This window comes from Scomber scombrus, chromosome 11 (assembly GCF_963691925.1).
Source record: "Scomber scombrus chromosome 11, fScoSco1.1, whole genome shotgun sequence".
Taxonomy (NCBI): Eukaryota; Metazoa; Chordata; class Actinopteri; order Scombriformes; family Scombridae; genus Scomber; species Scomber scombrus.
This window is the reverse complement of record NC_084980.1, coordinates 17,195,211-17,266,791: the sequence shown is the minus strand read 5'-3', so window position 1 is coordinate 17,266,791 and position 71,581 is coordinate 17,195,211. Positions and strand designations below refer to the sequence as shown.

At 40.0% G+C, this 71,581-nt stretch overlaps 5 protein-coding genes across 6 annotated transcripts in view; 3 read left to right on the top strand and 2 right to left on the bottom strand.

The window, feature by feature from the left end:
* Positions 1 to 714, top strand: part of LOC133990522 (alanine aminotransferase 2-like) — a 12,158-nt gene extending 11,444 nt beyond the window's left edge. For both annotated transcript variants that reach the window (XM_062428863.1, XM_062428861.1), the window contains 3 exons: positions 1 to 143; positions 282 to 394; positions 519 to 714. The exon at positions 1 to 143 is cut by the window's left edge and continues 13 nt beyond it. In XM_062428863.1, the coding sequence (XP_062284847.1) occupies positions 1 to 143; positions 282 to 394; positions 519 to 609 (347 nt within the window). In that variant the 3' untranslated portion in view covers positions 610 to 714. The remainder of the gene's footprint in view (positions 144 to 281; positions 395 to 518) is intronic.
* Positions 715 to 924: 210 nt separating this feature from the next.
* On the bottom strand, positions 925 to 7,665 carry dhx30 (DEAH (Asp-Glu-Ala-His) box helicase 30). The gene is made up of 19 exons (XM_062428741.1): positions 7,494 to 7,665; positions 7,195 to 7,331; positions 6,972 to 7,082; positions 6,624 to 6,875; positions 6,366 to 6,515; positions 6,126 to 6,278; positions 5,096 to 5,560; positions 4,413 to 4,796; positions 4,217 to 4,295; positions 3,991 to 4,095; positions 3,718 to 3,893; positions 3,415 to 3,621; positions 3,242 to 3,323; positions 2,944 to 3,137; positions 2,671 to 2,830; positions 2,399 to 2,556; positions 2,115 to 2,215; positions 1,890 to 2,029; positions 925 to 1,363 (listed from the first exon to the last, which is right to left on the bottom strand). The coding sequence occupies exons 1-19, from the start codon at positions 7,663 to 7,665 to the stop codon at positions 1,104 to 1,106; spliced, it is 3,486 nt and encodes a 1,161-aa protein (XP_062284725.1). The 3' UTR covers positions 925 to 1,103.
* Positions 7,666 to 8,773: 1,108 nt separating this feature from the next.
* LOC133990426 (chymotrypsin-like elastase family member 3B) lies at positions 8,774 to 10,655 on the top strand. Its single transcript, XM_062428740.1, has 7 exons — positions 8,774 to 8,813; positions 8,916 to 9,087; positions 9,308 to 9,430; positions 9,669 to 9,805; positions 10,144 to 10,286; positions 10,379 to 10,531; positions 10,638 to 10,655. Exons 1-7 carry the CDS (start codon positions 8,774 to 8,776, stop codon positions 10,653 to 10,655), a joined length of 786 nt encoding a protein of 261 aa, XP_062284724.1.
* A 149-nt stretch (positions 10,656 to 10,804) lies between these two features.
* Positions 10,805 to 17,486, bottom strand: wrnip1 (WRN helicase interacting protein 1). Its single transcript, XM_062428739.1, has 7 exons — positions 16,874 to 17,486; positions 15,039 to 15,233; positions 14,425 to 14,663; positions 12,638 to 12,855; positions 11,583 to 11,738; positions 11,379 to 11,458; positions 10,805 to 11,236 (listed from the first exon to the last, which is right to left on the bottom strand). The coding sequence occupies exons 1-7, from the start codon at positions 17,483 to 17,485 to the stop codon at positions 10,955 to 10,957; spliced, it is 1,782 nt and encodes a 593-aa protein (XP_062284723.1). The 5' UTR covers position 17,486; the 3' UTR covers positions 10,805 to 10,954.
* An 11,998-nt stretch (positions 17,487 to 29,484) lies between these two features.
* mylk4a (myosin light chain kinase family, member 4a) lies at positions 29,485 to 38,749 on the top strand. Its single transcript, XM_062429292.1, has 16 exons — positions 29,485 to 30,024; positions 32,716 to 32,853; positions 33,267 to 33,363; positions 33,696 to 34,167; positions 34,440 to 34,497; positions 34,567 to 34,777; positions 35,265 to 35,370; positions 35,879 to 35,972; positions 36,293 to 36,402; positions 36,691 to 36,832; positions 37,180 to 37,250; positions 37,365 to 37,493; positions 37,567 to 37,719; positions 37,807 to 37,885; positions 38,281 to 38,335; positions 38,665 to 38,749. Exons 1-15 carry the CDS (start codon positions 29,485 to 29,487, stop codon positions 38,332 to 38,334), a joined length of 2,454 nt encoding a protein of 817 aa, XP_062285276.1. The 3' UTR covers position 38,335; positions 38,665 to 38,749.
* Positions 38,750 to 71,581: the final 32,832 nt, after the last annotated feature.

Sequence of the window (71,581 nt, the reverse complement as noted above, 5' to 3'; positions counted from 1 at the left end):
TCAGAACCACGGTGGTTCACAATGTGAAAAGAGCCCTTGAGGTTCTCAACAGCCTGCCAGGTTTCTGCTGCCAACCAGTAGAAGGAGGAGCATTTGCATTCCCCAGAGTGCATCTTCCACCTAAAGCCATCCAGAAAGCTAAGGTCACAATAACCTCTCACAGAATCAAATACATTCTGTTAGGCCAGATCAACAGATCATTAAATTTTGTAAAACTTTTATCTGGTATATCATGTGTGTCATGAAATACTACATACCTGTTATATTGCTGCTTCTTTTAGGAGGTAGGAATGCAACCTGATACTTTCTACTGTATGAGATTGCTGGAGGAGGCTGGAGTGTTAGTCAGTCCTGGATATGAGTTTGGACAGAAGGAGGGCACTCACCACATCAGGTATAACGTCCGTAGTTTATAAAAAATTGATATAAGTGGTTTAATTCATGGTAAGAGTTGCATACGCCAAGACATTAAATGTAACAAGACAATTTGTCTCTTTAATGCTTCTTTCTTTCTGCAGGTTTTGCATTATGACAACTGTGGACACCATGGAGGAATTGCTGAGACGCCTGTCCAGCTTTCACACACAGTTTATGAAGGATTTTTCTTAAATGAAGTAATAGAAAAAACTGTTTTCTTCCTGTAAATCATTCCAGTAAATTCCAGCTTTGTGTGTTAATTAAGTGCAGACAACAAAATAAAAGAATCCAATCATCTTCTGCATGTGAATATTTATTACAATAAACATTTGACATTTACTGCATGTAGACCACTTTAATGACCATTGGCCGGTCTCTTTCTTTATACTCAGTAAGAGTAAAATTCAAACTTCTGCTTTTCAGAAAGCAAATAATCATAAATAATAAGCTATAGTCCACAATCCAAACAAATGGATTTCCTCACACCACATGGAGTCCATCATTGAAAGTAACAGTAGGAGGCAAAAGTCCACTTCTGCTCTTCAAGAGTCCTGATTAATGCAGTGCATTACGTGCTCACAAAAGCACTCAACATATCTTAAAAAAAACAAATAAAAAAAACAAATGAGATACCATCTTCTTTGGGTCCTGTGTACCAGCCAGCAGATTCAACATAAAAGTTGCCATCAATCCACTTCACTGTCACTGTCGTGATTCTGAGCACAAGGGTTTGAGTCTGTACTGTTGAGCAGCTCTACAAGTAAGGAGAGGAGCTTCCCATCTTGAGACGAGTTGGTGATTGCGTTGCTGGGATTGTTGAGGTTGCGGTACAACATGGTCTGAATAGAAGTGCGTATCTCCCATAGCAGCTCCCAGCTCTCAACTGACATCTCGCAGCGCATCAGAGAGCGTCCAGGAAATGTCACATGCACTTTGTCTCCACTCACTGGGACAGAAGAGAAAGGAGAGTTATTTATGAAGAGAGGAGGATTTAAGTCTGGAAATACAGTGTAGGAGGTTAATTGTAGGTGCTTGTTGCATCACAAAGCATTTATCTTCAAACACACTTAGATACTATAGTCATTGGTTTCTCCTAAATGCTTATTTAAATGTGTGGTCTTGATAGTAAATTTGACTTGTTGATTAAATAATCAAGCTAACTGAAAAACTGTAATCAGATTAAGAAAGAGGATGTTTGTATTTTCCAGAGGCAGAACGATGGCAAGAAGTCCTTTTTGAAAGAATATTCTGCTCCTAAAACTGCCACTTGTATGTTAAGGAAAGTGAAAAATAATGGTCGACAGAACGGACAATGATTAATTAACAAAAAAAAAAGACAAATGTGCTAATATGAACACAATATCAGACTGAATAAATGTAACATAGTTCAGTGAGATTAACAGGCTATGGGCTGGGTGCACAATCACCAACACCATTTGGCTCTTTCTTTAGGAGGGCAGTAAATGTCGTACCTATCTCTGTGATGTCACAGTCTGTGAGCAGCAGCAGGGCGAGTGGATGGACTGCAGAGGAGTCTCTGATGAAAACATTCCCATTTGACTTGATGGCACCAAAGAAGGTCAACCAGCGACTAGGGAGCTCTTCCTTACCTCTGCAACACAAAAGGAAGATGTTAATTTTACATAGACACTGTAAGTCAGCACCTGCTGTAGTTGAATTGTGGAGCATGCTCAGACCTGTTAACTGAGGAGCGATGAAGCAGGACTGGTCCACTGAGTGTCTGGAAAAACAGACTGTTGGGACGAAAGCGCCCTTTGGTCACAACACCTTTCTTTACCTGAAAGAAAGTTTTATGGTTTTCCATCCATGTTAAGATGTAATGTATTCTCACCATTCATAAAGAGAACAATATAGACAAAGTTCAACTAGTGCAGATTTCACAAGTCTGGTATCAACCTAAATGGAGCACTGCAGGAAGTAGTACAAAGCAGTATCATTATTCTGAGATGTTGCCATGTACCTGAATGAGATTGGGAAAGAGACCAGCCAGCAGCACAGCTTTAAGCAGCCCATCCTGGTTGCTGTGCTCATTGTAGAGAGAGATGTGACGATGGCACTCACTAGCACGAGAAACCAACCCGGCTTCATGCAGGTTTTCGCTGAACTGAGAGATGAGACCTGCAGTATTGATGATGGCACAAGAGAAAGAAGTAATTTAGTGAAGCGATATAACAAGTAAAGGGTTATAAGATGTGCTTTTAACCTAAACAAGCATATGAGCTTTCAACTGACCGTTGACAAATCGAAGGCTATTCCTGGACAGAGTGTATTTGTGTAGATATTCGTCTCTGTCCTCTCGGTCCCCCTCTTGCTGAAGTCTCCTCCAGCCCATCACAGCTCTACTGAACACCAAATAGTCACTGTAGCTGGAGCCACTAAGACTCTCTTTAGCCTGAAATTAACAGAGCACAGATGATTGAACAATAAGTGTGTTCTATTTCAGATCTAACACATCATTTTAAAAACTGCATGGATCAGTTAAAGATGGGTGTAGAAATATCTCACCTTGTTGACTAGTGCTCTGTTCTGCAGGCTGTTGTAGAAGGGGTCTCTGGTCAGACAGGCAGCTACAGACAGCATGGGCAGAACACATCTGAATATGGCACTAAGGACGAGCACTTTGCCCAGCCGAGGGTCACATGACATGAGAGAAACGCGCTCGCCTAAAGGTGTAAGGGCTTCTGTCTTGTCCAGAACACCTGCCAAAAGTAAAACGTTGCCATTAATTTAATCCTGCATATAAATAGATGAACATGTAAAGTTAGACCTGCACGATGTCTAAAATATCACCACAATCACTCACCAATATCTTGTAGATTATGGACAGCATCTCTTACAGCTTCTAACTCTGGACTGTCCAACACTTGGGATAGGAAGTCTACAGCCTCCACAGACACAAGAAATGACAAAGATCATTACTTAATATGCAAGACACATTAAAAAAAATCCACAGAAGCCATTATTCTCTTTCAGTACCTTGCAGTTAGGACTGTGTATTTTGGCCTGAAGTACTAGACTCTCCAGGGGGGTGCGCAGGATCTCAGGAATGGGAAAGGGACTCATGGATTCCAGTTGTTTCCGTGGAAACAGGTGGTAGGACTGTCCTGGCTGACAACGCCCTGCTCTCCCTTTTCTTTGAGTGACACTGGATCGAGATACCCAAACTGTATCCAGACATGATACCTGAAAAAACACAGTGAAACAAGCTGGATTATTACAATTTTGTTGCCATTTTACACAATTCAGCGCTCAACAATGTGAAATACTTTAAAAACAAACCTTAGTTTGTGTGTCATAGTTCTGCTCTTTATGAGTTCCTGCATCCACCACATGTACAATGTCATCTATGGTGATGGAAGTCTCAGCAATGTTGGTGGCGAGGACAATTTTCCTCTGGCCCTCTTGGGGTCGCTTGAACACAACCTGCTGATCTGCCACTGATAAACTAGAGTGCACTAAAAGAAAGACAGAAATGATACTTTTATTCTATCTGTGGGAAGAAATAGTCCCTGTTTAGAAAAAACAAAAAAAGGTCTTCGTCTGTGCTCTTACATGGCAGGATCATCTGCGAGCCTGAGGAAAAGTGGGGCTTCTTCTCAAGTTTCTCTTGAACTGTCTTGATGTCATGCCATCCAGGGAGGAAACACAACACTGCACCTGAAGTTTATGAGAGGAAAGATGTTGGACAGATATGGATTATTGCTATAATCTTAAAATAATGCTATAAATGGCATCACTGAAATAGCAAAGGCAAGTGAGGAGGTAGCATATTAGTTACCTGGCTCTCCGTGTTTGTCAATGTGCTGGATTACATCAGCTACTAAATCTAAATCTGGTGTAATCTCATCTCTTCCCTCCTAAACAAGATGAGATATGAAGTCCAAAGGATTTAAGTTGTTAGAACATTAGATGGGAAAAAGAAAAAAAGACATGCACAAAATATATGAACGTAACAAATTAAAACTGAGCCTCACCTGCCTGTATGGCTTCCCTGTGTCACTGACCGGCAGTGAGCGTCCCATCTCCCTCAGGATATCCTCCAGGTATCTGTCTTGTACCGGGTGCATGAATCCAGGCACCTTTACGATTGGGACACCTCCAAAGTACTGAGCCAGCCGTCGGTTGTCTCCTGTAGCGCTCATGAGCACCACTCGTAGATCAGGGTTCTCCTTTAAGCTGGTGCGCAGCAGGGCCAGCAGCAAGTCTGTGTTTATATCTCTTTCATGGACCTCATCAACCACCACGTGGCTGATCCCCTTCAGGAGGGGGTTCGACTGCAGCTTTCTCAGCAGGACGCCCACTGTGAGGAAAAGCATAGCTCCTCCGCTCTGCTCAGGTGGTCGGCTCTCAAGTCTCACCTACATACAGAGAATGATTCATGATTGAACAGTTTCTTGATAGATTTTTCCACTAATGTGAACTATTATCTGACAGCATAACAAGGAATGAGCTCCATGTCCGTCTTGCCAGGAGCAAAAAAACACTGAATTTACATTAAATCACCTGATCCGATAAATAAAAACATGTCACAAGAAAATTAGTGAGTGATTGCCCCATCATCGTAATGTCAATCTGAGCTGCAATGCTTAGTTGATTAATTGGCAAAAATAAATGTCTTGATATAATATTCCTCATTAAATCACAAACCTATATTTACCTGATATCCAACAGAGCGTTTCAGAGCTGGTCCCATCTCCTGAGCAACGCGATGAGCCACTGACACAGCACTGATCCGACGAGGCTGGGTCACCAAAATGTTGCACTCTGCTCCCCTGCCACCTCTCACACAATCCTCCAGCAGGAAACGTGGGATCCGTGTGGTTTTGCCACATCCCGTTTCACCAGCAATCACAACCACCTTGGAGGACTGCACTGCAGAGACCACTCGCTGTCGGTGGGCATCAACTGGGAGCTCCGCAGCGAGCCCCGGATTTGCCTTCTGCCATTCCTCCTGCAGGTGGGTGTTGAGCTGCTTGGCCTCTTGTTCTGACAAAGGTTTGTGTAGCCTGCCTGTGATGGCATCGGTCACCAAATCTTCCTCTTCATCCTCCTGGTTTGCTGTCTGCTGTCCTCTCTCCTCTTCTTCCTCCCATATTTTTTGTACTTCTGTTGCCACTGGGTACTGTTAAAAGATAATTACATCATTACATACCTAAAACTATGTGGACACATGGGCATCACACTTATGTGATTTCTGAACTTCTCATTACAAAATTAGGGACATTAATATACTGCTAGAACAGCCTGCACTGTTCTGGGAAGTTTTTCCACAAGATTTTGGAAACCGGCTAAAGGGATTTGCTCTAAATAAGCCACAAGCGCATTCAAGAGGTCAGCCGCAGATGATGAGCAAGTGAATGTCTGGCCCACTGTTGGTGATCCAGTACATCCCAAAGATTTTTTTAAGGTGATGGAAAGGTCAAGTTCTTCTACAATTATCTCTGAAAACCATTTTGTTATGGGTCTAGCTTGGTGCACGGGGACACCGTCATGTTGAAACAAAAAGAAAGTCCTTCCCTATACTGTTGCCACAAAGGAAGCACACTATTATAAAATGTAGCATTCGGATGCTTTTACTAGAACTTTGGACCCCAGCCCAAACCATTAAAAACAGATCAAGAGTATGTGGCTATATGTACCAACATAAGAAAAGAACTCTAAATATGACATGCTATGTTAGAACGGACCTGTGCCAGGTATTCTCTTATATGTTCGTTCAGGTGTTCTGGGACTTCCAGCGTGAGGGGACGTCTCTCCCGCTCTCCTGCCTCCTTCACCTGCTCACGGTGGTACTTGGCATGGGTCAGCGGGTTGTTGTCTTTATCCAGCAGCTCCAGCTCCTGATACGGGTGACATGATACACTTTTTAACACAGCTACAACAATAACAGTGTAAGACCATAGTAAGTCTCCAAAAGTCATCCTCACTTTCAGTTTCATGCAGGCAAGAGCTGCAGCTCTCGCCTCTGCTGCCACTCGGCTGCTTGCTGTCGCCATGAATGTCATCTTCTCCGGCCAGTGCAGGGTCAGTGTGCTCCTCTTTACCTTCCCTCCCGTAGTTCTGAACTCAATGAGCTCCTGTAACGAAAGATTACGACAACACACAAAGTGACAAGTTTAGAGTACATGATGAGGAGAGAGTACCTGGCTTTCATTGTGCAAACAAAAAAAAGGAGTAATACCAACCCTGATTCGGTTGGATGATGTGGCCACCTGGATGACTCTGGTCAGGAGAGATTTAGGGTGAGGGAACAGAGAAAGAGCTTCAGAGATGTCAGATGTGTTTTCTGTGGGAGGGAGCAATTGTTTGTGACCATCTCTGGGCACATGATTATTATATGTCCAGGAATCCTCCTCGCTATCACGAAGAGGTGAATGTCTCCCCCGGCCAACCCCCCTCTTTGGGAGCTGATTGCCTGGACCAATCACACCCATTTCCTATGCAAAGAGAAAGAGCAAACTTTAACAGATCCTTAGGACAAAGTGGAAATGTGTATCCACTTTGGGTTTTCCAGTTTTTTTTTTCAAACTTACTTTAAGCTTTTGACAAGCAGCAGCTGCAGCAAATCGTTCTGCATCACCCTTCCTGGAGGCATAACCCTCCTCCTCTATCTTGTAGGGCCCCAGCACAGAGACAATGGCTTTCTGCAAAAACACAAGTTATACACCTTACAGCAGCTATGAAGGACAGTAACACTTAACGTCATGTCTCGGTAAGTCCAGAAACACTGTTTAATAAGTGACATGTGGTTCTGACCTTGACGCCTGCCTGCTCCGTGCAGCTATACTGGATGAACTGGGATACGTCGCCAACTCCCATTGAACGAGAGACGGTGCTGTACAAGAGGTTTTTGGGATCTGGAAACTCCTTCATGAGGTTCGGGCTAACGTTATCTATAAAGTAATAAGACAAAGCAAGGGTTAGCAGCTGATTAATACCAGCGTTAAACATCATTAAAATTAGAAAGGGGCTGAAATACAAGTGTGAGTTACGTGTTTTCTCACGGTGACGTCCTTGAGGTGATTATGGCTGCTGCTACCGCCTTTTTCACTTACCTTGTTTCGTCTGGAAATACGACGTGTCATGTTCCAGGGAACTCTTGCCATTTGTCCGATACCACCGCATTTCTCTGCCCCACTTGGACGCTGTTTTTCCTCCTGTGTGAACACATTTGCCGACATTGCACAGCGCTCTCAGCCTCACGAGTAAAACACCGGGTAGCGCCATCTTTAAACTGCGTAATCTTCTTCTTGTGCCGGAAGGAGAAAATAAAACATCAGTGTTTGCAGCGACCCCTGTGGCAGGAAGTCCACATTACAGGCTGATTCTGAAAGGCTAGGTTCACAATTAGTCATGCCGGCTAGGTGCCCAAATTAACATTTAAATAGTTTTTTCTTGCTGTGGTAATCCCTCCTGTTAATACTTGTCATTAGGAGATCCCTTCATAGTGCACTGTCAATGAAAGTGATGAGGGCCAAAACCCAGAGTCCTGCTAAATGTGTTTAACGGTTTATCTGAAACTAATATGAAGATTTAGAGTCAAATCCAAGTAGATATCTTTCAACTTTACAGTCTTTTTAGTGCCAAAGTTCCTCTATTTGTTATTATACTTCCACCACAACTGAGCTCAACAGGGAAACAGTGTCCGGGGAAACATAAAAAGGGAATTTGATGCTAAAAAGACTGTAAATGTGTGAAGTGACTAAATCAGACTGCCAAAGCCTCATTTAAGCTTCAGGTCAACCTTTAAATGCATTTTTGTACAAAATGACTGTTTGAACCCACTGTGGATTTAGCCTTCCATCACTTACATTGAAAAAAGGTTTGAAGGGGATCGCCAGTATGAACAGGAGGAATGATTACAGTGAGGACTTGAAGACACACTTGAAAAATTATAATTATTCATTTAGGCCCTACTCCAGCAACAGTTATTTGGAATAGTCAAATCCCCTGATTGATGCTGAAAAACAGATTTTGTAACCAGTATTAATACATTTATTAGGTTCTTAAGGCAAATATTCAATTGAAAAGGGGATTCAATTGTTGCCCCCTGGATTGCCATCACCTTTCACCCCATGGGAGGGTTTTTAAAAGACAGACATGAAGTGCAGATGAAATAGTGGTGTTAAAATGTGTGCACTGCATTTCATTGCATAGCAGGATGTGTCAGTCTGCACATACACAGTCTGATTTACAGATGTTATCCAACTTATTTGTTAGTACAACGTTGTCTCGTCACCTGGCGTATGGAAGGAAAACTCCCAGGCATAGTCGTGTCGTCTGGATTTCTTCCCATAAATAGCTCTGCATGATAAGCCACTTGGACGAATAAGAGATGGAACAGGCACTCATCTTCCTCCTGGTTGTCACAACCGGTGAGTTTACCCTAAACACATAATATTCTGTGGTTACTATCTAAAATATGAAACAATTTCACATGTGACTTGTGGTATCTTCTGTTTCTTATAATATTGAAGTGTCTGGGTGTGGTGTACCCAGCTACCAGCCAGACACCAGCCGTGTGGTAAACGGGGAAGAAGCCCGTCCATACAGCTGGCCATGGCAGGTTTCTCTGGAGTCTTTCTTCCCCACTTGTGGAGGAACACTTATTGCTCCAAACTGGGTCTTGACTGCTGCACACTGCATCACGTGAGGAAATGTTTGTGACATTCACAGAAATAGTTTCTCATTCATAAACCAAAAAGCTCAAAATAAGATGATGTCGGGTGCCCAAATTAATGTAAGGTGGTTTATCTTCAAACAGTCACATTTTGAGATTTGAACAGCCTGGATTTTACCTCAAATTCAGGATTCCAACAACGCAAAGTCACTTGTATTTTTAAAACTATATTATTATTTTTCTATTCAGATTCCACACATACAGGGTGGTTCTTGCTGAACATGACATGAACAAGGAAGGACCTGAACAGTCTATTATGGTGGAAAAAATGCTTCTCCATCCTAAGTGGAATGACAACTGTGTGTCTTGTGGGTAGGTTCTGATCGCGTCTCAACATAACCCCCTTAAAGCACTTTAGACCTCTGGTAGATTATTAAGAAGCACAGTAAACATGTCCTTGAAAAAGGCAGCTTTGGAAGAACAGCAGCTGAGCAAGTAAAAGTTTTGTAAATAAATAAATCTTGTTAATTTAAAGTTTAAATGCTCAGAATTATTAAAAAAATGTACTAACTTAAATGTTTAATTGTGTGTTTTATAATGTGTTTTGTAGGAATGACATTGCTCTGCTGAAGCTGGAGAGGAGTGTTGTTCTCAATGACAAGGTTCAGCTGGCATGCCTGCCGCAGAACGGTGACACTCTGGGAAACAACCAGCCCTGCTACATCACAGGCTGGGGTCGTCTCTACTGTAAGACTAACTGCCAATCACATAGCTCATGTGGAATGTAGTCCACCATTCATAACCTTTAAAAATATATCAAATAGTACACATATTTATAGCTTCACTTACTATTAATCATGTGGAAAGTACATTTACAACAATTTTGAGGTACTTATACTTGAGTATTGTTACATTTTCTACAACTTTATACTTCCAGTCCACTACAATTCAGAGGATAATATTGTACTTATTTATTGCAGTACATTTATTTGACAGCTTTAGTTACTTTTCAAACTATGATTTTGCACCAAGGGAAATATGACCTTCCACTACTGCTATTAATACAGTATATGTCATTTCTTTAGCTGGTGGGCCCAGGGCAGCTACACTACAGCAAGCTCTACTTCCAGTGGTGGAGCACAGTATCTGTAGCCAAAGTGACTGGTGGGGCAGTTCAGCAAAGACAACCATGATCTGTGCAGGAGGAGAAAGCAAGTCAGCATGCCATGTGAGAAACAACCACCTCATTTTATACTATGTGAAAAAAGTAGATAATGTGATCCAGTGCCTGAATATCTGCTGTCATCTTCCATCTTCCAGGGCGACTCTGGAGGTCCCCTGAACTGTAAGGGTAGAGACAACAGATGGTACGTCCAGGGAGTGACCAGTTTTGTGGATGGACGTGGGTGTAATACCCCTCAGAAGCCCACAGTCTTCACCCGTGTGGCTTCTTTCATCCCTTGGATCAGTGAGGTGAGGCCAGTGAGCAAGTAGCACTTATAATATATCACTTTATATAAAGCCAAATGTGTTCTTTTTTGATTATAAAAAGTTAAAATCTCGCTTTGTTTCTTTGCAGACAATGGCCCAAAACTGAAGATGTTTCCAGTTTGATGTGACAATTCAATAAAGGGATAACATCATTGCTTTTCTCATCTTGTATATTTTATCAAAATATTATTATCAAATATAATCAGTGTTCATAACAAATAAACAAACATTTTAATCAGTTTAAACAATGTTGGACGGACTAACTTAAAATAGTTGATTAATCTGAACATAACTAAGAGTGAATTTGAAACAGCAGCTACATCAAAGCATATATCACTGCTGGTCATTTCAAAAGAGTTTTGATTCAGCAGCCTTGGTTTTATATCATGTTATTATAGCAGACCCTCATGGGTCTGAGGGCGTCCAGGTGAAGAAGTTGATTCCTTGGAGCTCGTCAGGTAGGTAATTCTGCTCTACAGGGACACAGAAGGCTGGGTTGTATTTGTAGCCTTTAGCATAGCCCAGTTGCTTCATCAGCTTAGTGGAGGCGTTGCGAAGGTGAAGAGGGACAGAAGGCAGGGGCCCTTTGTGGTTCCTCAAACAGGCCTTCACACTAGCATAGGCCTTGTAAATATCCACAGACTTGGGTGCTCGTGCCAGATACACCACACACTGGGCCAAGATCACCTGTTGAACAGGGGATGAATGGCAGAAAAAGGATAAAACAAGACAGCAACATAACATAATTATATGACTGACTGACAACAAGATTGATGATATGTTTTGATCAAGACTGTAAAACCATCACTGATTGCTCAGGTGAGCCTACCTCACACTCAGGCATCCCAATGAAGTGACAGGCCTGGAAGGCAGACACAGCCTGAGGAAGAGCTGAAGGATCTGCCAGACCTGAGACAGACAAGAGACATAAGGCATCCACTCAGACTGGGAAAAAAACACATTATTTGTGCTCAAAATCTTCCCTTTCTCATTTCTCTGTAAGCATTTGCTACACAGTATGCATCTCACATACCCACATCCTCGCTGGCAAACCGGACAAGTCTGCGAGCCACATAGAGGGGATCCTCACCACCCTCCAGCATGCGGCCCAGCCAATAGAGAGATGCATTCTCATGGGAGCCTCTCATAGACTTATGCAACGCTGAGATACAGTTGTAATGCTCTTCACCTTTGAATAACACACACACACACACACAAGTTGTTGTACACAAGTACAACATACATCAATATTGGGCATTTTATCAGCTATTTACATGCTTCTGATTCTTCGCTAGGGTCTTGAGAACGTTACAAGCACATTATTATTATGATGTAAAAACACAAAAAGAGCAAAACATAAATTAATACCTAACTGATAATATAAAGCCATAACAAGTGGAAGAATACTATCACCATCAAGGTCATTAGTCAAGCTGAGGTTAAGTTTCATCAACATGTGAAGCAGGGAACAGTAAATCTCAATGGTGTGGGACAGCTGAGTGTTATATAACAGGAAAGCATGGAGGACTATCCAAGTCTTATGTAGGATGAAAGAGTGAGTGAGAATTTCCATGGATGGTCAGGGAGAGGGGACAGGGGAGGGAGATGTTATAACTTGGAGAATGACTGATTAACTAAGCAAACATTGCATTTTGAAGATTTTGATAGCAGGTGTTGAAGCTGTTGAGAGGATTTTAAACATTTGTGAAATAGATCACAAGGTGTTCTGTTCTGAATATTGGTGTTCTGTGTACTGCCTGACACACCCACTTAAATAATCCTTAAACAATCCTCTTGATTCTGTTGAAACCTTCTTTGCTCAGGCCCACTATTGCATGGATCCTTTTTCAAAGGGCCATGTATGTTTTCCAAAATGAGACAGATTTTCTTTAATCTAAAGCCCTTGTGCATCATTTTTAAAAGAAAAAAATAAACTCACTCTCCAATGCATTTTGAGAGCATCAGGCTTCCATGAATGAATGAACGAATGAATGAATGAACAACGCAGAATGCAAAAGTCTAAACCAGTAAGATCCTTTATTGACTTAAAGGAAGTCTTTAAGTCAAAATAAGCAAGTTTGGGCTTACCAGCTTTATCGTAGAGAATGTGGGACCTCTGAAGACCTTCCTTTATGTGCTCCTCCTTCACCAGTATTTCCTGAGAAGAACCATCATGTCCTAACGGGCGGGCTGAGCTCACCTGAGCCTGAACAGCCAGCTGCAGACCATTGAGTCCTGCTCTTGCATCACCGTCACAAAGGTGGGCTATGGTGTCCAGAGCTTTTTGTTCAATGTAAATCTTTGGCCTGGGAAAAGATCAAAACATATCATTTATCATACTTTTTTTTATTATAGTGCTTTCTACATAAGGAATAAAACAACGACATATGACATTCATTTCATTATAAATATCAAAGGTAGCTATTTCTTTTCATTTAGTATGTCTGAAGTCACTCAGGTCACTGCAGCATTACCACAGTATACCTGAGAAAGAACGCAAAGGATGCCAACTCAAATGACTGCTCATTACAAAAATAAACCGAGGAAATCAGAAGTCAGATGTCCCTTCCAAAGGCTTCTCGTCGTCCTAATCTCATATCATCCTTACTGACAAGCCCCCCGATGAGAGCCGCTGTTTATAGCTTCTCAGAAGTCCAAGCACCTCAGATGGTGACCAAAATTTGACCCATGAAAGGCAATCTACAAGTGTTAAAAGGAATAGTCATCAGTGTCCATGGTGCCTGCTTTAATGCTTGATGTCAACACTTCTTCCATCTTCTCTAATAACAGCCCAACAATATATTTTATTTAGTAAATAAACAAGACTAAGCATCTACAGCTGTCTCTGTGAGTCTAAATGCTAATCCAGCAGCATTCTAACATGCTGATAATTAGCAGGTACAAAGTTTACCAAGTTCACTATCTTTAGTGTTATCATACTAATATTTGCTAAACTTTGCACTGAGCACAAAGTGTAGTTGATGGGGATGTCATTAGTTTTGTAGGAATTTGGTTATAAGCCAAAGTGTTGAACATATTAAATTTTGACTTGATGACCTGAGGATTACCAAAGTCATAATGGTTCATCCTGCGGGGAACATTTATGTCTGTACTAAATTGAATTCTAATCCATCAAATAGTAGTAGAGACATTTCAATGACATATTGTTATTGTACTCTAAATCTAAATGTGCATTTCAACTTTTACATTAAAATGTATTGCATTTATTCTGGAAATTGAACTATAATGCATCAGTGGACCATAATGATGCAGCACCATTAATCCATCCTTTACGTATAGCTCTGTACAAAGCAAAGCATATTTTCCCTCTAAAAATATATATTTCAATTCTTTACAGATTTACATGACTAATAATAGCAGAAAGCAAAGGGACTAACTTATTACTCATGACTTTATTGTTTGAATCTGGATCTTGCAGGAATGACTCAGTATATTTAAAAGATCTGATTGGTTAGAAGTTTTACACATTTTGATCGAATCCTCTGACCTGAACCAGCAGGTTGGCTTAAAGTGAACCAGCTTCATTGTGGTTTAAGATCCAAGCCTTTAATTTCACTGTGTTACAGTCTCTATATTTCAGTGCATCCAAAACATTACATTCAACATATATCTAAATATCTCCCTGAAGCTCACCATCACATTTCATTACATGGAAATTCTTTTCTGTCAACGTGTCAGACCAGATCAGAGCTGAGGGGATTGTTGTGGCTTCAACAACTACTACTATATTATCTAACTAAACCCACTAAGCCAGGACCAGAAGTAGAGAGTAGGCCTCCTACTCAGCCAAAGGATTTTGATTTATAGGGTGACACCCAGTCAAGAGCAGAGCTGGTCCCCAGAGGAGCACTTACTTTTGTCCATCTGTTTGGTCTTGATGTTTCAGATTTGCTTTATCTTGTTCCAGTACTCTGATCCCCAGTGCAGCCACCGCCCTGTCCAGGATTGAGCCCATCGCCTCTACAGACAGCTTCTCCAGAACCAGCACTCTGCACCTGCTCAGCAGGGCAGCGTTAACCTGGAAGGAAGGATTCTCTGTGGTCGCCCCAATCAGAGTTACTGTCCCGCACTCCACGTGTGGAAGGAAAGTGTCCTGCAGAAATACACACATATTGAAAGAGAAGAGAACGTGGGAGGACGTGAAATTAATGACGATCTCTGAGGTGTCAAGATATCAAGGGTAAGTATTTGTCTGACTGCTAGTGTACTGCTTGCTCCACTTGTGGATTTGCTAAATTTGATTGGATTACTTTGCCATGTCCTTTAATGATTTGATAATTTTCAGCTCAACAGGGATCCTGCGTGAAACAGAAATTGAAGATGAATACAAACATTAGCTTTACAGATTGTATTATTAAACATCAATTTTGTATTTAAGCCACAATTGGTATTTTAAACATTGTCTATATTGCTGCAGCTCACATGACAAACTCTGATCAGAGCTGATCTTTCTGACTTAATGCTCCACCTGTTGTGATTTGTTGAAGCGGTGAATTTCATCAATGAACAGGATGGTCTTCCTCTTGCACAACCGGAGCTCATTCTGCGCCTGCTTGATCACCTCTCGGACTTCATTAGTGGATGTGCTGGTCGCAGACAGGGTCACAAAACGAGCTGTTCCCTTCTTTTTACTGGTGCTAGCAATTATGTGAGCAAGAGTGGTCTAAAAGACAACAAAACAAATGATTAAAATAAGTATATCATTCATGAAATTGCAGTTCTATTAGGAATTTAAATGGGCCTAGGGAAAAAAGACTAATTTATTAGACTCATGTAAGATACAGCTACAAAATTAATATTGTGATAAAACCTTCTTCTTATTGTCAGTGTTCAGGTTCCTTCCAGTTTAGACAAGGGAATACCCCATAAACCATGTCTTCACTGTAAATCCTTATAACCACCTCCAAAAATAACCGCTCAATTGTGAAACCTGAAGACTGAGGGAGTTGAAGAGGTAAAGTGTTAGCAACGCATGTTGACAAAGTCTAACTATGGCAAGCTGCAGAACAACAATGCAGGCTGGTAGCTTGGCATACCTAAGAAGTCATTAACGTGGTGAATTCAGGTCTCACAAACTGAAGAGTTGCAGGCACCAACCTGGCAGCCATCAGATCAATAACTCACTCTTTCAACATGCTGTTAAAGTTTCACCTTTCTCACCTCCCTATTTGTCAAGTTCAATTGATTGACTGATTGGGGTACATGTACTAACATAAATGGAATTCGATTCACCTCCAATATATTGGGGAATACAGGAAAAATCTCACAGGAAAAATCCCAAAATATAAACAAAACAAAACAACCTACGTGGTCTGATACAACACGGGTGGGTATTTTCTTGAGTAAAATGGGTGAATTAACCCTTTAAGAGAGCTGAACAAAGTTGTACAATTAACAAGTCAATTAACATGATATTCATCAACAAACCAGTCACCACTTATATTGGCACAAACTGTAGACTGTGTACTACTGCTTATGACAACTACTTGTTATAGCTTGTTAGAGATGAAATTATTAGTTTATTGGTCGCCTAAAAGAAAATGTATCTTTGATTAATTCTTCAAGTTATTCATCAAAGCAATAAATGGAAATCAGACACTACTTAAAGATTCTCAAATGCAAGTTGCTTCTGTTTTGTTTTTGATGGATGTTGGTGACTGTTATTAATATATTCAAGCTTCAGTAATGTGATACCAAGAGGTCATTGCTAAAGACATGCAAGGTATTAGAGCTTAAAAATAATTAGGTTTGATTCAGAAATTAAATGAACAATGCTGGTTCTGCCTTTTCAAATGAGAGGATTTATATCACAGTAAATTGCATATTTTGGGGTTCTTGACTGCTGGTACTGTAGGACCAAACAAAGCATCTGAAGAAATCTTTGAGAAATAGAGATTACCATTGTGTATAATTATAGGCGCTTTGCTGTGATTTTGTTATTTTCCTTTCCTTTTTGTTTGTATGTTTATCTTGAAAGTTATCATAATCAATAACGTTCTCATAACTTATCATAATTATGCACTTATGTTGCAATGCTAAACCCTTTTTTTTTTTAAACCTGTACATTTTTACAACTGTTGTGTTATTTTGTTGCATTTCAATAAAAATGGCGTTTTCGTTATTTTCTGCTATTCTATAAACCAAACAAGTCGCAATTGACCAAAGATGACAGTAAAGAGGCTTGAAAATAATCATATCTTCAAGCTCAGTGATAATAATACATGCATTAGATAATGAAAGGATAATGTCGGGAAATGAATTATAAAGGGTGGAGGAGCGGTGACGATGATGTCAGTAAAACACCTTTCCGCATCCCGGTGGTCCCCAGAGGATGAGGGAGGGGATTTCCTGGGAGTCCAGAAGTGACCGCAGTAGTGTTTGCTCGCCTACAACTTTGCTTTGACCAAAGTATTCTTCCAGTGTGTTTGGTCTCAGCATCTCTGCCAGGGGCTTGTTTGTGGACAGCAGTGTCCGTGGGGATAAATCAGGTGTTGCTGTCACAGGCTCTGTGACTGCTTGTCCAGGTTCCGCCTCGTCCAGCAAACTGCGTTTAATCCCCTTGTTGACGGCAGTTTGTTTACCGGAAAATAAGCCAGTCCGTTCACTTTGAAGTGACAGTTTATTCTTGTTGGCCTGAAACATGGAGAACACCGCACTTGACGACGGACTTGCAGTAGAAGAGGAGCTGACCGCGGGTTTGTTTACACCGGGGCTGCGTGGCGCAGCTTCCGCACTGATACGGGATTTCTTCACGGGAGGTCCGCTGTCCTCCGCTGCTGAAGACGGACTGCTGTCAGTAACGCTGCTCAGCAGACATACGTCGAGGTGTCCATTAATTGTGTCAGACTCGAAGTCTTTAAAACAAACGGGGCATTGCACCGAGTCCGGTGGTGCAGATGTCATCTCGTTCGCCATGTTGCTTCCCGCGAAACGTTTGACCTTTAATCACGTGACCAAACACAGTTTTGAGGTTTTCCGCTGGTAAATTGTTTTTTTTTTAACTAAACTTAATGTTCAGTTTTGACGAGTTTAATATGACGTTTATATACGCAGATTATATTACTTTTTAAGTTAGTGAATTTACTTTCATTTCTTCTTCGCTGGCAGTGTGCGTTCAGGGGCTGCTGGGACGATCAGAAATCGAGCTATTTTGTATATTTTACACACAAAAAACACTATTTTTACATAAAAATTACCGTGTTCAAACCTGTATTTTAGCTCTTATTGGCAAAACGCTAGAATAGTAAATTTTGTTGTAAATAAAATGTGACTGTAAACGTGCTTTCAAAACTTCAATTGGTGTCAATGGATCCTTGCTTTTCCCGTACAGACTATGGCACGTGAACATAGCAAATATGTAAACACTGCCAAGACACTAAACCGACAGTGATGTTGAATCATTATATAGGAGTTAATTATAAATTTATATTTAACTGAGAAATACAAACAGGGCGGAATACACTTGAAAACTTATATATATATATATATATATGAATTCATTGGAAAATGTCACATTAAAAAGCAATGCATAACCAATGACATTAAGTGATCATTTCATAGATATATTATACATCACGAAATGACGATTGATTTCGAAAATCCATAAATGATTGTATGAAATGTTCATATTTTTCTGTTACTTTAATATTTACCAACTATTATAATTTGCATGTACCACCTGCAGCTTGTTCATCAGCATTTGGATTTGACATTGGCTATGGCTCAGTATCTATTGGGTAGCCTACATATCCCTTTATAAACCATGCAAGACTGTCCTTTACTACAGTCTTTCTTTCTTTCTTTTATCTCCTTCTGCTCAGATAAAAGACCCAGCCAAGAGATACATGCCAAGGGGTTCAACCAGGGCAAGAAGACGGAGGGAGTGCTCATAAGGAACGGGCTGGCAGCCAAGTGTCCCCCTCAGGGAAAATGGCCAAGCTGAAGTCAGTTCATCAGTGTGCCAACAACCGAAACATGACCAAGCTGGCCATATTCCCGTAGAAGGTGAAAACTATGCGCTGCTTCTGGGAAATGAAGTTTGAGCCAGAGGTATCCTAGCATTTTTTGAATTCCACATTACTGATACTTTTAATTGAAAATCACCATATCACCAATTTTAAGTCTACAAAAGCACCAGTAGATGGTGCTAAAAGCCACACTTATTTTAAATAACGGGGTATTGTAACAAAATACTGTGGATTTGACTAATTTCCAATAATTTCCCCATATACCTCTACTGATCTTTGTAGAGTAAAGATGCAATTTGACACAGTTTTAACTAGTATTTCTCAGTAATGATTCAATAAGGTATTATGTAGAAGGTCAAAAACAAACACCATAATATTTACCACAGTATTAAGTAGCAAAATGTGACACCATGACAGCAGACCTGATGCCTACTCAGCACACTGAAAAAGTACATAAGTTATATGATAGCCAAGAAGTACCAAAAATAGTGTACAATTTGTAGTCAGGGAATTAAATAATCACATATAGTTGAAACTTGAGCAGTCTTCTGTAAAGCAAACAGAAAGTAATCAAGACCAGTTTTACTTTTTTTCTCCAAGGCAGCCAACAGATTCATATGAGCAGGGAGGGCACAGCTCCCACCCAGAAATGAGCTCATTATTGTATTTGGCACAGATACAGTTATGCACTGGTGAAGCCAGAGGAGCCCGTGGAGGTGTGAAGACATGCTGCGCATACCGTAGCTGTGAATGACCAGTGATGGGCAGATGATCCACTCTAGGCGTTGTGGCCATGTGTCTTTCACACCCAAACGTGTATTGTTGCACACTATAGTCTGTGTGGTTAAGTATAAAGTGCTCAGATGCCATTGATTATTTAAGAAATCGGTTATACCTAAAACTTATCTTCATTTTGTATCTACTGCACTAGAATAACTGTTGTATTTACATTGATGCTGTAATTTAGATTTGCAAACCAAGAAAAGTTAATATAAAATTGCCTCCATTGAGACCATCAAGTTTAAGCCCTCAAATCTGTGTGACATTTGGAAGAGTAACCCAATAGCACAGGCTATTTATTTATGACACATTCATGTGTCTCTGTTGACAGGGAGACTAGACCCCTACTACAATTTTCCAAGTTTATGTCAGTACTGTCTTCAAGATTTTGCTCTTGGTTGGCTGTATAGTTAATAGTTTATTCACAAAGTTTTTGAGTGGAGAATATTAAGCCTGGTTAATGAAGATGGGAAAACTGGACTGAGTGAGTGAGAGCTCGTCTGTCAGACACGCAGGCACCTGTCATTCTTTTGTCATGGGGGCAAACCGCCTGTCCTTGGCTCAAAGTGCTGATAAGTGGGGGGGTTGACTGAATTAACAGAGGCTGTGGAGGATAGTGTAGCATTAATGTTTGGGCGGTCCTTACACCAAGAAGTAGCTGTCATCTCTTCTAACTCTCCACTTGAGACTCTTCTCACTAAGCTCCAAGAGGTCCTTTGTAGTAGGAGATAGGTAGTAAAGGCAGGCAACAGAAGAAATATGAAGAGTAAAGCAAAAGCCACGGAGAACTTTGTCACAGGCTGGGAGATTTGGTTAGTCAACAGCATGTGTCTGGTTGCCTCCTACCTCTGGCACCGGCTGTGTGATTTACTCTGCCACAGGAGGAGTCACAGAGCGTCACCTCCACCTGCCATCCAGGTATAAAAATAGTGATGTTTGAGTCAAACATTGGCTTGGGAACACTAACACATTTTTGTTGGAACTTGACAATGATATTAACCTTGTTGCCCTATCACAAATATTTTGTTTTTGTGCATTTTTTGGATCAAGAATTCGCAAATGCATTATTGGCACATTGATCAGTGGAATTTTTATCATCATCAGTAAGCATCAGACAAACAGCAGAAAATCACATAATTTATTGTATTTAGAGCTCAGTTTGTTTCTTCTGTGAAACAATTATGGATCATTGTGTGATTGTCTCTTGCTGACCATTTACACACAATGTTGTCATCAGTTACACTATAAATATGATCAAAACTATTCAGAGTTTAGAGGGGAAGAGAGCCAATTGGTGAAACCCTGTCCTTGTGTGAATATCCCACTCAGGGGACAAAATCATTACAAAAGGTGTTTACAGACACATTTGAGCTGTAAGCTTTGTGTCTTCTTATCTATCTACTCCTTTTGTACTATACGGCTTAACACTTAGCAATATCTTCATCACTTGAGCTGTAAAATTCCTGATCTACAGTATGTACGTAGTAGTAAAAGCATGTGATTTTTATGGTTACAGTTTTTCTCACTTACTTACTAAACATTATATCATCTCAAAATGGTATTTTGTGTTCAAATGACACACACACTCACCATCATATGAATATACACTTATAAGAACCAGTTGAAAATTGATGTACCCGATGTAAAACACTAATATAAATGTAAAACACTACTATGAATGCCTTAGCAGGAAACTTATGCCTATTGCATGTTCAGTCTGTTGTAAAATATTCGATATTAGACTCAAATATAAAACATACAAATATACTGTAATGGTAACACAACCCCCTCTATTGAACACATCACTCCTGCCCTGCAGCAACTTCATTGGCTTCCTATCAAATCCCGCATTGACTTTAAGATTCTACTCCTCACTTGCAAGATACTTCACAACCTGGCACCATCATATCTCTCGGAACTTATTCACATCTACACACCCTCCCGAACTCTCCGATCCTCCTCTGCGAACCAGCTCTTTGCCCCATCTGCCAACTTAACTACCATGGGGTCAAGAGCTTTCAGCCGATCTGCCCCCTGCCTTTGGAACTCTCTCCCACCAGACATTTGCACTTCGGACTCTGTTTCCACCTTTAAATCCCGCCTGAAAACGCACTTATTCAGAGTGGCATACTCTGTATCACACTAACTATGCAATCCTGTTCTTGCTTATTTTTTGCACTGATGCACTTTATAGTCACATTCATATTTATTTCTTTATCTTTGCACTAAAATTTACCTGATTTTTATTGTTTGATGTACTGTTGTCGTGTTTTTGTGCCTTGTAAGGTGTCCTTGAGTGCTTTGAAAGGCGCCTTTTAAATAAAATGCATCATTATTATTATTATTAATGTTTTTCCCATTATACTGTACACAAGCTTCTACAGCTATATCTGCACATGCATCTTCCATATCTTGCAGAAGACGTACATGAGTATAGGGATTACAGTTACAGACCTTCCACCTCCAGACAGAAAGAAAACCCTCCTTAATTGGACTGAGAAATGGAGAATATGGTGGGAGGTAAACTACTGAAAAACATGGGTGGTCATTGAACCGGTTCCAGACCAGAGCAGCCTGTTGGAAACTTGCATTGTCCCTGATGACAACATACCTGGCCTGCTGTGGGCTGGCTATCTGGTCTGGTGGAATGAGAATGTTGCGTAATGTGTGCAGGAATGTGATTAGATAGGCAGTGCTGTACGGGCAAAGGGTGGCATGGTGATGATGACGCCTGTGGTGGTTGATGGCTGTGCACATAGTGATGTTCCATCCTCGCTAGCCAGGGACTTCAACAATAGCACACTGGCTGATAACATTCCTTCCCCTTCTTCGTCTTTTTGCAAGGTTGAAACCAACCTCATCATTGAAGATCAGTTCATGCTCCACTGCAGCTCCAGAACTAATAAACCGGCAAAAGGACAATGTCATAAATCAACCTAGAGCCCTCAATATTGTGAAGTGCAAAAAATTGGGATTACAATACTGTAATATGTTTATACAGTGCTGATAGTGTGCATGATTATGGGAATGTATAGGACATTTTGCACATAGTCATTGTGCAGTTTTTTACCCTTTCCTTTCAAAAGGCTCCTGTAGACTTGTTTCATCAGCATCTGTTTTTGGCACACAACACAGTCCAGTGTTGATAGATTCAATCTGTCAGTATTTGGAATATGTCATTCATTTCTATGATTTTACTTTGTTTTTACTTTGTTTTGCACAACGTAGCGTTTTTTCTTGCATTTCTGCAAATGATACAAATAAAGTATACTGAACATACAGTGTAGGTAGGAATACATTTCCCAGTCTCATACATACATGGAAAGTACTAAGATACTACTGTATCGATATGCAGCAATAGAATACTGTAATTAGTTTATATGTCTTACCTATCTTTATTTAGGAAAGACCAGACAATGGATTCTCCTGTGAACCTGTTCAAGTTTGGTTGTATTCTCTACCCAGCCTCCCTCACTATTAGACCATGTTGATCACATGGTCAACCAAAGTGGCCTGAATCTCTTCAGAGATGATCTCTTTTCTCCTATTACTCTCACTTCTCTTGCTATGTTGGCATCCATTGCTCTAAAACAGAGGAGCTCACATGTGTCCCTTTTATCCCTTAAGCTCTGAACATGTTTTTGCCCATGTGAGGAGTCAGAGTGGATAGTAAGAAATTGAAGTTTAGCATTTTGAATGGCACTGTGTTCCATGTGAACACAAGAGATGTTTTTTTTACATGAAGATTGTGTCAAATGTAGAGAATTGTGTATAGTGTTTTGAAAAAAGTGATTTTGGACTGAAATCCATATGTAAAGCAGGATATGTGTATTTTAGCAGAATTGGTTCAGGGGTTCTGTACATGAATTACAGGTTGTGGTCGTCATTGTGTCTCATGTACCAGTGCTAGTGAGTAAACTATTGAGGGAAATTTTAATAGTAGGGAAAAATGAATGAGAGAAGCATTTTACTTATAAATTCTCAATCATGTTGTTGACCAAACATTTATAGCTACTGTATCCCTATAGCCATGGACACCCAGATTTTGACAGAGGTGGAAATGCCCTTGCTAGAAATATAGGAACCTTGAGAGATGCAATGATGCACGTCAATAGCATCAAAATACATGATTTACTACTGATGCTTGTCAAGAGTTTGAATTATGTGGGCAATATCCAGCTCACAAGACCTGCTAAACACGGCACATACGTTTCCAGCATGTAGCAGAATTGAATTGTTGCATTGTTGTGTCATGTTTCATGAATAGTGTGCCAGCATGAAGCAGAATTGTTGCATTGTTGTGTCATGTGTCATGAATAGTTAGATATGAATTGCTTGTGATGACAGGGACTGATGGAAACGGGTTTCCTCTTTAATCATAGAATTATAATGTCTTTATCCTCAAACAAAAAACATGCACCATAGATGCACATTTTGTAAGTGGAAGTCATTTAACTCAAGTGTTTAAAATAACTTTTAATGTATATTTCTGTATTTTACTGAATTTATTTCTGTATTATATTAGGTTTCTATGCTTTGGACTATAGTGAAACAAAACAACCGATTTAAAGAAGTCACCTTGGCTTTAGGATATTGTAAGAGAAATCTTTTTTTCCCCCCTTTTCACTTTTGTAGACCAAAACAATTACCAGATTAATCAAGAAAACAATCTGCAGATTAACCAGTACTGAAAATAATTGTTATTTAGAGCCCTAAACTTAATTAATCAAACTATGAGAAACTAGTTTGGTCAATCATGCACAGTGACAAATAACAATGTCGACAGTGAGATGAAAAACATACTGCCACATCAGCAGTAACTAACACACAAACTAATATTAGTTTAGATCAGAAGCCATGATGAAAAAGCCATCTTGTTAATACATTTTTTTGACATAACTTTATCTCTTTCTCCTCCCTCATTCTAGAAAGATGTAACAATTTAGCCTATGCTTTATGGTGCCATATTTGTGTTACTTCTAAAGTGCAGGTTAGTTAGGTGATTACATTTGCATTTCTTATGTTATCTTCCATCTAAATGTCAGATTGAATTAGATTAGCTCAACATATGGTGGATAATCCTTTAAGCAGTAATGTGATTCTCTGTTTCTGAATGAAATGTGAGACTTAATGTACTAGTGACTATGATGCATGTCTGCTTTGCTACGATATGTTATGTATAGCAGCAGGAAGGACAGAACATGAGATAAGAGCCCGTCAGTGTTTATGAGTGTAGAGTTTGGAGAATTGGCTGTGAAGATAAGGTGAGCTGAATCAGGGGAACACAGACTCAAAGTCCTGCCAACTCTGCCATCTAGTGCTTAAAATGTAACATTGCTGGTGTATTGTAGCATCAGTTTTGTGTAGTACCATAAAAGTACATAAGGATGGAAATGTAGCAATACAAATATTTACAGGCAATGCAAGGAAGCTTTTCTGCATTCATCTGTTTCATGACAAAATGAGATTCTTGTAAACTATTAGATATGACACAAAGTCACCTTACCGGTTGGAAATTGCAGAATGCTTATTTATACTGTGATAATTCAGCCTCAGGTTAAACATATAGGCCTACAGTATACAATGATTATAAATACACACATTCTGTAGTAATACTTAATGCTGTTTGAGTATACCTCAGAGACAAACCCTCTCACCCTCTCTTGTTTCCATTCCTCTCTTGGCATTTAGGAGATCTACGATGACATTTACTGCAGGAGATCCACAAGTATGCGACTAAGCTCTTTCTATGTAACCTGGTGCATTCTGTCACCAACCTTTAATAAACTTTATGACATCCTCAATGTAAAGCTCCTCTTACAGTTCCATACTGATAATAGTAGTACATCTGGGAATATCCTCCTCAAGTAGAAGCGCTGTACTGGACCTTAATCAAGTACAAGAAAACATTACTTGTGCTGAACGGAAATAAAAACTTTTTTAAGAATGCTGTGAGTCAGTTACCTAAGATTCAATGTGACATCTCGACTCAAATCATTTCCATGTACAAATGAATTTAATCTTTTGAAATTCAGTGATCGTAGTGACCATAGGGCTGAAACAAAAATCAAAGAAAACACTTTTTAAAATTTGTTTTTATTCTTTTTAATCGTTCAATTTTTCAAATGTCTATGAAAAATGTTCTAATTCCTCCTTGATAGTAAACAGAAAATCTTTAGGTTTTTAATTGATAGTTGGACAAAACAAGCAATTTAAACATGTCAACTTTGGCATGTCAACAATGGCAGTCTATAATTCACAGAACTAATTGGCAGATTAATCGGTAATGAAGATAATCTTTGGTTGCAGCCTTAATGCACAAAGAATTACTATAACTCTTGCAACATGTTATTCTTCTCTGCTGTCTTTCTGTATGTTAATATGGCCACCAAACACTTGCTTTAATGCTCACACACAATCCTTTCGAGCAATGTATTTGTTTTCAAACAGCACAGTGTCATCTTCTTTTGGTCGGGAGAACTGATTGTGTGAAAAGTTGGAGACTCTTCAAGCCTGTTTTATTCTGACTTTTATTCTGATTTAATTCACTTTAAATCTGACTTTTGAGCTCACGTTTCATCTTTTACACAGGTAAACATTGCCACCTACTGTTCAAAATAGAAACCTTGTGAGGGTATAACAGGGCCAGACACTTACAGTTTCACATGGTTTAGTTCATGTGAGCCTGTTCATTTCCAAAAAGAATTCGGAAATCTTTGAATATTTTGATACCCCAACTTGCATGCCATGACATGTATATTTATCAAATTTCATTTACAGACAAGCCAGTATTTGTATGCGTGTGTATAGGGAGTCACTTTTATGTGCTGTAGTTGCACAACCTTTATAAACAAAACCAAAATGTTCGTCAAAATGCAGCAGTGAAATGTGTTTACACGCCAAGACAAAACATGAGATGACAGGGAAAGAACACAAGGGACGTCTGAGACATTAGCAAGAGGAGTTCAGTTTCATGGATGCCACACACATTTAAGCACACAAGTTTCCAAGAGAAAGTATGGCCAGAGCTGGCAGGCAGAGCAATGTGAGAGTAGAGACTGGAGGGGTGACTGGACAGTAGCCACAGCACACGGCTCTGGTGCTTCCCAGGACATTGTGTTCTTTTTAAGGGAGGCAGCGCTCCATGTTTAACAGTTCACCTTGTCCCAGTGCCAAATGAATAGACTAATACATGGGGTGACACGATTTAACCAATGAAAGACACAATTTAACCAAATAATTCCTGCAAGCTTGTTCAGAAAAAAATTAAACATACGTCTTGATCTAAAATGTTCTCATACTTGTGCATTTTATAATCAGCTGCCCCATTCATGTATAAGAATCAACAATTTATTAATGCTGCAACATTTAGCTGATTAATGGATTAGTTGATTGGCAGGAACTTAATCTGCAACTATTTTATTAATCTTGTAATTGCTTCAGTTTTTTTACATTTTTTATTTTTCAAACAAAACTACTACATTTTCTCTGGAACCAACTTCTCAAATGTTTGAATTTTTAGCTTTTCTATGTTCCATGCATATCATCGCAGACTGAATATCTTTTGGTTTTGAGGTAGGTTTGGGTAAACATCACTTTGGGTTCTGGGAAACTGTGATGAGTATTTTTAATTTTCAGATTACACTCTGATCTCACAATCATTAGAGTTACAAATGATACACAGTGACCTTAAAAGTTTGAAGTTATACTATTTAAAGGAGCTAAGCCTTATGCTGTATATCAATTTACCTTTACATTTTTTCCACTCTACTGTAGAAGTTCAAACTACAAGGTCAATCAGGACACATGCATGCAACTTTTTGGTATAGAAAATATAGTCTTTCCCAAAATTGATGCAAGTTGACCATATCTCTAGACATCCTGGTAATTTTGCTGTCACATTAACAAAACAACATTTTAATCATGCACCAGTGGACAGGACAGTGATTTCTCAGCTGCCACCTTGTGCGTTCAGGCTGTGTGTACACATACTTGTGCTTGGCAGAGAAGGTGAGAGAGGTTTTTCAGCAGTGGCTATGATGCTGTTACTTTCCTTGGCATCAGTCTCACTGTAGAGAGTAAGTGATATAAACTAGATATTTGCTTTGTGTTATAAGCGTCGGTCTGTTTATATCCCCTGCAGTTTAGTAACCTTAATGTAACCCCCTCCCACCTCTGAGCAATGCAAGATATAATGTGATAGCCATAACAGTTTTGTATACTAACCTTTTAACGTGCAGCAGCAGTTTTAAAAAGCTGTATTGCAGAATCCATTTTATTTTTCTCTTTTTAAAAATATTTTTTATGGATACTTCTATGCACTGCTTGTGCACAAATTCGGTATGTTCCCTGCACACCACTGTAAGAAAGTGCACTGTCCATGCCTCTCAAATTGACACAACATGCTCCAAATGACCTACGTTGTCTGTCATCTGTTGGCATCCAAGGACAGGTGTGAGCGTCTGCCTGAGTGATTGATGGATGGTTTCACTCCCATCTGTTTCTGTCCTGTCAGAGTCACTTGTTCTTCCGTCCGTAGCCGTCTTACGCGAGTGAACCCACATGAAAATATAACACAGGGAAATGCAGTGGGGCAATCTGCTCCACAAGCCTCACCGCAGTAGTAAAATTAGTGAAGCAATTACACAAAGATGCATTAATTTTTATCTAAATAAAAGAGGAGACTAAGATGCAGCTTAGTGTGGTGACTTGTCATGAAACATGAGTTGACAGCTAAACTTCTTCCCTCACCTTATCCTTGCTCTTCTCCATCTGCAGCCGTGAGCCCAGATTTTTGGCTTGAGCCACTCTGGCTCTGTTTGCAGTCTGCGCCTTCATTGTCAAAATCATTTCATGGTGGCTTGAGCAAAGCTGGATTCCCCCTAAGCTCTGTTATCTGTGAATCTATGGGGACAAAATTAGTTTTTAAAATGTAGGAAAGGTAGAATTGTCAGGAAATAGCTTGATTAACCAACCTTGAGTATGTTGCAGCCTCCTATTTAAATAATTTTGAGTATAGCATTCATTCTCTTATTTGGCGGTTACTTAGGAACTTAATATCTGTTTATATCCTGTGGGTTTGTATAAACACATCTGTTGTACATACATATTTTTGATTTATAGGGAATATGGATTACGGTCATATTACAAGAGCTAAGTTAAAACTGATCCCTCACTCTCTTAAGGGAGGTTATCATTAGATGTTTTTTTCAGTGAGTAAAGGTATCATATAAATCATATGTGTCACCCAGCTCTTCTTTCAGCAGAAGGGCTAAACATCTTACTGTGGGTCCTCATAGCCAGGAACCACAGGCTTCCTCACGTTTCCCCTGACACTGGGTGCAAGTTACTGGCATTCAGCAGATAAAGAGGGAATCTGAATTGCAACATGGTTCTCATTCACAGTTGTATACAGACATCAGTCCCAAATAACTAGCAGCCCGGTGCTTCCAGACTCTTCAATGCCATAAAAATCATTTAAATGTTGCTCTTTATCTTGTATTTTGCAATAACATGAACATTTCTTCTTCTTAGAAAAAAACCCCACATGTGAACTCCATCTTTATCCTCCTCAAGAATCTGGACCATCTGTTACAATTTCATTGTCATTTGAAAAAAAAAGATCTATGGCAAAAATGAGTGAGCACTGACACACTTGTCCCACATGCTGAAGGAGTACTGTGTATAGTCACCATTTTGACACCTAGCAGGCGAGTGACGGAGGTGGGCTTTGCACTTAAAGGCTCTCAAATGTCCCATAGCCTGAGCAGTGCCAAGCCCCCACCCTGAGCACTTGAACCCTGCTGACGTAGGCTGTCCATTTACATTTAGGGACACTGGCTCACTCCATTCTTAATACCATTTCTAGTGTGGAGAGAAGCAGACATCAGGGATAAGGTGTGAGAAGATTATTTCCAATCAGAGCTCTTTTTTTGAGTTTTATAGTTTAAAGATTCTGCATTGCTGGTGATTTTTGATGTTTTAATCTTCAAATTTTTATGGAGTGAAGAATTCTTCTTTTATTAGCTTGCAAACCAACGGGGAGCACCGAAGGGCAGAGCTGGCTACTATCTTTGAAAAAGTATTTTCGTCTGTTTCACAGACGTTATTTGTCCTCTTTTTGTCTCAAGGTAGTGCCTTGACGTGATTTTTATATCACAGGAAACCATGAGTTCCTTGGTGATGAACACAGGAGGAGACCAGAAAGATGGCAACATCACAGGCTTTGACCTCATACAAAATCGGATTGAATCACTGAATAGCAAGATGGACACGCTCATCAACATTCAAGAAAAGGTCCTGAACCGGCTCAATGGGATGTCTCAGGACATTGATGGCATTGAAAAGGATATGGAAAATCTCAAAGTTGACAAGGAAGAGATCTATTTTCCACCCAGGGTAGTGAACCAGACCCAGGTCATGGGGCAAGAGGTGAAGGAGATATGCCAGGAGATGACGACCATAATGTCAGTGGTTAACCAGCGGTCCGAGCAGCAGGCTCAGAAGCTTGAGGGGATGGAAAAACTAGTCCTCAGCATGCAGCAGGTAATCGGCTTCCTAGGCGAAACGGTGAAGAGCTCACGGGTTATGGAGCTGATGTTCAAAGGCCCTGCAGCCAGAAAGGGCGTCAAACCTAAAGACAGTAAAGGAAAGCAAGCCACCAAGAGGAAATCATGTACAGACACAATAAAGAAGAAGCTTGACAAGGTGAGACCAAGAACCTGAGTAATGATTCATGTGTGTGTACTTACATTGTAGTCAAATGTGAAGAGACTGCAATATATTACTGTTTCATTCTGTAGGATTTAAAGAAATATGCTCCAACTAAGTCATAACCATACATTCCTTACAGTTTTAACAGTTCATCAGTGTAAAGTGTGCATTTGACATGTTAAATTCTGTACACCAAAGTGTGCATTTTACATGTTAAGTACTGACAAGTGTTGCCATCCATCACAGCCCATCAATCACTATGGATCTAGTTTTATTTATCCACTCTTGTCCTTTTCTGTGATGCAAAAGACACTACATATTTTCCATGCTGCCTTTGATTTCTTAGATCTTATTAGTATCTTCTTGTTCTTGGCAGAACATGTGAAAATGATCATAGCAGCAAAGCTGACAAGTCCAACAAACCTCTTGAATGTGACTTGGCTTGTATGTTAAATTCTCCATATAATGAGACTGCGTTAATAGGTAGTGGCTGGGCTTTGGGATGTTTAGCTTGCCAAATGTTTGAAGGTAAATGGCTAATTTAATAGTGTTATGTAAGTTACTGCGCAATCAATATATCACTTATAACTTACAATTTAACTCAAATTTATGCTTGTTGGATGTCTACCCATGTTGAGATCAACGTGGTCTCCTTGGCATGAAGTGCACTGTGGGGGGATCCCCCAACAGGGCACAACAGGGCTGGTGTGAGGTCAAGGGTGAAATGAGAACGGCCCGGTTTAGAAATGCTGTTTTTGGATGTGGGCTGCAATGTTTGTGGTCTAAAAGGTCTTTAACCCCTTCAACTGATTGGGAGTCAGGTGTCAACAAATTGTGATGAGTCAGTCTTTCTCCCCTTCTCTCTTTAGCATTGTCCTCCTCTCACTGACTCACTTAAACCAGGCACGTTTCCATCCATCTGACTGTTGTTAGTCTCTCTACTGTCCATTTCAGTTGTGGTATGTTGTACATCACTTGTTTTCAGTGGTTACCCCTCAGTTGTAATGTGTTACACAGCGGGTATTGCCTCTAGACCGTGCCATGTGATTCTTAGAAAACTGCAAAACTTCCTGCAGTGCAAAATAGTTCTTCATAAAACTTTATTGGGAGTCCTGCTGATAATGCTGTCAAGGTACTTTTGATTTAGAGGTACTTGTAAAAGTCTGTATTTAACAGTTCATGTAGTATTTCAGAATAGTTCCAGATAAGTAAATAAGTGAATAAAAGAGGGAGTTATGTAAATGTAATGTTAGTGAGGCCACTGTGCTTTGCACTTGTATGTCTGGATGCCTATTTATATTTTAAACTTAATGTACTTAGGTTAAATTTAGGCTTCTCTGGATTTCCCACAATGAACAAAATACTCAACTTTGCATTTTTAAAGAATTTCCTGTGGCACAACTCATCTCCAAATCAAACCTGAATATTTTTTTCTTTTTCTATCCAATCATAAGACAGACCTGTGTCCCTGTATAAAGGTCACTAAGTGCTGACTCTCATCAGAGGGCTGAGCTGCACTTACTGGTACCCTAAAGCATGTTGTCACTAATACTCCAATCACTTATGTAGCTGCAGAGGCCAGCATCATATCTCTTTTCCTCTATCAACTACAAGGAAAAAGCAAACTCACCTGAGTGGTTGTGACGTCTTTTGACATTATCACATACTTGACGAAAGAATGCCATAGTGCACAGTGTACAGTGTACTGTGTTAGATTAAAATGGGATTGATTTAATCTGCATAATGTCAATTAAGGTTTTGGGTTGTGATAACTTATCACAGACAAACTTGATGGCTAGATTATATTCTAAAGATTAGTAACTACATACCATACATTCATAGTTCTTGGCTTCCATGTGACTGGCATTTCAGGGAATTTCTGCTATCGTCAGAGCACTTACTAAGTAGGTGCTCCATCTTCCTCCACCTCCAGAGGTGTGAGATTTTTGCCAAGTAATTTCTGTTACTGTTGCCTCTACATGCTCTCATCAGTCTCCCAATGAGAGATTTGAACTCAAGCAAACATCACTGTCACTGGGGAAACACTACACTCGAAATATCTCACCTGCTGTTTAACTCACGACAGCATCCAAAGGACAAATGTGACACATCCCGGGTTCAAGACAGGTTTTTCCATGCTAACCTGATCAGAGAGTGAGTTTCCTCATCTGAGGTATTTGAACAACAGCCCCTACGCTCGTCTGTAATATTTTCCACTCGGGGTCAGCATTGCATTCCGTTGCTGAGTGTGACAAGTGATAAGCTATAAATTCACTGCCCTGCTGCTGTCTGTCCATCTGCCATGTATAATCAAAGGCATGCCATTACATGTCAGTTTGTGCATGGAGACATGAAATAAATGTGCTAATCTGTAAACTGAAAACAGAGGAAGGGTTGCTTGTATTTTTTCCAATTTCATTGTTTTGTCATTTCATTCATTATTAACTTGATTCATTTGTCATGTCGTGTGTATTCCATGTGACCGCAACTTCATCAGATCAACTTGTTACTGTAATTTTATTGAAATATTAATTTGATGTTTGTTTCATTTGTCATGTGTGTATTATGTGGCCCATCATATCAACCTGTTTTTTGACATCATAGGTTACATGTGACATTTCTTCCATTACATGTGTATTTATATAAAACTAATAAGCATTGCCATGTTGTCTTGTTTTTTACTAGAAAACTACCTCTAATAAAGCCAGTAAAGGGAATCAAGAGATAACTCCTGCATGTGAGTCCAGTGCTCTGCAACCTTCTCACAAGATAAAGCTCCATGGACCAAAGCATTTCCTCGCCTCACGCAAATGTGGAAACTTTGTAGGTTTATTGTACTTATAGTCTGTATGTATGCAGAAAAGTGTCTATATTAATGCACTTTTACTTTTCATGGCTCCATGTTCCTTTTCTGTACTGTCCTTACATCCTCTTGAGTGCTGTCCTGATACTATGTGTGTTGCTTCTCTCTGTGTGGCTAATCAAGTATAAAAGTATACAAGTATACAAAAAATAATTACATTTTAGCTGTGGTATAGTAAATAATACCAATATCATCTAGCTTTCTATTTTAGAATCAACAAATTGTGAAGTTCTGGTGAAGAGGAAAACCAAATTAACATTCTATAAATGTTATAATATTCCTTTTACATAAAAGTTTTAATCAGACTCAAAGCATGAGATTTCTTCGAGAATAATTGTCCTGATTTTTCTTTTTCCATATTTGTATTTCACAGTTGAAAGACTACAAAGGCAAAGATGGCACAGAGAAGCCCTGTTTGAGCCCTAAAGGTCTTAAAGCTCAAAAGAAGAAGAAGCCTCCAGACACAGCAGGTGCTGAGATCAATACACTGTTACCTCTACAGAAATATGTCAGTGTTTCAATGCCAGTGTCCCTGCATAGCACCACAGCAATAACATGTAAATCAAAACCTGAATTAGCCCTTTTTATGAGAGGATCATTACTTTCTGTTAGTTGTAGTGATTTTCTTCCACATGTGCAGCTGTAGCGTACTAGCGTGTAAACTGTGACACATGAACAAAGTTCAAAAGGTTAGAATGAAACACTGGGAAACCGCATACTGCTCCCTTAAACCTATCACAAAAAAGCAATATTTCTCAATATGATTTAGACTAAATACTAATTCTGTTTAAACTTCTTGTAGATCATATCCCCTTAAAAAAGCAGGTGCTGCTGCTTGAAGAGGTGCAGAAACTCAACCAGGAGAATGCAGAAAAATCAGGTCACCAGATCACCCCTGGACATCTGGATCTGGAGGCAGGAGTACCTCCTGAAGATCAGCAACTTGATGCTTCTGGTTTCAACTTGGTAGACTTACTGCGTGAAGATGCCCAAATGTTTAAGGAAAAACATGAGTCGGTTGAAGGGGTTGGTGAGGAGGAAGAACTTGGGGAAAAGGTGGCTGTGGGGGATGCAGCGATTACAGAGGAAGAACCAAAGCTTGATGTGGAGGATGTGGTGAAAAAAACAGACAAAGGACAGCAGGAAGTCCAAGAGGAGGAGAAGAAGGAGAAGAAGAAGGAGGAGGAGGAGGAGGCTTCTGTTGCTGAAGAAGTAGTCAAAAAACCAGAGCTCCCTGCTGCCCATGATGATCAAAAAGACCAGACTGTGACAAGGTAGTATATAACTGCAACACAGAATGTTTGTATTTTATTTGCAGTGGTTAATGCAGTGGTTATGTGGGATAGAGCCTCATTCATCTGGTATGGATCATTTTGGATTGTTGTTTGAATGTTTCTGGTACTGCAATCATCCAGATATTTAATTGATTCAATTTTGTTTTGAATCTTTTCAAAGAAAACTTTGGCAATCTATGTACCAAAGTATATACAATCTGTAATAAAAAAAATCACCAAAGCTTATTAAAACATCAACTTTGTTCCAGCAGTGATGAAAACCAAAGCAAGTCCCCACCTCAAGAGGCTGAGCAGGACCAGATAGCAGAGGTCAGCATGAGCACCATGTCCATTGTGACCGAAGAACACTTCATGGTGGAGGCACACACAAAGAGCCAGGTGGAGGAGGACAAAGAAGAAGAGGAGAGGAAGGAAAACAACAAGGAGGATGAACAGATGCTGGAGTCTGAGGGGTGGGCTGTCTTCAGGGCAGACGGAGTTGAATTCCAGTTAGACCTAAAAGCAAGGGTGGAGCAAGAGAGACAGAAGAAGGAAGCAGAGAATGATGCGGAAAAGAAGGGTGATGACGATGCAGAGCGGTACTATATTGGTGAGTCAGAACTACTGAATAAAAGAGTTGTATTGAGCCAATTCATTTGGCCCCTAACAATACCCGACTGGCAGGATCAAATAAGTTCATGATAAATTCATGTTTTTTTTATTTTGATCACAGTATCTACATATTTTATACTATTAGCTAGAAATGCTCATATTAAAGAGTCTATAGTTTTATTTATCATTTTTTTCATCTAGTGCTTTCTTGCTTTCTTTATCGAAGATCTGAGAAAGCTAAGTTGGTACAATTAAATGGGTCTTGGCTCTTGAACCTCTTGAGCAAGTCTGGCAGGAGGACTAGTGGTTACTTCTCTTCCATACCTAGACAACAACCATGCCTGTACTGGATGTTTATCATAGCACGTTAGTACACAGTGTACTAACTTCTTCTGGCAGCCATGTACCCTTCGATTAATAATGTTGCTTGTCCCTTCTCACATTCTTCATAACTTATCAAAACAGATTATTTTTTTCTACTTTAGACTCCACTCCTCCTCCAGCAGCTCCGTTTAATCACCGCATTGTGTCAGCCAAGCCCAATCAGATCTGCAACTTCTACACCATCAACTGGCAGGAGGTCCTGGGCGGGTGAGCGCTACACTTTTCAAATCTTTGTGTAATGTCAAAACATTGAACATGAAAAGAGAATGATGACTAGTTGATTTACTACAGATCAAAGACAGTGAGAAAGCAGTTCTCAATTTGCCATAAAACCTAATTGCGTAACCCTCTCTCTACCCTTCCCCCCTCTCCCCTGGTTCATAACTTTAGAGTCACGGCAGTTATTTTTACTTTAGGACTGAGTGGTATGTGAAACTGTATCCCTGGTGCCAGCTGGGAGCTAATCACTAAGTGTTAATCCAACTCTTCAAAGAGGAGACACAACCCACCTCAGATTTAATGAAATAACAGATTAAGTACAACACTCCCATAAAAGGAAGACCAGTTTTTGATTTGTCACGGGAAAACACACAAACAGCATTTTCTACCCTTATTTTAAAAACCATGTGGAGGGTGTAGGGGTGATAGAGTTGGCAACTATGACTCTGCAAGCTGATTTTCTCTCTTTCTCTCTCTCTCTTTCTCTTTCTTTCAGGGGTCGTTTTGGTCAGGTGCACAAGTGTATTGAGAACTCCTCTGGTCTCACTTTGGCAGCGAAGGTCATCAAAGCCAGGGCTCAGAAAGATAAGGTATAGCATTGAACCTACAATGTCTTGATAATAAGTTAGTCCTATTTTGATACAGAGAGAACTACACCACATGATATCAAAAACAGCAGCACAGTTACAATTTTTAGTACATACTATACTAATACAACGCAAGGACACTGGAACAGAAGCTGAGGGAATACTTCTCACCTAGGTGACAAATATTTGACCTAGAAGAGAGAAGATGCATTGTCTCATAGCAGAGAACAGCTGACACCTCTCATCGTGTTCGTGTGTTTGTCTGCATCTGTGTCTGTTTGTCTGCTTCTGCATTTGTCTGTCTGCACCTGTGTTTTTGGTAGGACGTGGTGAAGAATGAGATCCAGGTCATGAATAATCTGGACCATGCCAACCTGATCCAACTCTATGCAGCTTATGAGTCAAGGAATGACATCATCCTTGTGCTTGAATAGTATGCTCCCTCTTTTATACTTTCAGCACATGTTTATGAAAACAGAATAATGAACGCCTGATAATGAGAACTTGTCTTTGATAACATTTATTTTGTTCATTAAGAGCTATGACAATAATACACAGCAGCATTTCTGTTAATTATGAGATCAAATAAATGATGAATTGAATTTATATGACAAATTTATCTTGAAGAGTACATCTGTACATAAGATTAAATTAGATTTGATGCTTTAAATTATGTTCTTGAGTAGTGTTTTACATTGTGCTTTTTCTTTGGTTACCTTAGTGTTGGTGGAGGGGAGCTGTTTGACAGGATCATTGATGAAAACTACACTTTAATGGAGCTGGACGCTGTGCTATTCATCAGGCAGATCTGTGAGGGTCTGCAGCACATGCACAAAATGTACATCCTACACCTGGACTTAAAGGTAATGTTTGACACTTTTACATTTTTCCCTCCTAAATCACGTGATACAGGAAAGAAAATGAACACATTATTCTTTCTGTGGAGGAATGTAATAAAGTACATTTACTCAAGTACAGTTTTGAGGTACTGGCACTTGAGTATTTCAATTTTATGACACTCCACCACATTCCAGAGCATACTTTTTACTCCACTATATTTAATTCATAGCTGTTGTTGCTAGTTTTCAGGTCTTTATTTTACATCTATTACAGATTATGTATTTCAAATTTTTTACATAATTATGCTGTTTAATATTTGTGATTAAGTTGGATCACAGCAAAGTATTTCAGTATTTCTTCTGAATTTCAGCCAGAAAACATTCTGTGCGTAAACAGAATTACAAACAAGATCAAGATCATTGACTTTGGTCTTGCCAGAATGTAAGTGTTGATATCCACCTCAGAAAATGTGCTTCTATTTAGCATTTTTAGCAACAACTTTAATCAAACTATTACAATATCAATCATAAAGATTTTAATCATGTCTGCAAATAGATATAAACCGAGGGAGAAGCTTCGAGTGAATTTTGGCACCCCTGAGTTTCTCGCTCCTGAAGTGATCAACTACGACTATGTGTCGTTTAATACAGACACGTGGAGCCTCGGTGTCATCACCTACATGATGTAAGTAGACATGCAAACACACACACAGACATACACAAACCAGTTCTAATGACTGTTTGTCTCTCCATGTTAGTCTGAGTGGTCTCTGTCCCTTCCTCGGCGATGATGACAACCAGACTCTGAATAACATCTTGTCCTGTCAGTGGAACTTTGATGAACCAGAGTTTATAGATACGTCCGAGGAGGCCAAAGACTTCATCAAAAGACTCCTCATTGTGAACAAAAGGTATCTTCTGCTCTGTATTGTCTTTCTGTCCTTAAGTGAGACTGACATCTGATGAGATTTAACCCGATATATCATTTATGTTTTCAGTTGGAGGATGGGGGCAGCTGAGGCCATGAGACATCCCTGGCTTGCTGACTCAGTCCTTCATCACCGACTGTATACCAAGGTAGAATACACAGTGCTCTCCTGCATGTTTAATAAATAACTTGAGAAACTACACAAGATTGTTGATCTGAAATGAACAAAGTAACATTGAAACACTGAAGAATCTTGGACAACATCAAACATCAACTTCTATTTTAATGTCATTTTTAATTAGCAGCAATACAAAGTGTATTGTCTTTTGTAGTTGCTCTATAATGTTGATGAAAGATATAGAAATCATACAGTAATGTAATAATGTTTTTATGACATGTAAGTTAAATATGCATTTAAAAAAAAGCTAATTAGGGACTAAATATGTTTAAGGAATGAAGTAATCTATATTATGTGTCAAAATAATACATATATTTTAATTAATCATGAATTAAAATTTTATTGCTGCCCTTCTCGTTTTCACAGAAAACTATGTGCAGATCACGACGATCATCATGTGTGCCCATGACTGATAGTTGAGGTGGGTCCATTTTAGTCAACTTTTTTGTCAGTTCTGACATATTTCTCTCACACCCAGGTGTTGGCATATACAAGTACTAACACACAAGTGTTTTTATAAACAAGGTCGGGGGTCAGGGGGGACAATAACAAGGCACAGACCAAGAATAAAAAACAGTTAGTATACTGTTACACTGATCGGTGTTCTTTCCTTTTTGTATTTCACCTATCAATGTGTTCAGAGGAATGTTCCCTAACCATCCACAAGGGGGAAGCATGTCTTAAATTTTGTGCAGATGTGCAGTTTCAGTGTCTTTCTGAGACTGAATTGTCCCTCAATGTCTTTTTTAGGGCTCTATGATGATGTGATGGCTCCAGCTATGGCCACTCGGACCAACCTTCCTGTCCATGAAAATTACCGAAATTTCAGTCTGTGCACCTGTAGCAAGAACTGAAATTCTAGCCGCCCCATTTACCTTTTCCTGACATGTGATCCACTGTGTTGTGTTAGTGTAAGCAATATACAATAATCAGTTTTGTTTAACTGGGATATAAAAGTGAATATTTCCATCATGCATTATATTGTAAGTTCATGAAAAGAATCTGTGACTGTAATGTTACAGAAACAAAGTTTGAACAAAATAACAAAAATATCATATATAACCCAGTACAATATATACTATAAATGCTACCTTTGTGAAGCCTACAAGGTTCAATTATTGTTGACACTTTGTCAAAGTAATGCCCATTTTACTGTATTACTTTCTGTTATTGTTTTTCATCCCCTTGAATATGACATTTCAAAAACAGTCCTAAACTCATATTCTGACCTAACTTCATTAGACACAAACAGTATTATCATACATGAACTCAGTGTGGCACCTTTGCCTTGAATGTTCAATGTGCTCTATTTCACTTACAAATATCTACTCAGGGGTACAATCTCACTCACTGTATCTCTAACCAAATACACTCTGCTGTCACTTTTCACTGCTGTTTTCATCCTCTGGAGATGGATAAGAGCTTTAGATTTTTAGAATAATACCTCAAATAATACCTAATGCTACAGCATGATGCATAATGTGTGTTGGAAATAATCTGTGTGGCATTTCTTCTCTCGCTTATAGATAGTTTCCAATATCCTTTTTTTGCCTGTAAATAGAAGCTGAACTGTAAATACAACAGTCAAATTCTATTTAAGGAAAACACAAGAACTCAATAAAAATGGTAGATGTGTATTGTGCCTATGGACAGAATGGAATTTGTGTGGCTGGTGTCATGAGCTGTGGTATGTGCACTTTATAATGTTATTTATTTAAACATAGATTATACATGAAGCTACCGTAGTTCCACTGGAAAGGCTGGTACGCCTTCAGTTCTCTTCTTGTCTGTTTTAGTCTGCTTTAGTCCTGTGTTTATAAAGAAAGTATATTTTTACTACATAACAAACAATTCAACAATACAATTCATGTCTTATCAGCTAAATGTATTATTTTAATTCTTTGTTAAATTTAGCATTTAGGAGATTGCTGAAGGTTGCATGTCTTTATGTGTTTTATCAGCCATTAAACCTTAAACTTGACACAGAGTAATAATTTTTTTAATCTTTTTTTTTTAAATTGTACTGTATGCTCGAGTTGTCATATCACACTGGTGCCACTCTTGCAGTGTGATTATGTTACCTTATAGATGCTTTTTCCACATCATAAAGCTTTCTTTGAATTGCCTTCTATGAAGGTTCACTAACTGAAAGTAATACACTTCCTACCTACTGGTGCCTAAGTTGATGACATTTTACTAGAACTAGAACCTTATATGAGTTTCATTTAATCTCATGATGAACGTTAACTTTAATTGTTGTTGAACACAGTGTGCCAGTAAAATAAGTTGTTCTCACCGAGTATAAACAAGTTCAAATTCAGCATGTACTTTTGAAGTGTGTACACAGCCATTAAACTGAAATTGTGTCTTAAATCAGTGTGTTTGCTTTATTGCTATTTTTTTCGAGTTTCAACATCATACAGTACAGTTCATAGCCTTTTAATACAAGGTCATGAAATAACACTTAACGGAAGAAAAGAAGAAATACAAACCAGTGTTCAATAACTGTTTTGTGTGTGACAAAAAGGGTCGACACCCATGTGTGTAATATAAAAATAAAGTAAGTAATTGTGACTTAGGTACTCAGGTACTAATCATATATTAATCATCATGTAGAAAAAAATCTCTCTTCTCTTCAGGGATCCTGACATTTAAGACCAGCAAAAGGTCATGTTTGAAAGTGGGGATTTGACCTTTGCCCTGGTTACACCCAAAGACATAGTGGTCACAGTGAATTTCCCTTTGCATTGTTGCATATTTTAAAATGTAGTAGGTTGGATTGAAAGACAACCAAATGTAATATTTTCAAAGAACAGAACATGTCTTATCCGGAGGTAAAATCTTATATTCTCACTTATCCAGATCCTAAATATGCAACAAATTATGGTAGATTTGTGCTCCCCTAATGCTACAGTTAAGTATAAAATCAACCAAATATTTCCAACTAAATGATTCCCTGCTCTCTCTGGGGTATATTTAGAGACAATCAACAACTCTCATTTAGAAGACAACATTCACTCTGTCTGATTAAAAACAGGCTTTTTTTCTATCTTACACAATGTAGTGAACTATTTTTGGTGAGAATCTCATAATCTCAGCACTGGTCTATTTAAACCTTAAACACACAAACACACACTCTTACTCAAGATGAAAGTACAGCTGATTCCCGGAGCCTAATAAAGAGCATCTGAGGGAGCCAGTGTGCGCAATACAGTTCGCTCACCTGAGAAAATAAACTGAGTGTGTGGGATGGTGATAATGTTGGAGGAATGGGGCTTGACTCAGATATATTGGAGAAAAAAGTGCGTTTTGAGGATTTTTGCAGAGGTCACAGGAAGGGCTGAGAGGCATACAAAAATACGGGGAATCACAGCGAGGAAACAGCAAAGCAAGTATGTGTGGAGCATTTGTAGATTTCAAGCTACATTTGCACAAAGTATACCTTCACTGTCAGTCTGCTCTATCCTTTAAAAAGACAGTAAGGTCTTATTTTACTGAACCCACAGGGTTAGTCAGGGATAAGTGCAGACTTTATGGGGGAATACCATGGGAAACATGTATTTAATTGTACTGAAATACCAGAAAAGCAAACTCTCCCACCAAAAGTATAGAAACCCAGTAGCTGACCACTTTTACATCCAGTAGTTTGAGACTGTCATGGCTATAAAATTGTGAGGGCCGAAAAAAATAATTCACAGTTTTGGGTTATTTTGATTTTGATTTCGTTTTGATTTACATTGCATGCACTGGACAGTGACAAAAGAGATGGATGAGAGAGACAAACTGTCTTCCACCCGTATGAAAACCTGAAATCGACTTAGGCTTGAGGTCCTTTCGTGGAATCTCTTCTTAGAAAGTGGATTAGAAGAGTGATGCACAGCCAAAAATGGAAAACCACCACAGGAATATTTAAACAACTTTAAAAATATCAAAACCAAAAGAAAATATGAAAATGACTTATATAGGCTTGAAATAAAAAACTTCAAACCTAATCCACAAGTGATAAATTGAAATATTCCCTTTTTCTTTTAAAAGGGACAGTTATTTAGAATATTTACTATACGTGTAAATGAACAAGATTTTTTTTTTTTTTAAGAAAAAAAGTGTGGATTCATTGAAAGACACACTGATAGTAGCTGCTAGCTGTAATAGCTAGATTACAACCAAAACAAATGTGCTCAGTTCAGCTTTTTTCACTTAAAACAATACCTCAATAATAAATCACTCAATGGATAGATAGATAGATAGATAGATAGATAGATAGATAGATAGATAGATAGATAGATAGATAGATAGATAGATAGATAGATAGATAGATAGATAGATAGATTGTTTTATTACAAATAAATATTTTACAACATTTAAATACAACACCTTAAACATGAATTACCAATACTTTCCATTAGTATTTCCTATGAAAGACTGGCAGCTTTGTTTAGTCTACTATTTGTTTATTTTCACACATCATTTCATCAGACACTAAAAGTTTCATGTCAGGAGTGGTTCAGAGAGAGTTCATACATTCCTGTATAACAAACACAGGCAGAGAAAAACTGAGTCAGTTAATAGCTATTACTCTGAACATGCGAGTCACTTGGCAAAACAGGTGATACTGATTTCGTCCAAGGAGGGGTTTTTTTCTCTCTCAAACTTTTTTTTGCATAGCTTTTCAGGAGCCTGAGGGTTGGAAGCCGAATGCAAGCTCTTGCTGGATCCCTGGTCCAAGGCCCAGGTTGGAATGGTGAGAAATTCAATTTAAGAGAAGAAAAAAAAGCCAGTTAGAACTGCCCCTCCACCACCCCGCCTCACCCCTAAGTCCCCTCTATCCACATCTCCAGGGGCGATCTCGAGGAGCCAAACCAAAACCAGATGGACTTATTGGGCCTAAAGATAACAAATAGTGCCTGAGTTCCTGTCAGTTAGAGACCACCGGAGGAAAGAAGCTGAGCGTGAAAAAAAGCTTACTGACATGTCCAACTCTTTGTCCCACTATATTAAATATTATTAATATTGACAAGTATTATAATAGAGTATATGTGAAGGAGAAAGTAAGACAGAAGTTGCTGCTCAGGAGGTTTGTTTGGTCAGGGTAGGAGCTGGTATCAGAAGTGGGGATGCTGGCTGCCGTTTTGATGTTGTGTGTGTTTAAAGATGGGGTTACGTTCACAGACCAGGTGCCATCTTGGGTTTGGGAAAGTTCTCTGTCAGCAGTGATCTGAATCTCTGGGTGGCATGCTCTATAGTTTGTTAGTCGATACACCTACCGGCCACACACACTCAGTAAAAAAGGCCAGAGAGAGAAAAAACGGGAGGGTGACCCCAGAACTCCTCACAACCTCCCTGCAGATTGACTAAGAAAGTGTCCTTTGTAACAGGAGTTTCCTGTACGTAATTAAAGAATATTGGGTCCTGCTCAAAAAGGTGGAGACGGGGCCCGGGGTTGTAGGAGGGTATGTGAAGGGTAAGAATCCCTGCTCCACTTTTCGTTTCATGTATGAGCCCCGGAGCTGGCCCTGACGTTTGTCCAAACAAGAGGCGCTCTCTCTTTCTCTCTCCAAGGAGGTCCAGAGAGAGGACCAGCCAGTTTGTCAGGGCCCTGGGGCAGGTGGTTCTGATTTGGGGGGAACAGACCATGTTTATGTTCAGTTAATGGCAGTACACGTGTCGTCACGTCCAGCGGTGGGAACATGCTGGGTGAGTGATCTGTTTTTAACACCGCTGAGGATTGCCACCAATAAGTATAATGTCTAGTTATCCCTTTACAGTTTCCCCCACGAAGATAGTCACCTTAAAGCAGCAGTTATCAATATTTCTATATCAACAATGTCACCACTACTTATATAGGAAAAGGATTGCTCCAGACCGCACAGCTGTTTGGGGTGTTTCAGCAACTTTCAGCTCATTTTCTTGGTTTTCTGACCTGCATCTTTATAATTTTGGTTTATTCTCACCACTCTCATCAGTGTAATTTTTGCCGTCCTAAAAACCCACTGACACCACCTGAGTAGCACCACTACAGCTAGTGAACAGACTGGAGCATTTAACAGCTAAAGAGTCTAATGTAGTTGGTAGAGACCAAAGACAAAGCTAAAAGGAGCGTGAATACTGGACTTAAATTTATCAGGTGGACACCAACACAATTTTGAAATGAAATGTGAAAGGAATATTGCTCAATAACAGGCAACTGCTTGCAAACAAGCACACCATACATCAACTTAAAAAGTGATAATATATCAGTGTTGTGCTCAAAGAATCAGCTAAGACATGTTAAAACCTTGATATCACTCTTTAAAAAAATGTTTTGGCATGGATTCTGTGTATTTCATAAAGCTGTATAATTGTGGAAAATGTCTAGTTAGTCCATTCAACAATTAGGGACATGTGTGATCACTCCATATGAGCTTGATACTTTTATACTGCAACCAGTTTTTTCAGTAACAATACAACACGACTTTTGAAATGAAAACAGCTATCTCCCACCCACACGCAGATTGATTTCCAGATGAGGAGGAAACACGGCAGCTTGCTGCGTTTAGTGTTTTCAGTCAGTGGTTTCAACACTGATCAAATGGCCATGCTGAAGCCTTTAATGATCTTGGAGGTTCCCTGCTGCTGGGTCATCTGCTTGGCTCCATATTATCTCCAGGTCGGGCTGTACTGCTGGTCAGGTGGTCCCACAATGGGGCCCTTTCCATCAGCTTTCTATTTACTCATCCCTCTGGCTCACCCCTCGGCCTGCACGGGGTCTCTGTTCAGTCTGCCAGCCCTGCTGAGAGGCCTCTGCAGCCGAGAGAGCCATAATCCATCAGGCCTCTGTGTGTGTACGTGCTTCCCTCTTTTATGCTTTAGCTCTTGCAGAGGAGTCTTTGCCGAAGGAATCAAATGGAGCCAAGCGTCTTGTTCAAACAGACTGAAGGAGCATGTTCTCTGTGTCTGAGGTTAGTGTGTTAACACAAGCTTGTGTGCAGGCGTGGGTGTATGAACACACAGCTTGTGTGCATGTTGTATCACTTTAAACCTCTCTAGCTAGACAAATGAACTCTTTCTTGACCCCTTACCCATGCAGATATCTGCTTATCCTGCCCACAACATACCCCTGTCATATTTTATTGCATCCTCTTTATCCGCTCATACACTCGCCCACACATCTACATGTTTGTGTAACTTTCATGTGTTACAAAACAGCACATGGTGGACATACATAAGCAACATACATATCCATATTGAACATCTCTCCTTTATGTTCTCCCTTCCCACCCACAGCGCCTGTCCTCCCTCCCTGTGCTGAGTGATCGATGAGCTGAGTCCCAGTCTCACTGCAGCAGGGACTGTACTAAGGGGAAAAGACCCTTAGCCTGTTCTCTGTCTGACTCCCAAAAACAGTTCCCAAGGCCAACAAAAACACTACACAAGGCACCCAAATGGCAACCCGTACGGCTGCTGCTATTGTAGTGTGAAATGTTTCCCATGATGGAGCTCAAAGACAGGAGATGAGGACTCGATGGATGACACAAGCCTGAAACTGAAAGACAAGGGTCAGCCTGAGGTGAAGCAGAAGATGCAGTGATTTAATTTCTGTTATGACAATATGTATATCATTGAGACGTTAAGTACAGCATGATGGATATCAATTCAGTATGAAACAACCACAGCAGTCTGTTAATCTCATTTGTGTCACTGTCCGGTAACTTAACCTCATTAAAAATATGTACTCCAGTGGTTTTGATCATGTGGAGTTGGTAAACCTTTGGAGTTGAGAATCACTGATATTTGACCAACTTTAAGCTAAAAATTGGCTTGTTCTTGGTTTGGCATTTTTCAGGCCTGCCTTCATTTCAGTCCAGTCTGCTTTTAGACAGAGGAAACAGGAAAAGAGTCACAGTGCTGCGGTTCATTCTCCAGGCCATATTCACTTGACCACACAAAGAGCCCATTTTGAGGGAGACATTTTATGTGTTGTGTGGCAGGCAGCACAGGCGAAAAAGATTTACTGTGTCTGTGTCTATTCAGGGGTGTTTTGGATGATGTTCATGCTCTTACTGGTAGAGGCCGGGGATTTATTGCAGTTGAGAAATACTATCAGGTAGGGTAGATGTTTCTGTTACACTGTTTAATTTCCAAACAAATCATACAAAATCTCTACAGTAAAATTCACTCACCCAGTAAAATTGACTAATTTTATAACAGCTGTAGGTTGCATATATAGCTGTTAGAATACATATTTATTTATATTTATATATTTAAACAGATTTTACAATACCTGTATGTTGTGCACACATTTTAGTATGTCTGGTGATAGCTTTAGCAATAGCACATAATTATAATTAATGTTGTAGCAAATCATTTTACAAATAAAGACATATTAGATAGAAATGTTTAAAAGCAACATAAGAAGAAGAAAATAATATGATATAGAACTTTCCCCCTTTTTGAATCCATGAATGAAATAATAATACCTTGCATTTTCATATTATTATGTTATCAGTTTTATTGAATCATTCTGTAAGAAACACTATTATATTTTATCTATCTGTAATTAATGTTTTGTGGTTTTGTTTTCAATATATAATAACAAAAGGGTTTTCATACATCTATCCATCGAATTGATATCAAATATTGTTCATACATGTTTCAGAACTTTAAATTTAGTTCAATTGCTATTTCTATATTTTTAAATGTTTCAGATTTTGTCTGCTTCAAATCAAAATCAACTAAGAGACTTAAAATAGGGGATAAAAAAAGCTTTGTCTCAAATTAAAAAATTAGTTATAAGAAATTTAGATGAGTTAATAAAATGGTCACATTTCAGTCTTTTTAAATGACAGAAAAATGGATTGTCGTGATTGGTTTGTGAACGTGTGTGTGTGTGTGTGTGTGTGTGGGCATGGAGGTTGGTGGGAGAGGAGGAAGTTGTACCACTGAGGTAGCACTTGAAGTGACTAACAATGGCCCACACATATCCTGTCGCTGTCAAAGTCTTGAAGACCCTACACAAACAAGGCCCTTTTCCCTCACTGTTCCAGCTTTTGTTTCAGTTTGGGCTCGTTTTTGTGGAGGCTTGAAAGCACTCTTGTTTTGCGAAGCTTGTTTTTCATTGTGCGTGTCCCTTGTCTGGTCCAAAATGGCTTGTAGCCTCAGTTGGAAAACCGTCTGTTTGGACGCAAGTGAGGATTGTTCTGTTGGGGAATGCAGGACTCTTAGAAATGCATTTTCATACAAATCTCTTTAAAAAAGCTTGAAGTCGGGTTGTCTTGATTATTTACAGTACACAAACACAAGCAATATTTCTTTTATTTACTGGGGACTTTTCCAAGCCTAACCCCTTCCCTTCATGTGCTTTCTCAGCAGACCCCCCCCCCCTAGTCTGAAAGGGAGAGCCCATCAGAACCAGCAGAGCTCACATAAGCACACATCAGCATGGGGAAAACACTCTGCTGATTGCTATGAAGCGGGGACCCACTTTCCAGAAACTCAGCAGAAAATCAGTGCAGAGTGTCTCCATGTTGAGGCTGTTGCACACACACCTTTATTCCCCTCCACCCCACTCCCACTCCCTGCCCTCTTTTCACCAGCAGTTTCTCTTTAGCTCCATCTGGATGTCTGCCATCAAAAAGTAGCCCTTGAACACCTCATATTATATACAACGCTTCCAAAACAGAATCCAATATCCTTTTTACTCCTTCATCTTTCCACAATGGCAGCCTTCTTGCAAAGAGAGAATATAATGTCCTGCCAGTACGCATTTCGAGAAAACCCTTCAATAGCTGCAAGCACTGGCTGGCCAATGATGTTCGCTTTGATGGGTCGCTGACAGATTGACCTTAGCAAAGCTGCTTTTGCTGACCAAAACTGGACCTTTGTGGCGCTTTCCTTTTTACATCACTGTCACTGAGTTCAACAATGTAAAGGGGACCACCCAAGCAAAAATACATGTCATAATGGAGCTTGCTGCGGTTGCTGTTGTGGTAGCCTCTAGTTCTGTGCAAACACACCACATTGCTGACAGGGAGAACAGGGTGACCAGCAGAGGGCGACTGCAGCTCTGGAATGAATCCCAGAACATTATTAGGCCTACATGACCTCCCCTCCCATTTTCTCAGAGTGTCAAAAATAACATCTCCCATTACATTCATGGCTATAGAAGAAATTTAAGAAGGATGGCATGGAAACCTCCTGCCAACCAGAGCTGAGACAAACTGTAACAGTAGAATCTGCAAGAAGAAACTGTTCATATATAATGCCTGTTTAACTGAGAGATCTTTTAAAGTATGTTTCCTTCATAGTCACAGTAAAATGCCATTTGCTTTTCATACTGGTTTCATGGTTTTGTAATAGTCGTCAACCACTGTAAAGCTCAAAAATACAAAAACCAATGCAGTGGAGCCCTACAAGAGGTCACCTGGCCACACGATGCAACAGCATCCCTATATATTTTGAATGTCAAGGACTGGCAACATTTAATCATACCTTCACCCTCTTGCTTGGTCCACAGCATAAAAAATCCCCACCACTAAGCCACCATCAGCGCCACTCCCCCACCCACTCCAGCACCTCTCCCTGGTTGTTCCCATGGTGAGGGCCATCACTGGCCAATCCGAGGCGACCGCTAGGACCTTGGTGGTCTGGAGTGTCTCCGAGGTGGCACGGCCGCAAGGGCTGCAGAGAATAAACAGGACACTGGGGGATGGAGGGATGGAGGAAGGGATAGAAGGATGAGAATGTGGAGTCAGCAGCCTCTCCACCCTGCCTGGGGAAGAGGAAAGCCTGTAAAGCCTGCAGATTCAGAGCTCACACAAACAGTGGACCGCCCTGAGACTCAGCTTAGTGGATAAGGCTTTGGCCAGACAGAGGGGGTAGTCAAATAACTGCTGAATTAATTTTCCTGAGAGCATAAACTTGACTTTTTCATCAGAAGGCGATTAATTAGATTTGGTTATTTTGTTAGAGCAAAACTATTTTTTGTTTGTTTAATTTGCAATATTCCAGTGTGCATCACAAATACTATTTATTTGCTCTGCAATTAAAGCTTTCTGTTTGAATAACAACAGACAAATTTAAGATGCAATTTAAAGTTAACACATAATGGAGAGGGCTATTAAATCATTGTCAGTGGAAAAAAAGACATCAAAATATCTGCCAAGATGAGGTTTAAAGATAATTCATAAAGAAGTGTGGAATTCACTGGTGCCCAAGTCTTAAGGGACCGTGAAACGAGTAGTCAATATCCACATGTTATACACACCGCCTGTTTCCAATAATATCACCCTTGCGGGTGATGACAGGTTGAAAAGTGATTTACCTGAGCAGGCTTTTATTACAAATCTTTCTTGCACTGTTCCCTCTGCTACTTAAGGAATCAGGCTCGCTTCATTGTGGAAGTGAAACCTAGTACTAAATACCATAGATGGCTTCCAACTGGTTTTGACTCTCATGATAAAGATAAATGAGGTGAAATTGCACAGAGGATTTTCAACTGGCACTGTCACTGAAAAATGATTTAGTTTGCTTGAGGGGAAGATACCAATTAAGGTTAAATTCTTCTAAAAATACTAATTTGATAAGACTTTTTCCAAACACAGTGCAAAAGGTGAAAAACAAATAATATCAGTAGTAACAGTGAAAAAAAAGAAAAAGAAAAAATAATTTGGCATTGTAGCTAACCATGACAGAAAACAGTGTCTTCTCAATTGAATTGTCCTTTGAGAAACAATTTTTTCCAGCAGTGGCTTTTTCATTATTTTCTTTTAGAATCCACATCCAAAGCAGTGTACTTAGTCCATGTTTTCATAGATTCAGAACCAGTCATCTGGGTTTTGTCTCTCTATTTAATGGAAGGCAGAGATGGAGGCTGTTCTACCAGGAAATATAGGTATCTAATAGATCTACTCCCCACTCGTATTTTGACAGCAATGGTAGGTCTGGTGAACTAATGGCATACTTCTCTTTCTGCCAGGGGGGAGAAATACACCGACCGCCACGGGGGAAGCCACAATCCTAATAGGCAGCTGGAAAAAGAAAGGCAGACATAAACTACTGCGCTGGCCGCTCTCTCTTAGAAGAAGAATAAGACTCTCCACATAACAAATAACGTACACTGAATTAGGACAGACTTTTATATGATTCATTTTATGTGAGAGGTTAAAACGGGGCAAAATATCCACAGATAATCTGAATTCGATCGTATTTCACAGAGACATGTGCTTCCCCTTTCCTGGATTACTGAGGCATGTAATAAAACACACACTGTTTGACTTGCTTCCTCTGAAGCCTAGAGCCCCAGAAAAGGTGTTTAAGGTGATGTGAATGCTTATGAATTTCATATTTAAGAAGGGGAGTCAGAAGTCAAAGTGGGGACTGCAGGCAGGTAAAAAAAACAAGATTGACGCAATTTATCTTTTCACTGTCATTGAATTGAAGCATTAATAATTATCTTAAATTAAGTTATAATATGTGTATAATATGTATTATGTTTCATGAAGGAAGAATTTTCTAAACTATTCTAGGACTGCATTGTGAATCAATCAATACCTTACAGAAATATGAGCAAAGTAAGTTAAAGCGGCAAATCTGGAGAATAATTCTGCTTGTTTGTATAAAATAGTGGGCCATGCAATCTCTTGGAATTTTTATCTGCAAATTAAATCATTTCACTTTTTAGAGTAGTCCATAATTTTAATAAACAAAATGGGAGCAGTCATCATTAATAACAGGATTTGAACAATTCATTTGATGAAACAAGGCTTTGGCATATGATCAGAAGGGAGAAAACATTACAGAGGTTACAGTTAGGTGACTTGATTGTATTTTTATATCACAATTAAAATTACAATCTAATTACTGTTTATCATATTTTTTATATAAATACAAATATGTAACAAATATGTTGAGATTTCAATCATTAATTATCTTAATTTAATATATGAATGCTGTCATATGAGCATGTGGAATCTAGCATGCCAAGATACTTTTGAATAATTAATGGTCGGCAGCATTTTGGGAGGCAAGAGGAGACAGAAAGAAAAAAAAACACCAAACCCCCCCCCCCCCCCCCCCCCCCCCCCCCCCCCCCCCCCCCCCAGCTGTAGTTCATAAGAGAAAGACCAGAATTTAAAGCATGCTTGATTTGAGAGCCCATGAATTACTTTTCTCTGGTATGTGTGTGTGTGTGTGTGTGTGTGTGTGTGTGTGTGTGTGTGTGTGTGTGTGTGTGTGTGTGTGTGTGTGTGTGTGTGTGTGTGTGTGTGTGTGGCCTCGATGTCGGCCTCTCGTGTGCTGGAGTGCAGAGCATGAAATGGCTCTAAATTGGCTGTGTTTGCCCTCAGAGGAGCGCTCTTTTGAGATCATATCCTAATCCCTCAGAGAGGCAGTCCACAGGGTCGCTGCTTATTCAATTAGTCCGAAGCCATGGATCTAAACATGGTAGGGCAAGAAAGAGTGTGAGAAAGTGTAGAGATAGAGGGTGGTGGTCTAATGGGGATGATGGTGTGAGAGCACTTGTGGAAACTGCATCCATTTATATCTGTTAAATCTTTAAGTGCTGGTTTTGTGTCTTTCATCAGACAGAACTGAAGAAGCAGGAATAATTTTATATACATGAAAGGAGACTGAAAATATTTTGTGTTGTTAAACTGTCGCTAAGGGCAGATGAGCTTTTCAGCCAGAGGGTGGCGCCTACATGACATCTCAAGTAGGTGTTAATAACTTTGGGTGCTAAGAGGGACACAAGAGGCTGCAGCCCATTCCAGAGGGGTCACTGCAAAGCCTGAAGCCCAAATCACTCTCCCAGAGGCAGCTGTTCAGTTACCTGAAGCCCTGGTCACCAGCTCCTGACTTCCCTTCTCTGATAAGTCATCAAATTCTTCCTCTTCTGTTGAAAATCAGCACAGTAAAACGTTTTAATATTTGGGTATGTTCAGCTTCATTTATAATTCCAAGAGGTTCAGATAATTGGATCCCTTAACTTTAAAAATGGGCATCTGACTGCTACTGTGAAGTAAACTGCTGAATATATCTCTGTGATTAAATTGTTTTACAACTGAAGTATGACTCTCTGAGCATAACAAATATGATGAAGCACTTCAGATAAAAATGTCAGAAGCTTATTTGCCAACTGAGGATCCTGGATGGCGACTTGGCCGATGAAATGAAGTCACAGCTGAAACAGAAGCCAAGAACAGTTGAAACAGCTGGCTGAAGCAGTTGAGAAAATGAACACCTGTGTATCTTAATTCATTATATGTCATCAACTAAAACTGTAAAGACACAAACTCTTGGCAAGGATACAAGTACTGATGAGGGATTGTTGTGTTGTGTTGTGTCACCTAGACATTTTAGAAAAGAGGAAAATTGCCTCAGGGTTTTAAATGTCATTTAGTTCTGCAGATCTGAACTGAAGAAATCATGGGATAAGAAAACATTTAATACAGCCTGTAGAAGAAAGGTGTACATAAGTCACCTGACCAGACAAATGTTCATTTATTGCTATTTTGATTAATGATGAAAACTTAAAAACAGGTGAAATCTGAAAGAAATCAACACAGTACATTAAATGTTCTGGATTTGATTTTCACAGCACTGTCCCCCCCCCCTTGTCTGTGGGGGAAAAGAGGAATATTTCTGTGTTACGGTGAGCTGATAGACAGTGACACTTAGACTAAACAAGGTAGAGGCGATGACAGGAGCTGTGGAATCCAAGTGTTGAAGGCCCACCCTGCCAACACTGCTTGTCACTCTGGTGGTTTGACATGAGGTGCCACGTGTTCCATTACATCCACCTTTAATTTTCTTACCAACATGGTGCTCAGAATTGGCTGATATTTCAGGCTGACCTGTGTACAATTTGTACTACAGCCCCACATTTTCATAATAAGAAAATTGATATTTTCTAAAAATATGTTTTTTTCATGTCTTATCCAGTGTAAGATCATTATCAGTTCGCCAGTTTAGCACAAAGGCTGGAAGCAGGAAGAAAAAGCTAGCCTAACTCCATGAAGTGTAAATAAAGTATTTGTCTTCTTGTTTCTTGTTAATATGTATAGAAATAGAAACTTATACTTATTACCACATAGTGAAATTTTCTCTCAGTTCTTGTTATATTCACTAAATATTTGATGGTATATCAAATTTAGAAACCATGTCTCCTAGAAATTATGTTTATATATGACTAATTTGCAAAAGCAAATATGCTTTGGCAGAATTGTAATGCAACCTGGATTAATTATTTTTAGCGACATAATGAGGAAACCTAGATGAGTGGATCTACCAACATCTGCCAAAATGTTTATACTCAAAGCATCAACATAGCATTTGTTTTTTCATCATTGCTATACAATATTCACTTGTAGCAATTAAAGCATGATTAAAACATTTTCATGGTTATGTTTAGGCATTCACAGCACAACGCATATAAGGTTAGACAAAGATTGTGTTCTAGGCTTCATAATGAAAAAGTCGAAACTCGACCCAGTATATTTATTTTATTAATTTTTAACGATGGCCACAATCATTCCCTCCCCTCAAACTAAGTGCTTTTGTTATGGATAAATGATGGTGGCAAAGACTTGCTCATTTTACACCCTCTATCCACCCCAGCCACCTCTCTGCAACATCTGTATGGCACAAAAATGTAGCACTGGAAAAACATTGCCTGTGAACGTAATCCAGGAAGCAATTATATTCTCAACAAAGTGTAATTGACAAAACAAATAAGTTGTATATAAATGTAATTTCTAGGAGTCAGGGTTGTGCTATAAGAGCCATTCAAAACTACAGCATGTCCCTGGAAGAGCAGGCACTCTAATGTGCTTAAACTAATCCCTCAATGCAATTTGGAAAATACTGAACATACAGGTTGACAGTGGAAAAGCGAATTTTGTACTTTAGCAGGAGTGGTTTGACAAGCTATGGGTGTTTTGATAACTAAACAATCTTGCTGTTGTTCACCACAGCCTGCGAAAGACAAACTTTTTCACAGCATTTCAACTTCTAACTCTGGATGTTTCATTCACAAAAGAAACATTTTGAGTGGAATAGCACTTTAAAAAAGTAAGTAGCCTACTCCCACCCTTGCACAGTGTGGTGTAATTTTTATATTTTCCTGACATATATAACAAGTGTCTGTTTCCAAAATATTCTATTTTTAATCACTTCATGTGTTTTGAAAAAAGCAAGCACGGGAGAACTCAAATCTTTATGTTGCATTAACCTGACTTGAGGCTGAGGCTCAGTACTTTCTTTGGCAAGTCACTGCAGTGTGAGGCACATTTTTTTTCAACTCTGCAGCTGAATAAAAAAGACGAAACCTCACTCAGATGAGGTACAAATGAGTGTGGTACAACAGAGCCAACTGAGAGTTCTCCGTGCTGCGGTGGGGGTCGACCTGCAGCCAACCAGTCTTTCAGCAAGCCAGCCTCTGTCAGACCAGGCAGTCCAGAGTGCATAGCTTACCGGAAACCGGGCTAGTTTGATTGAGTTCCTGTTATTGACTGCTTTTTTTGTGGAGAGCAGGTTTCTGCCAGGTTAATTTTTTCCTCTGCCAGCTGTCAGAACACAGACTGTACAGAACCGCACACCCAAGCGCTCAAGGCCCCACCAACGCTTTCAACTCCAAATAGTAATTTGTCATCCAGTGGCAAGCATGCAATATTTGATAAGCAATTAAAAGTCTGACTGTTTCATTTTCTCCATAGTTTGTAAAGGATTGTGTGAAAGGATATTTGTCTGCATGCTGTGTCCTGCTGTAGCTTCTATGTTCTCTTGAGCAGGAAACCCGTAGCATCCCTCAGACAATAAATCAGCCTGGGGATTGGGATGCTCCTGTTCAGAGGAGGGCTAACTATGTGGGATGGAAGCACTGCAGGTCAGGCGGTAAGAGGTAATGCATTGTTTGGCCCATGTCCCAGCCCATAGAGAGGCCAGTGCTGGCTGGAAAGCCTGAAAGATGTGTTTGTTGTACAATAAGTTGTAGCACCATTGCCATCTGGGTATAGACCTTCGGTCAGCGCTTCACAGACGTGTGTGTGGTTCTCTGTGCCAGAAATAATAATAATAAAACAAAGAGGCCCATTCATTCCTCCTCCCCCAAGATGAATTTACCGCAGTAATGATATTAGAGGTTCAGAGAGGATTAGCAAAGTAGCAGACTTTCTTCTTTTAATGTCACTGCTGAGGGCATCCAACATCCTTAAATCCATTTGAAAAGGGACCTGGTGGATAGAAAATAAACATATCTTTAACAGCTGCTCATGAAGAGCTGCCTGTGTAGAAAACAATTCTTCCCATGGAGGGACATTTGTGGCACCCTTGAAAATGAGAGCAATGTCTTATCATCTTAACAAATCTGTTTTGCATCAGGAAAGATGGAAAATGAGTCTACAGTTCATTTGAGGTAGTCTGATTGCTAAATGGTTTAGGTCATTTTAAAATCTATGTAGCAAACTAATCCAGCTTTTCTACACTTACGTTTTGAGATTTAGTGAAAGTGTGTCTTTCCTCACTGTCATCCAAAGTTGAGATAAACTCAAGATACACCATATGCCTCAGATTTCTGTTATTCATATTAAAAATATAGATATATAAATACCCCCTTTACAGAGTGTACCTCTTACACTCTCACCCGTCCAACCATATCCACATCCTCTCCCTTCCATAGTGAGCCTGGAGAGAGGTGTGATGTGAAAGCTATTGGTTTGCTAAATTCTCAGGTTGGGAAGAGAAGGATTGCAGGTGAATACTGGGTGGTAGTTTGATTTTAGTCTGGGCAATCAATCTGGGCTGTGTTCAAAATCACACTTTATTTGTTACTTCGTCCACTATACATACTTAACACCATTTTATTCTAGTGTCCAAATTCACTTTCTATAGTGAGAAACATGCGCTCTGCAATGCCACCGTAAATCCCCCCAAAGGAATGAAAAATGTTGTGCTCTATCAACAGTATGTATACTAATTGTTCAAAATCTAACAATGCATTGCTTTGTCTTTGCTCTTGGGTTAACAGGCATGTACACTACAATTACCTGTTGCTACAGCTGTCAAAACACTGATGACTCATATGTGTATAAAATGTTAATTTTCTAACTAACTTTTTTAACTAATGAATTTACTAAAGTTAGTAAGTCATTTAGTGATACCTATAAATGAATAATAAATCTGTAATACAAATGGCTTGGTTTTCAGATTGTGTGTTGGCTGCTGTTTTTCTTGCACTATTGCAACACTTCTTTGTCTTTTTAGCCAGAATAAAACTGCTTAATGACAAGAGTTCAGATGAAAATCAATTTATCAACAGTTTGTTTGCATTTCTAACTGCAGACTATTGTAAGAGCCCTTTATTAATGCCCTAGTAATATTTATAATTGCAGATGAATTACAATGTTTTTTTTACTATTGGCTAATTAAAAACTGAGAAACATGACTTTATAAACATTTCTAACCACAGATCGGATAACTTAATAGAAAGGTTTTTTAAAATTAATCAGGCACCCATATAAGACAGCGATATAAAGTAGCCCATCAAGTGAGAACTGTGTAGGGAAGAGTAAATAAGAGAGCAAGGAAGGGAATTTGGGAATAGCATTTCCATGCTAAATGAACACAAACTTAAAGCACAGTGAAAATGTTATTTTAATGACCAATGAGCACTGTTGCATTGCATGAACTGTACTGATTCCGTATCGATTTGGAGGAACCACCAAGCCACCTGTCAGCAAACACAGCAATCCATTAAGAGCTACCCAATGGTGCTGATTGCTTTGCCCCTGACCCCAACTGCTTGTTTACTCAGGACATGGTTGCCAGTGGGGGGGGGGGGGGGGGGTAGCGAGGAATAATTTGAATTCCATAGAATGGAGTTGTGTTGAGGGGTGCATGTCCCTTCCCACCACCCTCTTTTCCCTCCACCCAAACTCACACAAACACCCAGTCAGTCTCTGTGTGATGGGCTGAAGCCAGGCTCCTGACACACTGCCGGCCCACTGCCTGCCTGGGTAAAGCGGGGATGTGTTGATACAGCTGGGATAGGCAGAGGTGCCGAGAAGTCAAGTGACTTGACCGGGGTCAAAGCACCTCGCTCAGACACACACACACACTCACAAACACACACACGCTTTATCCACATGTGATCACACGCACCCACACTCACAATGACTACGCACAGACTCACACTATGTCTTAATCGTCTTTCTTTGCAGGGGCTGCCTTAAATTTCTCCTCAGACACATTTATTGTCTGCAGTGCTTCAGCTTTGCTCAGGAATGTGTTTATGAAACACTCTCAGATTGCCTGTTCTTCCTTCCTTTGTGGATTATACCAACCTTTCAACATGGGCACACTTTAAGTCTACCTCAGGTTTCACCTTTCTTGTTTCTGTAGTTGACTTAATCTTTGTGAGAGCCAAGAACAGCTCAGGAAGGCAAATAGACCACAAAGGAAGCTTATATCCATCTCACTGCTGGGACTTTTAAAAAAATGTTTTGCTTCAATTGCCAACCAGTGGGAGGTGCATTGTATAGTGTGTCATAGCCTTATCATCAATAAGTGCATGTTCTTGACTTTCTAGTGCACAATTATTGCTTCCTTCTACCTTTAATCTTTTCCAACAGCTTTATTATGGGTTCATATATACATTTACTACTTTAAATTAATCGGTTCATATGCTACACTGTCTTGTTCCTTTTTTCTCTTTCCAGTGGTACTCTGCAAAGACAGATAAAGTTTCTTGGAGCACCGCAGCGCCAGCCTGGTTCTGTACCCGCTCCAAGGCTCTATCTGTCTGAGGCTGTGTTGGACTGACCGCTCTTCGCTGTTCTGACAGGGCAGGAGTGTGTTTCCACCTCATGAGTCAGCCTGTGGAGGCCCAGGTGTTTTTAATTCAAACTATGAACAGTCCCTGAAGAAGATTGATGAGCCTTGTTACATGTGTCCAGAAAAATAGTAACAGGGACTATACTCAGCCATGCCAGACACACACACGCACTCTCTCTTAATAGGTGAGTGAATTATTGAGTGATTGAGTGAAGGAGTGAGTGAAGGGCTGTATGTAAACATGTATCTGCAGGAACGTGTGTGAACGTGTGTGCCTCCTTGTGTAACTGTTGTCTGCAGCAGAAAGTGGTTGAATACGTTTTGCTCAACTGGAACGAATCGGAACCCTCTTCTCAGTTCAAATGACTTCATCAAAAGATGAAGAAGGAAGGAAAAAAGAAAAAAAAACACTTGTGGTGAGAAGGGAGCTACACACAGGGTTAAAAGGGCCCTACTACCAAGTCACGGAGCCTTATTGTCTCATAGTTCAGCTCATTTTTTTTAAGCAGGGCTGCTGTTTTTGATCACCTATCCCATCTGTGACACAGCACGACTGACTTTGTATGAGAGGGAAGTGCTGGCACCAGGCGCTGGGCACCGCGGGGCCTCTGGCCTTATCAGCAACCAGGTCATAAGGCAGACTGGCGGGGCATATAGGCAGGGACGTGGTGGGACAGGAGGAGGCAGACAGAGTGGAAGAGGGTGAGAGGGAGGAGGTGGGGGCAGGGAGGGAGAGGGGATTGTGGGACTGCTCCATACCCGCCGGCATGGGTTTGTTCTCCCGGGGGACCCCCGCTGTGCTGGACAGGCATGCAGAGGGCAGATAACCATGCCAGAGGATGAATAGATATGAGAACAAAATGAAGGGAGAAAAACAACACAGGGCAGTAATATCAACCCGGTGAAAAAAAAATGGCTTGCTCATTGTTTTTCATGACTATGTGTTTTTGACGGTGACGCCTTGTTCAAAACATGTCTATCAACCCTGCAGCGTTTGAAAGTTGATAGCGCATTCCTTGCTTTACAAAAAAAGGAAATCTATAAACATTATATGGCTTAAACTGCACAGGCACATACGTATTTTGTAGCAAAAATGCACTTGCAAGTTTATATGTAAATCGCTTGCTCTTGGGTGTTTTGCGGTGCACATATTTTACTGGCACAACCTGGTTCTCCTCTGGTCTCACTCTTTATTTTCCAGTCTTTTCTCCCAGTGCCTGCAATTCCTCAGGTTGCTGCTATAGCGGAGGACAGGCCCGCAGGGAGCCACCACTGTAATGCTAAACTGAGCCGTTTACCACTGTGTCGCTGGTGCCAGCAGGCCTGCCTTGCTTAAACACACACGCTCCAAGATATCCTTTCCAGAGTTCAGCTTACTGTGCTGCTTAAATGCACCAGCCACCTTATTCAATTAGACCTTCATTAGAAGCCATTTGACCAGCAATTAGCTTGATTTTCTGAATAGTGATTTATGGAGCCAGGAGTCAGATTTTCCCTCTGGTTGCTCTCCTGAATGTCTGGTGGATATCTGCAGTTATTTGGTATATGATTTACATTTAGAGCCATGACAAGCAGGTGTGGAAAATAAGTGATGTGGAGAATGGAAAGGAAGTGAATGGGGGGAGGAGAGTTGATGGAAATGATGGAAAAAGATAGACTGTAGAAAAAGAAACAATGGTGCAAGCAAAAAAAGAACAGGCAGCAAGATATCAATACAGAAAGTCAGACAGCATGCTCATGTTGATCTAAGATTCAGTTCTGCAGAAAAATTAATAAGAGAGTGTGTCAGAGAGAGAAAAAGCGGAAGGGAAGGTGTTAATAAGCGCTGATCCTGGCTCACTGCGATGACCTGTTGGAGGAGCTCGTCTCAGAGGGGCCAGAGCACCACAGCTTCCTCCTCAGGATGTCAGTGAGGAAGGGCCACACCATGTTTGTCTGGGCTGCTGCCTACTTCTTATCACAATCGCTCTCTCTTCCTCTTTCTCCCTTCTCCCTCAATATCATTCTCTATCTGTGTTTTCTATCTGACCAATATCTTGAAACAATGTTATTTCTTCTAAGAGAGCGACAAAATCTGTGAAAAAGGGGCAACTGTTTTCTTTTTATTGATTTTAGCAAATGGACAATAAAACAATACAAAATGAAATGTTTAAAAAAAAAAAAAAATCATACATGAATTTGTTTAAAGTGCCTACGATGGGGAAAAGAAGCATTGTGTAAGCAACTTAAATAACTTCCAGTCAGTGATCATCCTGCTTTTTGATGCTACATCTTGATCACTTTAAAACAAAAAAAACAAACAACAAAAAAAAAAGTCTTTAAACTTTATGTAGCTATGCATCTAAAACATGCAGATTTAGCAGATTTATCTTGCATGCCAATCCTGGTTGACAGACTGAAAGAGCGGTTTGGTTTGGACCCAAAACTAATCACATGGATTTTGGGTTTACTTATGAACAGATCTCAAAGGGTAAGGGTAGGCGACACCATGTCAGGGACCTCTATTGGCACACCACAGGGCAGTGTGCTGTCACCTTTGCTATACATGGACGGAGTTTGCAGATGACACCACATCGGAGCAGGAAGGTCCAGTTCTTCTAATCTGAACACATCTAAGATCAAAGACTTAAGATTTTAGATGTGATGCTCCAGCACTCACTCTAACCAGGACCATAGGAGAGGAGACTGAGCTGGTGAAGGAGTAGAAGTATCTTGGTCTTATTATAGATCACAGAATTCTTAGAAAACTCCACTTAACTAACCCTAACGCTGACTGTATTTTACAAATATTTTATTGAGAGCATCCTTTGTTATTGTACTGTATGCTAGTATGGACATTCAAATATCATCATGGGAACAAATTAGGAAAAACTGTGAACACCTGTAGGAAAATCATGGAGTAGCAGCAGGTTGACCTGCACCACCTGCAGACAAGGTTTCCACAGATACATCTTATCCATTTCAGTGAAGTTCAAGCCACTCCCTTCTGCTTGGAGGTGTAGACAACCCAAGATCAGAACCAACCAGGCAAAAAGCTAATTTATTCCATTGGCAATAACTAAATTAAACAAGATGCAGTAGCCAAGGAAAATCTGGGGAAATACATGGACTAGGAATTGGAATACATGGACTAAGGGAAATGATATACATGAATACATGGGGTATGTGCAGAATACTTACTATTTACTTTTATGACAGTTGTTGGTATTCAGTTATTGACATGCACTTAAAATGCATGACTCCACACTCAAAAATACAGTCCAAAGGTTTCCGCCCAATAGATCACCTTTGGGATGAAATAGAATGAAATATTGGCGTAGCAGATTATGTCAAATCTCAGTAGAAACCGGATGATGCTGGTGAGTCGTCATCTACAAAGATTTATGTGCAACACTTTCAGCATCTTAACAAATTCATACATACCTAAATATAATGCAAAATGCTCGAGGTAAAACCTGGTAATATCTACATACTAATATGTAGCTATATAATTCTCTGTATCAGCTCATATAATAATATTCACATCTGCATTTGAGATTGATATTGCTTACCCTGTGACCCCTGTGTTTAACTAAGTTGTGCGTCACTGCAGAGGTCTGTGGCAGGGAAACAATCCAGTCAGTTGGGCGATTTGGTGTCACCTGTGTCTAGTAATGAGTCAACCAGTATGGACCCAGGCAGCCACTAGGATATTGGCTCTAAACAGTCTGTTATTACAAGGGCTAAGGTCAGTAGATAGCAGCGTATAATCGTGTCACCCTTTCATGCGGAACAACAAAACCTGATCCTGCAAATGAAAGTGAATGTGTCATGTAGTCACGGATAAACTTGACTGGCTTGACTGAACTTTATTGGATTTTCCCTCCTCACAATACACTGCCTAGTCAGATAAAAACACTTCAGTCCTGGCAAATAGAGACTCAAACCTTGTATGTACCCAGACCGTGTCTAATACACCTCCTCTATGCCTCCTTATAGTCTCTTTATCAGTCGGCAAACAAGTGAAAATGTCTGCCCCTCTTTCTATGGAATTCCAGCCATTCCCCTCGCGTCCCATTTTCCTGCCTGCTAATGTAATCGGAGGGAAACAGAGTCAGATTCCCAACGCCACAACCTCCAGATAAGAACCATTTATCACGTCGTTCCTCTGCGGCTTGCTCCGCTCCACTCCGGCCTGACCAGATTGAAGCCCAGACCCTGTCAAATCACGGAACCTGTCTCCAGAGGGATAGGGCCTACTGGTGTCTGGCTGAGGTCTGGCTTTTGGCTCATATGAAATGGAAGGAATGATATAGCAAGACACATCTCAGTTGTGAGTGGAGCTTTTACTGTAAAAAAGGTTAAAGTAACATTCAGTTGGCACGTTCAGTGTTTTAAGTGTCATATTCATTTTGTTCATTTTGTCATGCACTGGAAATGAATGCAAAAGGAATATTGAACTGGCAAAGTTGGCTTTTTGGCTGAAGTGAAATTGGGGAGATGATATTAGGATATATGGTGGTAGAAAATGTTAATGTAGCATTTTTAATATTGACTCTTAAGTCTTATAACCAGTGTTGGGGAACGTTACTTTTAAAAGTAACTAATTACATTACAAAATGACTGACATTATAAAGTAACTTGTTACATTAAAGCATTACCTTCTGAGAAAAGTAATTAATTAGAATACTTTTGTGTGACCGACAATGAAAACCCCTTTTGTGATTCCTCACACATGTCGTTTTAGTCAAGACGTCCTTTAAGTATAATTACTTTCCCATCATTACACAGCCAAGTCTGGCCCATAATCTGTAAATCTTTACACTAATAGCTGGAATGACAGACACAATGTCCCATTTACAGCTCTTTAGTTTACAGCCTTACATAAAAAACTGTAAAAGTGGCTAGGCTTCTCAAACATATACCCACATACAAGTTATAAAACTACTGGCTTTTCAAATCACATACCTGAATACAAATTATAAACACATACAGGCTTTTCAAACACATACCTACATCACTTGCAACAGGGCAATAGGTTCTTGTTACCTGGGGACAACTTGCATATTACTGTAATGTTCTTGCCTTTATTTCCTGCCACAAATCCAAAATAAAAAAATCCCAAATTTCCACAAAGTGAATGCTGTCCCTTTTGCAATCTTGCTCGCTGAGCTGCTGTATATGTACACAGCACGTAGCCAGGTGCCTACCTGCCTGTCAAAAAAGTAGTAACATTACAATTTTGTTGCAGATTTTCTTTTCTTGTGGTAAAAAGGTAGGCTACAGCAAAAAGGTAGTTAAAAAATAACGTATTTAAAAACGTAACTAAACAACTGAGTACTTAAAGTGCGGACCTAACTCGTTAGGTTACTTGTTTACATCACAATGTAATCCAAGTACTCTAAACCCCAACACTGTTTATAACATATTATATTTCATTTTTTGAAAAAAAAAAGAAAAAAAAGAAAATAGAGCACAGGTTGATTCAGCAGTCAGCAGTAAGTGCTTCTCTGAAAGGACCAGCGTCTCACCTTTAATCTCATCAGAGGTGTACGTTGATAACAAATGATATGATTTTCCTGTGAATTTGTCAAATCTGTCAGTGGAAAACATGATGAAATTTGTTTCAGGATCAATCTGTCCACTCCGCTGGCTGATGTGTGGCAAGGTGCCAGAAATCTCTCAGTCAGCAGACACACACTCTCAAAGAGACTCATGCACATATACACAAGCACACACATGGCAGGGTCAAAAACAGGAGGTTTAGGTCAGACTCGCCTGTACCTGCTTTTTACCACGTTTGATTGAATCAAACAAGGTTCAGTGTCGTTAAATGTTGTGGCAAGCCCTAATCCTCTCACCTCTTTGGTTCCAAGACAGGAGAGCTTTAGTCTGCTTGCTGTCTGTAAAGGTGGACTACATTAGTGCTGGTCTTGGCTGAAAAGACTGCTTGTATTTCAGGAGGTAGGCCTGGGTCTTTTTCCTCAATGCATGGAAATTCTTAAAACACTGGCAAAGCTTCAGGAAAACATTACCTGTGGCAGTGCTTGTGGTGAAGAGGGCACTGTGTGCCAGCCTTCAGTGGCCACTGCAACTGCAGGGAAGCTTGACAGAGTTACCTACTTAGGCTTTCCATGTGCAGCAACAACAGGCACACTACTTGGCCAGCAGGAGATCCAAATTGCCTGTGGCGGTTCTGCTGGAAATAGAACCTATAGTGCTGCAGTTCTCTGAAATGCCTGTCATGTCTACAAAGACCAGAACTCAACCTCTGGATGGAATAAACCACACAAATGACACTAAACATGTCAATCATTAGGGTCTGTGACTTCAGCATGATCTCTGGCATTGTGTGAGCCAGACAGGATATGGCCTCACGTGGAGTCACAAGGTTCGGTGAAAGTCTGCTCATGAGCAAGGATGAAAATATTGCGAAAATTCAACAAAATAAAAAACTGCATGCCATATGCCTTGAGGAAAACTAAGGTTTATTACAACATAGGTTTTATTGTGGTAGCTTGGGACTGAGTCTATAACATCATCATAATAACATCATGATAACATCATACTCACCAAACTAATTGCTGAAATCTGGCAATGCTGAGACATAATAGATTTTTCAAACCTCTGTATTCAGAAGTAAAACTAAACAGAGCTTTTCTGAGAGTTACAAATAGTCTCTTATTAAACAGTTTAACCACTTTGTCATTTAAAGGGATAGTTCAGATTTTTTTGAAATGGAGTCTGTGTGTAACCTGCAGTAGATTTGGAACAGCATCCCTCCAGTTTGGAGAAGCGGACAGGATTACTGCTATGGCAGCTAAGCACCATATTGCTGTGGATTGGGACAGCAGCAAAACATATTTTAGCCACCCAATATGCTGAAAATCAGCTGTTTGTGTCAGAGATTGCTTTTGCTGTGTAATACAGTGCACAGCATGTGTCGGAATACAGAAGTTCTACCATTGAGAAATGAAAAATAGTACCAAAGGAAAGGGATGTGATGGTAAGATCAAGCTGGTAAAAGATTTTAAATATAGTGTACATTTAAATTAATATTGACATTTTTTAGGTGTTTTTTTTTTTAGGTGGCTAAAATTAATTTTGCTTTTACTAAAGACCAGCCACTATGGCTACAAAGGTCATTTACAAAATATGAATACACTGAATTTTAGTTGCTTTCAAAACATCATCTGACTAAAAGTGAATTGAGACCATGGATGTTTTACCCATAACCTACTGGTCATACCGGACCAAGTAAGGCTGGTGTAAAAACTGTCTGTGAATTTTTATTCCTTTTTCATTTAAAATTTTATTTGTAAAAGAAGATTGTGTCATGTCTTCTTTAAAAAGATGCAAAGTGCTGCTTTAAAGTGCAAAAAAATACTGCTACACACGGCTAGCTGATTTCAACACGTGTTACAGCTCTTATGTGATGCAGACAAACATACTTCTGGGATGTTAAAGGCCAAAGAACCACCTAGTCCTAACATAATTGTCAGGGTCATCCCCAAGGCAATAGACGGGTGGAGGCGACAAAGGACTATCTGTCTGATGACTTAAACTGTGATTTGGCTCTGCAGTCAAGGGAGTGTCCATACTCAATCACCGTTGACCACCTGACCCCTACCTCCACCTTCCACTGTCTAACTGTCCAGCCCTGGCAGCAGAACACAGGATATTTTCAGCAGGATTTCTATTCACAGATTTGTGTTCCTCTGTAATTAAACCCTCTTTGCACATAGTCCCGATTATTATGTATTGATCCACAAAAGAGACTCCTTTTCTAAAAATGAAGTTACGACTTGAAAAAGAAAAAAGAGTGTCAGGGTGACATGCTGCTGTAGCTTGATGAGGCTTGGCCTGTGGTATCCGGGTGGAGTACGGTGGCAAGTTGTGGATGGAGAGTCCTGCGTTTCATCTGTGAGACATAGAGAATAGGAGAGAGTGAGAGAAAGAGGGAGATAGAGAGTGGTAGAGAAAGGGAGTTAGAAGTTAGAGCGAGAGAGGCCAGAGAGGTGAGGGAGCACAGCTGACAGGAGCTTCCTCTGGGTCCGGTGCCTGTTTTCCAAAGGAAGTGCAGGAGGCCTAATCTGTGGCCTCCAGAGGAGGGGGACCTGGTGGCCCCCGCTTATTGTCCACTTTATCATCTCCTGCTTTTGATGGGTCTTGTTCCATATGGACAGGGACTTATCATGAAAAAGAGCCACAGGAGACAGCTGCTTAGAGTAACTCACAAGGTGGCTTGCACGTGTCATGTAAACAGATTTCTGTGAAGATCTTGAGGTATTAATTTCAAAACTAATCCAGGCTGCAAATCTGCATTAATGTACACACATGCTAAAGCACCAATTCATTGTATATTTACTGTAGTTAACAGTACAGATTCATGTCAAGACTTGTGATGTAATCCTACCCACAAACTATGGCCGCACACTCTTTTTCCCATCTTGTGCGGCATCTAAGAGGAAAAGTCAATCAGGGAAAACACTGTGGTTTGTGGAGTCAGGAAGTTGATGCAACCACTACAACCACAGTTTGTCAGACTGTCACTTTATAATGAACAGCTGAGGAAGTCACACACAACCGCATGCATGCTCACACACATACTGTAGACACACGCACACCAGATTTATATTATCAAACGCACGATAAACACAGCAAAGGTAAACATCTTAAAAACAACAGTGAATCCTTCCTCTTGTTTTTACTGCCTCACTTTCTGCTATACTTTACGGTCTTGGCTTCCTCTATATGAGGCGTGTGTGTTTATAGGACAGTAGAGATACTAACTTGGTGTACTGTTTCTTCAGAAGACTTTGACCATAACTAATACGTGCACTATAAGGCGTCGCATCAGATTTCTTACATCCTTCCACTCCTCCTACTCCTCGTGCTATTTTGGAGTTGTTAGGTGCCCTCCCCCCTTTGTTCCCACTGATTAGGGGGTCTGTTGCAGGGAGTGGGCCCTGCAACAGGGATGTCCGATGACTGGGACCCTTCCTCTGAGGGTTGCTAAGGCACTCAGGTGTGTGTGTGTGTGTGTGTGTGCAAGGATACGCACACACACACACACACACACACACACACACACACACACACACACACACACACACACACACACACACACACACACACACACACACACACACACACACACACACACACACACACACACACACACACACACACACTTCCTCCTACTTGTATCTCCACCTGCAACTGCAGTTGTCTGCTGCTCGAGCTATTATTGTCATCATCATTGCCATCATGACTATTATGACTAATGTTAACCTAACCACCATCTGTTGGGTGCTGTCACCACTACAGCACTGACTTGGCTGAAAGTCTGCTCCATTTTTTGAGACTCTTCCCAAAGAAATGATGGGTGATTTTTAATGAATGAAAAGACAACTGTTCCTTCTATTACTCAACTGCGGTTGAAAAGACTGAAAGTACAAGCTGTATGAATGGATTTTATACTGATATTATAGTGAGCCATATATTTGATGCCAATGAATTACTTGACGTGACTGAAACCCTTTCTCTCATCTCAGGTCATCTACTGTATGAAGCTTTTCCATTCTTGTAGGCATTGCAGATGATATTAACTGGGCTGGAGTTCGGGCTCACCCAGCTTGGACAACAGGTTTATGGATGAACTCAACCAGGCCTTCAAAGCAACTGTAACAGCCAGAAAAACAGTAAACATCCCACCATACATCACCTTGTTTAGCTGTGTCATATTTTTCTTGTATTTACTCCCCACTGACAGAATGAAAGTTTTAACTTTTGGGAGGACTTTTGCTGTCACTGCTGATTGTTAACCCTAAACAAATGAGGACTTCCTATTGCAGTTAAAGATTAATTACTGCTGCACGCTTGCAACTCTAATCTCTCTAACTGCCCAGCTTTGCTGTCCTACACAGCACAATGTAAGAAAGCATGACAAAAGATCAAGAAAGAACGGACAAAACAATGCAAAAAAAACCCTCAAACAAAAACAAAAAATAAATAAAGAAATAAAAGAAATGTAAAGCAGAAAACTGTAACTGGCTTCATTGTTAATATTAAATGACGTGTGGGGTAATCAGGTGACAGATAGCAATGAAAGACTGGACCAACTATTACAGCTGATCTTCATGTGGAAGGTAGATAGCAGTTAACTCCTCTTTGTTTACAAGGTTTGTTTTCAATCCTAAACAAAGAGCACACTTAAGGCCCCACACAATCTCCTCCACAAGCTCTGTAACTGTCTCTCTCTTTCTCTCCTGCTCTATCTCTGTCTCTCACATGCACACGCATTCCTGCAATCTATCTCAGGCCTTTTCTCGCTCTCTGAAGCTATGCATCAGGCAGAATAGAGAGCTGACCTCAGCCCTTTTCAAAAGGAACCTCTAATCCAGCATTCTTAACTCGATTACAGAGTGTCAGAGGGATCAGAGAAACCCTCTCACCTGTCATCTATCACAACGAGGAGACACAACTCCGAGCCGTGGAATCCTGCCAACCACAATGGAGAAGAAGACCTGGCAGACAGACAGCAAATGAGAGAGTGACTTTTAAGGGAGTGTTAAGCAGTGTTTCATACCTTTGTACGTGACAGAGTGATTACAAATGTTCAACCTGTACAGCATTTGTCTTGGGGATCACATGTCTATCACATGCTTGCTCATTTCTGTGTTGGTTTTTCTCTTGTTAAGATGAGTTTTTCTATGTTAGTCTATCTTAATACAATGCACTTGTTGTATAGTCATTCATGTTGACCATGTGCAAGTACACTGTTAAAGATCAGAGACAGAAAATATATTCCAAAGCTATAACGAGGCCTCAGGAATCTGAGTTAGCCAAATGAAGTGGGTATCTAGGTCCTGGCTGTGTGTTGTATCCTGGCACAACTCTGTCTCCTAGAATTTACGTTCATCAGCTATTTGTTTATGTTGCCAATTATGTTCTGATAGGAAACATAATTGCTGCTTTATGTTCACAGGCAATGTTTTATGGTGGTGTAACATTCACAAAGCGCAAAACCAGAGTTTTACATCTTAAATCTTGTGTGTGGTTAGATGTAGGCCACAAAAGCACTTTGGCTAAACTAGAGAATGATAGTGGTTTTGGTTAAATGTTACAGTAAACATGTACTGCATAAACACAACCATAAAAATGTTAAATCAGATGAAAACCAGTCAATACGTGTTGTGACTTGCTGTATATGTTAATCAGCAATGTTTCCTCATTATATTTATGAAAAATGTAATCCAGGCAGTGCTATGTGTCCTTAAGAACGTGTTTGCTGTTGCAAATTAGTAGAGTTTGGATGCAATTAAAACATACATACAACTACTTGTAGCCTACAGTATACATCTATGATGCAAACATTGTCTGGGAGATACCAGCTTTATTTGGTTAACTCAGAAAGTTGAAGCTGGAATGAATACTGGAATGCATGATTCCAGTATTACAGTATGAAAAGAGGACTGTGAATTTTGTTTTTTGTCTTTTATAGTGGAGTCTTGCTAAGAAGGAATCACTTTATTGCTACAATGGACAGTGGGAATGATTATAGCAACCAATAAGGCTTAGAATATGCACATAGTCAATAGACAATAATATTTTAGGTCAAGATCATTTAAGAAATTACTTGTTAAGGAATTTTTTTTTACAGTGTACTATGTCCCCTCAGGGTGGGACTCCCACATCGTGATCTTATCATGTCAGTCGTCATCTCATGGTACCTTAATGGATGGTTGTATTTCCTTGCAGACCTGTAGAGGAGAACAACTGACCACCACTGGAGCCTGTGATGTTGATATTTCAACCCAGCTTACACTCTCTCTCCCTCTCACTCTCTTCCTTTCACCCGCTCTCTCGTCTGGCATGTTGTGCGAAGGCAGGAAGGAGAGGGATTCACCGGTGGCTCATTAAAAGCCATTAAGGAGCAGCACACAGACAGGATATGGGTAGTGAATAGAGGAAAGCAGGGCAGGGCTGAGGACACTGTTACTCTCACCCCGCCCACCCCCTTCACTGCCTCCTCTCCCCTCCATCACTCACACACACACACACACACACACACACACACACACACACACACACACACACACACACACACACACACACACACACACACACACACACACACACACACACACACACACACACACACACACACACACACACACACACATACATTGTTATCTTCTCCACACAGCACTTCCTATGGCCCCACACATATTCCAACAAGCCTTTGCACTTAGCTCTGCCAACTCATGTCTCACACCCCTCTGACCTGAGTCTGTGACGAACAGGCCTGGCGATAACACGTTTTTCACTCCGCTGCTCTCACTATCTCTTTGTCTGACACTTTATCTTTCATAAGCTCCCTTTGTTTGTACATCTCTTTGCCCTTTCTCACCTTGGACTCTCCGTCTTGTTTGATAGTGGCCATCTCTTTTGGCACAATGCATACAGTGATAGACCGGAAAAGCCTCAATAAAAGCAGTACACAGGCTGGCGTACTGTCTGGGGCCTGTGGGTCACAGAGTTGTTAAAAAAAGAGGTCTGTCAGGTTAGGATCGTGGCCCTGTGGCGTCAAACAGAAGCTCCACCTGAACGTGACCTGAGGCCTGGGAGAGTAGAGACAGGCATTATCAGTAGTCCTGACTGGGAATGATAAATCAAGAGGATCGTCCTCTGGAGAAATCGGTGGTGAAATGTATGTGATACTTCAGTGATTTTCCACATAACCATGTCAAGACAGTTTGTGTATTTTTCATATGCAGCAACAAATGAAATTGCTGTACAACCCAAATCTGTCTGTTTTAGGATTTATTTTAATCTAATCTGCTTCTCACTCTACCCACATAAACACATTGTCACATTGTATTGTATTATACTATATCTGCCAGAGTGAGAGTGATGCAGTTCATTTCACACAAGAGGTTTCTATAGTTGTGTTTTGACTGCACTCTCATGGGTTCGTTGGAAAAAAGTATTTCCACAGAAGATCAGAATGTCGCAATACAGAAATATGAATCTGATGACAGTTGTTTGCTTAGATTGCCAGAGAGATACTACTGTCAATCAGATCTGATCCAACCACACCCACATAGTGCTAACAAAGCAGATAAGTTGTGTTATTTTTTACTTAAAAGTCCCCCACCACTCAAAACATTTGTTTTGCTTATTTTTACTTTACTTGGATGTTTGAGGTTCACTCTGAAGAATGATGTATGTGCATAGTTTGACACTAGACAGCTGTTTTCATATTCTGCTCTGTGCTCACTTAAAAGATAATGGTTGCCGATTTTCTTACTGTCAACAAATCTCATGTGCTGAGCCAAACCAACCATGAATAGATCCCACTCAAGTATTAGTGCATTCAAAGCCTGATATATATCTTATTCTTCTGTGCTGTAGACCTCAGTTGTTCTCCAAATACAATTAAAAAAACATCATTGAGTCACATAGTTGCACTGGGTGACATGTTTCACCGCACCAAAGATTATGGTCATGTTAGTAAGGCAGACACTACTGCACATGCTTGGGAACACAGTTCTGTTTATAGTGCTTTGATAGCTTGGCATGCAACATATCAAAACATCTTGACTTTGTAATGAAGTTTTTTGAGAAATTAACAATGTAGTACAAAAAACTGACTTCCAGCAGTTAAAAGTAGTAGTAGTAGAGTAGTTTTGCTCTTGAGTTAACTGAACCCTTTTTTCAGAGACTGGAGGGGATCTTTGATTTTGCTCATTTAGTCTCACTTACTTGATGATACAGAATAATAAGAATATGAGACCAAGAATGGGAGTGCTTTTACAGTGGAAATATGATCATATTGCCAGGGCAAGAGTGTGGGTTTCCTTAAACTTTGCCTCAAGTA

Coding starts and splice junctions, on each gene's coding strand:
- dhx30 (XM_062428741.1), bottom strand. CDS start 7,665: ATGGCGCTACCCGGTGTTTTACTCGTGAGGCTGAGAGCGCTGTGCAAT. Junction 4,096..4,216: donor TGACAAACACGGAGAGCCAG/GTAACTAATATG, acceptor CATAAACTTCAG/GTGCAGTGTTGTGTTTCCTC. Junction 3,622..3,717: donor ACTATGACACACAAACTAAG/GTTTGTTTTTAA, acceptor GTGTTTTTTCAG/GTATCATGTCTGGATACAGT.
- LOC133990426 (XM_062428740.1), top strand. CDS start 8,774: ATGGAACAGGCACTCATCTTCCTCCTGGTTGTCACAACCG. Junction 9,431..9,668: donor GACAACTGTGTGTCTTGTGG/GTAGGTTCTGAT, acceptor TGTGTTTTGTAG/GAATGACATTGCTCTGCTGA. Junction 9,806..10,143: donor AGGCTGGGGTCGTCTCTACT/GTAAGACTAACT, acceptor TCATTTCTTTAG/CTGGTGGGCCCAGGGCAGCT.
- wrnip1 (XM_062428739.1), bottom strand. CDS start 17,485: ATGGCGAACGAGATGACATCTGCACCACCGGACTCGGTGCAATGCCCC. Junction 15,234..16,873: donor GACCACCGGGATGCGGAAAG/GTGTTTTACTGA, acceptor GTTGTCTTTTAG/ACCACTCTTGCTCACATAAT. Junction 11,237..11,378: donor TTGGGATGCCTGAGTGTGAG/GTAGGCTCACCT, acceptor CCTGTTCAACAG/GTGATCTTGGCCCAGTGTGT.
- mylk4a (XM_062429292.1), top strand. CDS start 29,485: ATGAGTTCCTTGGTGATGAACACAGGAGGAGACCAGAAAGATGGCAAC. Junction 34,778..35,264: donor TGCAGAGCGGTACTATATTG/GTGAGTCAGAAC, acceptor TTTCTACTTTAG/ACTCCACTCCTCCTCCAGCA. Junction 37,251..37,364: donor GACTTTGGTCTTGCCAGAAT/GTAAGTGTTGAT, acceptor GTCTGCAAATAG/ATATAAACCGAGGGAGAAGC.